Source organism: Carcharodon carcharias, chromosome 16 (assembly GCF_017639515.1).
Source record: "Carcharodon carcharias isolate sCarCar2 chromosome 16, sCarCar2.pri, whole genome shotgun sequence".
Taxonomy (NCBI): Eukaryota; Metazoa; Chordata; class Chondrichthyes; order Lamniformes; family Lamnidae; genus Carcharodon; species Carcharodon carcharias.
Window position 1 is genome coordinate 55,654,960 of NC_054482.1, and position 60,948 is coordinate 55,715,907.

The 60,948-nt window shown below is 41.7% G+C and overlaps 1 protein-coding gene across 1 annotated transcript; it reads left to right on the plus strand.

The window, feature by feature from the left end:
* Window positions 1–2,611: 2,611 nt before the first annotated feature.
* Window positions 2,612–60,351, plus strand: LOC121288945 (leptin receptor-like). Its single transcript, XM_041207812.1, has 7 exons — window positions 2,612–2,705; window positions 12,782–13,084; window positions 47,614–47,737; window positions 49,760–49,941; window positions 53,248–53,393; window positions 58,601–58,742; window positions 60,191–60,351. The coding sequence occupies exons 1-7, from the start codon at window positions 2,612–2,614 to the stop codon at window positions 60,349–60,351; spliced, it is 1,152 nt and encodes a 383-aa protein (XP_041063746.1).
* Window positions 60,352–60,948: the final 597 nt, after the last annotated feature.

Genomic DNA, 60,948 nt, shown 5'->3' on the forward strand with positions numbered 1-60,948 from the left:
GAGTTGGCGGATATAGCGGAGGATGATCCTTTGAATGCGGAGGCTGGTGGGGTGATAAGTGAGGACAAGGGGGACCCTATCACGGTTCTGGGAGGGAGAGGAAGGTGTGAGGGCGGATGCGTGGGCGATGGGTCGGACATGGTTGAGGGCCCTGTCAACCACCATGGGTGAAAAACCTCGGTTAAGGAAGAAGGAGGACATGTCAGAGCAACTGTTTTTTAAAGTGGCATTATCAAGTGACAGACCCCTCAGCCATGTCTGGCCCATCTCCCATGCATCCGCCCTCACACCTTCCTCTCCCTTCCAGAACCGTGATAGGGTCCCCCTTGTCCTCACTGAAAAGAGAATGTACAAGGTTACAGGGATAAGGCAGTTGAGAGGGACTAGGTGGAATGCTCTTTCAGAGAACTAATGTAGACTCGATGGGCTGAATGGCCTGCTTCTGCACTGTAAAGATTCTGTGATACTGTGATAAACTAACAGGGCATCAAGTGTAATATTGAAAATCAAGTAATGGGTTACAAAATTAGGTAAAATACACTTTGAGCTGTTGTCCAAGCATTACTATTTGTAAAAGTCTCTGTGATAAATAAATGTTAGTGAGTATATCTGTAACACCAACTTCAAAGCATTTTAAAAGTATTCATGGAAAATCCCTTCCTTTGTTATTCCCAAGTATGCGATGTAACAGAGATAGTAATGCCATAATTTGTAAACAATATACATATTCTGAAAAGCATTCCTGTTGTGAGAATTTTTCTTCTGTCTGAATGGTTCATTAGTTGAAACTCAGCTGACTAAATCTATCTAGATTTCGATGCACCAACTGGGCTGGTGTAGGCAGACAGTCCCAACTTGCAATCTCTTGATAATGGCTAATTAGTTTGTTTCATTCTGCACTTGCAAAACCTACAAGAAAATCTAAACTATGATTTATGTCAATCTCTCAGAGTTGATCATGGTTAATCAGAAGAAATGATAGTCTTTTAGTTATTTTTGTTGGCAAAGACTGAAGTTACAGTAACACCTCTGGAAGAAACAGGAACAACAGGTGTTCTTATGATATTGGGGCAGATTTTCCTCTTATGGCACCTTGGTACAACATATGGATGAAAGTATGACAGGAAGAATTAAATGCTGGTACTAGATCCCTTGTAACTATCCATCTTTTAAAATCAATGAACAGTAAGTTTCTGGACAATATTTCCAACCTAATTTTCCTCTATATTTTGTGCCAAGGTGATATAATATGCCCAGAGTAATCACAGGGAAAATGCCCCATTGTTGTTTATTTTAAAGTAACTCTAGAAAAGTAAAACTAACAGGTTTTACTATTACCACTGGAGCTGTACAGATTCATTTCAAAGGGCTGGAAGTGTTACAGCTGTCCCATTGATTTCAATGTTCCACATGTCACAATCATAACAAACTCAAACAAAAACTATGAGGATTTTAATATTATATGGATTTATATTTTATATAAGCTTAAATGGAGATTACACAGTAACTGAAAGTGAAAGATAGATCAGTGTTTTGAGTGCATCAATTTAGCCAAAATAACCTATTTTTCTGTTTCAGATGCTGTGACTGCCAATGTTTTACATTTTTAAAATTTCATGTTTCTAGCACTTTCCCTTCTGTTTGTTTATATTTATGACTCTGTTTGTTTATCATGTTCTTTACTTTTGCAGAATATATTATATTTTAAATTTAATTTTATATTAATTGTAATAGGTGAATTCATCCACCTTTTTTTATTTTCAGTTTCCCTCAGCCTCAGAAACGATGATACTGTGGCTAATGACTGCAACCCTGTGTCTGGGTAAGTCCAAGGTTAAATTATGCATCTTGTACTAGTATTTTGAACAGGTGGGCAATCATATATTCTCCAAATAAAACAAACAACTATGGCAATGTGGAACTCAGTTTTGCTGGTGTTGATATCCATGTCAATTTGTTGTTTAAATGGTAGCTAGTACATTTAGAATTGCATCTATTTCTTGGTGATTTCTTACAAATGACTTGTTAAAGCTGCTCAGTTGTTGCATCATTCAAAGAGTAGTTTTGTTTATTTATTTACCCACTACATTTGAGGGTTCTTGAGCCAATGGATGTTTTCCCAGCTGATTGGCCCCCAGGCCTCTGCTCATGATACTCTTGATCCAGTTGCCGTAAGGTTTATGAGTGTGGCCAGAAATGACACTTTTTTCTCTTTTCCACTGGATGGGAAACATCTGTATAGTGGCTCATTCTGATTGGATGGTTGACTTCAGGAGCTCTCTTGAATGGGATTTATGCTCATCACCCTGTACATTAGTGTGGCAAAAGATACAGTAAGTCCTCATCTAAAGTTGTGGTTGCATTCCTGAAAATCATGGCTTTAAGTGAAACATTGGCTCCCACTGACCTCTGAGTTTCTGACTTCCCAGTTGCAGCCTCTCCTCCTCCCCAACCCACCGTCTCACCGAACCTCCCACTCCCTGACTCACCCGCTTGCCGCTTCCCTCTCCTGAAACCTTGCTGTGAGTGAGGCTCGGGAGAAGAGCAGCGAAACAAGAGCATTTAAAAAAAACATGGATTGTAGCAGTTCCAGCTTGGCACTTCTGCGCCAATGGGATTGCACTTCCACAACATGGAACTCTGGCTTTGGGTTGGATCTGGAACTTCAACAGAACGCAGACCTAGGAGTGGGAAGTGGCGAGAGGGTGAGTCAGGGAGTGGGAGGTTTGGCGAGAGGGTGGGTCGGGGAAGGTGGAGGCCATGACTTGGGGAGCTGAGAGAGGCCCCTCCAAATTGGTGCTAGTCAGGCCACACAGGAAAAACGTTAGAACGAACCTCTCAATGTTCAACAAAATTCCAGGCTCCATTAACTTATCAACGTTTAAGCGAAAAAACATTAAACAGGACAATGTTAAACAAGGACTTGCTGTATATGCTGATATAATACTAATACAATTCTAGAAACCATAATCATTTTTCTTCATAGAATAAATTATATTTTAATACAAGATTCCTAGTTTAACAATTAACAGTTCTAGGTCACTTGGGAAGAATTGCATCCGATAATCACAAGTTTAAAGTGCAGTCCATTGGAAATAATTATAAAAGTACTGCTCCTGCAGTAGTTCATGGTTTGGCGCTGAGCCATGTTAGGATGGTTGCAGATTTGATATCAGCCTATGCTCAGTTAGCTGATCTCAGCCTCATGAAGGGTGAAGGATCACTATAATTGGCCTTGGAATAGGGAGTGGAAAATCGGCCAGGTTTTTTGTTTCTGATTACTATCCAATGACTCTTGCTGGTGTGTATATGTCTGTGAACTAGATTATGGCCAGTCAGATAATTTGGCATCAAATGAAGAATGATGATTGGGCTGCCAAGGACTGGAACCCAGTTTGAAGTGCAAGATAGTTATACATCAGGGAGTCTTTACAGCCTATCTTAACTCATCTGTCTGATTTTCATTTTCCATCAAGTTGTTTATCTGACTCTTGAATGAGCTTAGGGCTTTCACCTCCAGTACTTTATCTTGAAGACCATTCCAAGAGCAATCAAGTTTTTCCAGACATCTGTTAAAAACATTTTCAGTATTTGTGTCTTGGCATACCTTGAAGTTGTATGAGCATATCAAATTGACCTGCAGGGAAAGACTAACTGGTCCATCAAGCCACCCCCACTCCTCATTGTGAATGGAGCATTATGATTAAATACTTCCTACCTCCACTGCTGCCATGTAATCTCTTGGGAAAGGAAATTATGTCCGAATTAACCTTATTATCATTTAATACCTCATATAACTCTATAATGTTCCCTTGGTCGCTCTCTTTTGAGGTTAAAAAAAATTTGGTTTATCCAGATTTTTCCTCAGGATTCAATTTGCTGAAACTAATCAATGTACCTATTAAGATTAGTGAGAAAACATGAAGCACAGATTCACTAGGTTTGGGTAAAGTTTTATATATATATTTAATTCTTGAAGTATTCTTCTTTTGGGTAAAGTAGATCATGAATTTTAATATACAAGAAAGAAGGAAGTTATAAGTTAAAAGCCACTATGAAACGTTAGCTTAATATTGCTGTTCTTAATGTTTGCTCAATGTCATTATATGAAACAAACCTAATTTGTTAAAACTATGTATATATTTTATTCTTTCATGGAATATGAGTGTTGTTGGAAAGGCCAGTGTTGTTGCCCATCCCTAATTGCATTTGAGAATGTCATAGGGAGTCAGTATCTTGAATCCCTGCAGTCCATTTGGGTATTTTTCACCCGCAGTGCTATTAGATAAGAAAGTTCCAGGTTTTTGACTCAGTGACATTGTCAGAACTTTGATATAGCTCCATCTCAGGATGGTGTGTGATTTGGAGGGGAAATTCCCGGTGGTGGTGTTCCCATGTGTCTTCTGCATTTGTTCTTCTAGGTGGTAGAGATCATGGGTTTGGAAGGTGCTGTTGAAGGAGGCTTGGCAAGTTGTTGCAGTGTATATTGTGCATGTTGTTGTGTAAAAGGAAATATTCAGATGATTGTGCTTTAACAAGATAATCACAGGAAAGTGCTAGCTTCTGCAGTTTACTGTAATCTCCATTCTCGCAGATCTCTCTCTGTGAGACTCTTGACATGTGGTTTGTCACTTTTGACTTGCGAATTGGCACATTCAGACTTTTGTGTCATAGCAGACCACTAACTTCCATTCGTCCAAACAGGACAAGAAATACATTGTTGACTTTAAAGTACTGTCCTATTACAAAGCCTGGTGTGAAAAGTTATCTTGTCTTATAACTTTAATGCACTGAATATTATTTTCACAGTTCAAAGTTTGAATTCTGCAGTCCTGATCCAGAGTTCCAGAGGTGGTATATTTTATTTCTTATTAAATTTTTTTCTCTCTCTCTCTCAACTTATTTGTGAGCATTGTCCTTGGATTATGGGAACTCTTAAGTATTTTTTTAAATTAACCTGTGTTTTGTATTTTATCATTTTTAATCCACAACAGTTGTCCCCTCTGTTGGGATGACATGACCATTAAAGTATTAGGTGCTTTGGCCAAGCTGTTTGCTTTGTCCTGGCTCATGTTGAGCTTCTTGAGTGTTTTCGGACATGCACTCATCCAGACAAATTGAGAGTATTCTATCCTGACTTGAACCTTGTAGCTGGTGGAAAGGCTAAGAAAGGAGTAAGAAAGTATGTTAGCTACTGCAGAATTTCCAGCTTCTCACCTGTTCTTGTGGCCACAGTATTTCTATGGCTGGTCCAGTTGAGTTTCTTGTCAATGATGCTACCCTAAGATGTTGATGGTGGGAAATTCAGCGATTATAAGCCATTGACTGTCAAGGGGAGGGGCATCTTATTGGACATTGTCATCGCACGTACTTGTATAGCACAAATCTTACTTGCCACTTATCAGCTCAAGCCTGATCATTGTCCACGTCTTGTTATATGTGGGCATGCACTGCTTCGTTATCTGTAGAATCATGAATGGAACTGAACATTGTGCAATCACCAGCGAATATCACATTTCTGACCTTATGATGGAAAGAAGGTCATTGAAGAAGCAGCTGAAGATGGTTGGAATGGGATATTACCTTGAGGAACCCCTGCAGTAATGTCATGGGGCTCAGATGACTGACCTCCAACTAACACAACCATCTTCTAGCATCAACAGTATTTTGCTTTCATCTTCTTTTGTGCTTTGTCTGCCTCCAGCCAATGAAACTCTGGATTATTTATATAAAAATTAGGTCTATTTTCTGAGTAAAATGAAACTTTGGAGCAAATTCAGTTGAATCTTTTAAGATTATTGCAGTGAAATTTGAATTGCTGGTTTATTTTACTAAAGATCATATGAGGTCTTTGATCACAGATCAAAATGTTCTGTTTCCTTGATTTAAATAACAACATGGTTCTTTTGCCTGAAAGAAGCAAGTTTTTCCAATGTGAATATTTCTACACTCGACAACATATGCTTTATATTTCCCACCACTAGCCCTCTCATTGTCTGTCATTTATTTGTGACATTGTTTACTTTGGTTAATTAAGTCCATGCTTTGTGAATGTTCCAGCAGAATAGGCTACAGAAAAAGTAATGCAAACACACAATCATCAGCATTTTCTAAAGTAGCTCTCTCAATTCTGCGGTAGAATTTCCAAGGGTTTTTCATCAATCTCCTGAAATAACTTCAGCAGGTAATCAGTAGAAAGCCTGAGGAAAGAGCATAAATGGCTACTCTTGAATGACTTTGTGATGGGAGACTGCTCAGGAAAGTCCCCATAGAATTGCTACCCATGCCTTTAACCAGTGATGATTGCTACCTGTGACTTCAGATGATTTTGAAGTACTGAGGCTCCTCTCACACATTTAGTGCCAGCTGAAGTTTGGATTGGGATAAATTGAAATTTGCATTTTCCACATGCAACCTCATTCTATGAAGCAAATTAAAGATTACTTCATCCAAAACTCCTGTTGCTTATCCAATCATGTAAGAAATGCATTCTAAAGTATTGATTTTAGTCCTGATATATTTCTATTAAAAACAATTAGAGTCTAAGAGAAGCAGACCATTCAGATCCTTACGCCTGTTCTGCATCCCATTAGATAATTGATTATCTTTCTGGTAACTCTATGATGAGGGCTTATTTTGTGGAAGATAGGTTGAATAGGTTGGGCCTGTACCTGGAGTTTAGAAGAATGAAAGGTGACCTTATTGAAATGTATAAGATCCTGAGGGGACATGATAGGGTGGATACCGAGATGATGTTTCCTCTTGTGGGGGAGACTAGAACTAGGGAACACAGTTTAAAAATAAGAGATCTCCCTTCTAAGGTGGAGATGAGGAGAAATTCTTTTCTCTTCCCCAGAAAGTGGTGGAGGCTGGGTCACTGAATTTATTTAAGTCTGAGCTAGCTAGGTTTTTGATGGACAAGAGAGTCAAGGGTTACGTGGGCAGACAGGAATTTGGAGTTGAGACCACAACTAGATCAGCCATGATCTCATTGAGTATTGGAGCATGCTTGAAGGGCTGAATGGCCTACTCCTGCTCCTATGTCCCTTGTTCCTACCTACCCACCTTGGTTTCATAACCTTAATATTTTGCCTTATAAAAATCTATCAATCTTAGATTTTTTTTTTCCCAATTTTTTTAACTGACCTAGCCTCAAGTTTTTTTGGGACAGGGTTCCAGATTTCCACAACCCTGTGTGTGAAGAAGTGCTTTCTGACATCACCCCTAAATGGCCTAGCTCTAGTTATGCCCCGTTACTCTGGCCTCTCCCACCAGAGGAAATAGGTTTGCCCTTTCTATGCTGTCAACTCCTTTAATCTTTAATCCTTTTAAAACACCTCAATTAGATTATGCCTTCAAGGGTATACAGGCCTAGTGTATGCAACCTGATCTCATAATTTAATTCTTTATCCCCAGGATCATTCTGGTGAACCTGCACTGCACCTTCAGCACTTCGGGCACTTGGAATCTGGAACACTTTCCCCAAAGCAATTGAAATTCTAAAACTGAAATTGATAGATTTTTGTTAGGTAAGAGTATTAAGGTTTTGAAACCGGAGTAGGGGTGGTTGATGGAGTTAAATATGGATCAGCCATTATCTAATCCTGAGCATGGTGCCCACATCTGAATGAATGCTCTACAATGTTGTTTGTTCCTTTAGGGTGTGACTGATAGGGGAGTCACAGGAATACAAACAATATACAACAAATAGGTGGGTTCTTTATTGCAACTGGAACATATATGCACAAGTACAGGAGAAAATATACGTCTTTGTTGGTCTACAGCCAAAACTCTTGGGTCGTTTGAGACATGACATCGCTTCCTTATGATTTTCCACCTTATAATCTCTTAAGGTGATCCCACAGCATTCCCCTTCTTTTCCAAAGATAACAACATATCTCATTAATCAGAAACATTTTTACAATATACAATGATATTGTGATTCAGAATAATTATACAGGAATAAAACAAAACATAGTTTACAAGTGCACAAAACTAAGAATCTCAAAAATATACAGGAGGCCCTGCCCCCTGCTCGCTGACAGCAAAATTCAGCCCCTTGTGATCGTAAATCTCTGCTCAGAGCTGTCATTATCTTCATGGGCTGAATTTTGCCATCGGTAAGCAGGGGGCAGGGCCCATTTAAATTTTCAGGAAGGCGGGGGCACAGCAAAATCAGCTGTGCGTGTGCTGACCTATCAATGGCCAATTGAGGCCATTGACAGGATAATTAAAACAATTAAAGGCCCTGCCCGTCCAACCTTAAGGTTGGTGGGCAGGCCAGGAGCCCCAGCGGGCTTCTGAAAAAACATGAAACCTCATCCACTGGCGGGTTGAGGTTTCATATAGGGTTTAAAAAACTTTAATAAAGTTTTAGTGAAATTTTTTAACTTGTCCCATCTCTTGTGACATTGTCACAAGAGGGGGACATGTTAAGGATTTTTAAAATTTTTATATTTTTAATGTTTGAACAACTTTCAGTAACCTCTCTGAAGCAGCACTTTGCCTCAGGGAGATATGCACTCTTTCATGCACATGAGCGAAAGAGCACACTCTCGCACTTGGGAAATCCCCCCACCCCTGCCGGGCATCACGCTGGGCAGGCCTTAATTGGCACGCCCACGTAAAATGGCGGTGGGGATCAGCTCCCCACCTGCCGGAGATTGAGTCAGGCCTGCCTGCCCGGTAGGCAGAAAATTCTGCCTCATGACTCTACTGATTCATTGACAACTCAGAATTTTTATCAACCTGTTCTTCATCTGAATACGTGGCATCCATGTCCTCACCATTGAACCTTGTCTCTGACCTTGTTCGTGGTGCACCAGGAGCATCAGATGCAGTAACATTGCATAACTCTCTGCCTTGACTTCATTTCTGACTGAGAATTGCACTACCTGTGCTGGTCACACAGCCTAGCAACCTTTGCAGGGTAGCAAATGATTCTCGACAAATGATTGAGAACTCTGACCTTCTGTCCTTTGCACAATCGAGCCAATTCTGGCCCTGCTTGCCTGTTATACACCTTCATCTCTTGTTTGGAAAGACGTACATCTCTTACTGTCAAAAACGTAGAAAAATTATGATTGGTCAGGGTAGTCCTTACTTGCCTTCCAAACATCAACTCTGCAGGTGACGGTACACCCTTGTCTGAAGGAGTAGTTTGGAGGAGTATCATTGCAATTTTAATATCTTGTCTGCATTCACTTTAAAATGAATGATTTGATGGCATGAACCATGCATTCAACCATATCATTAGACTTTAGATAATGTGATGATGCTGTCATGTGATGGACTCCCCAATGGTACAAATGTTTTGAAACAGTTTGGCAACATATTGCAGCCCATTATCAGAGATATTTTTTCTGGCATGCCAACTAAGCTGAAAAGAGCACTGATCATATCTGCAGTCAGACTAATAGCCCTGCTTCGCGTCGAGCTTTGAAGAATACTTAGTGCCAGTGAGCTTAGGGCTAAGCTCCTCGAGGATCGGCATCTTATGGAGACATCACTTGAGAGCTAAGTTCAGCAGCCTTGGGTCTTAGAAAATCCTGAGATTACCCTCTTTTTTTTAGTGATCATCAAGTGATGGAGCTGCACCAATCAGTATACTGGTGCTGATGATTCTGTTCCATCTCATCAAGCTCCACCTGTGCAAAATGTGCACTTCTTTGATGCATCCGTAGTAGGAACTGTACCCTCCCTTATGTGCAACATGGCACACCTCCCCCTTGAAGGCAGCAATTACTTCAAATCTGTCCAGATCTTTAGTCAGTCTTTAATCGACTCAACACACTCCCGGCTATAACTGTCAATACCTCTCAATGCAATATTGTGATGATCCATAAATCTCAGCATACTGGAAGTCCTGCTACAGTGGACCACCTGTATCTACAAAAAAAACATTTGCGGTACCCATTCCGACTTCCCATAGCTGCACTGCAAAACTTATCGTTCCAATGAACTTGATTGGTGAGCTATTATAGGTAGTCAGCCTAGCTATGGTGGGTCATACCATTGATTCCAATTTCTCTAAAGACACAGCCTTCAACAAAAGGAGAGAGAAAATATTGGCACTTGCTCCTGTGTTGATTTCTACCTTAAGTGAATTGCGGCCATACAATCCCAATTGCGGTAAATGCCACAGATTGCATAATAGCATCAACGTGTTGATCCACATTGACAATATGGAATGCTTGTTCAACTGGCATTTGAAAATGGTTCTCATTCAGATCCCCTTCATGTTTTGCTCCCTCATTGCTAACCTGGTGTATCCATTGTGTATTGGCATAACTTTGACTGTGGTTGCCCCTGTGCCTTGCACACTTTTCCTCTGTGTGTGGCTTATCACCATTTTTAGATGCATGTTCTGAGCTTGGCCTCCTGCATTGCCTTGTCCAATGGCCACACACGCCACGCTCTTTGCATAGGTCCTGGTACACTGGACAATTGCGAATTACGTGAGTCGTGCCACATTTACCACAAGGCTTGGCATACTACCGAACCTTGGGGCTACATCTTCTGGTTGGCGAGCAGGGGGCGGGCCCCACTCATCGATGCATAAAATGACGCAGGATGACATCGGGCCTGTGTCCTGACGTCACCCTGCATCATTTAGATTTTCAGTTTGGCTGACGCGCAGCCAACTCAGCTGCGCGCCCACTGAACTGTCAACGGCCACTTAAGGCCTTTAAAAAAGTAATTAAGCTAATTAAAGGACCTGCTTGCCCAACCATAAGGTTGGCAGGCAGGTGAGGAGGCCAGGCAGCCTTTAGAAAAAACATGAAACCTCATCCGCGGGAGGAAGTTTCATGAAGGCTTTAAAATGTTTATGAAATGTTGAAATAAAAGAAATTGACATGTCCCAGCTCATGTGACAGTGTCACAAGAGGGGACATGTCAGAGGAATTTTTTCCCACACTTACACAAAAGGCAACACTACCTCAGGGAGATCTGTGCGCTTTTTCACGCACATATGTAAAAGGGCACACTCCCAGCTCAGGGAATCACCCCCAGCCCACACAGGGAGTGCACAGCGCTTCCGAACGGACGTCACGCTGGGTGGGCCTTAATTGGCCCGCCCACGTATAATGGCGACACGCCCCCAAGCGGGGCCGCCAGTCGGGAATCAGCCTGCCCACGCCCGGTTCCACATATCCACCCCATAGGGGGGAGGATGTTGCCCTTGGTTATCATACCAGTTGGCAAAGCCACCCCCAATGATTGTAACTGTTGGTGCCCACCTGTGGTGGCTTCAAATTTCCTTCCGCCATTAAGTAGTGCATTGATTCTGCACCCTTTCTTCTCCTCTACTAAGCCTTTTTGAAAGGCCTGTATTGGGATAGGTGCAATGATTGGAACTGTATTTCCTTAATCAAGAAGTGAGTGAATCAGAGAAATCAAGGTCACATTGGGCAATAAGGGACTGCACCAGATCAACACATCAGGGTTGATGGCAATAGTTTCAAAATTTGTCCTGACATTTCAATATCTAAAATGTCACATTCCTGGTCTTTGTTTTGGCACTTTGCTACAAACTGGTCAACAGACTCATCTTGTCGTTGCCAGTATGACATCCGCTCTAAACCCGTGGAACCGGGAATTAACCTTTTACTTTGAGCTGACCTTCTAGGGGTGTGCATATCCTGCTGATCCTCAGCCATCAACCCTGATGTGCTGATCTGGTGCAGCCCCTCATTGCCCAATGTGACCTTGATTGTTACAGCCGGTTTCTCTGATTCACTCACTCCTTGATTAAGGAAACAAAATTCCAACCATTGGTGAAATAACTCATACACAGTATCTTCCAATTCATGAATGGGTATTTAAGTGGCATTTTCTCAATGTTCCTGCTTCTTTAAAAATACTAGCTTTATCATAGGTTATCCTTTTACAGGCACAGTATTTCCACAGGCTTGCCTCTTTTTATTATTGTGGAGTCTTTGGCACAGGGTTTTTTTTAAGATTCCTTTCTTTTCCAGAGTGCTGTGGCCACAGCTCTTCCAATATTCATTCCCATGCTTTTGGGTAGATCCACATATTTAGTTTAGTGCAATGGCACAGTTATAATAAATAACGTATTATGATGTTATAATAGATTATATGATTTGCACCAATGCATTAGCAAAATCAGTTGGTTGTTTACGAATAGCTAGAATCACATTGCAACTGACAAGTGAAACTCCTATTGTAATTTTATTCCTCACAATACTAATTTACTTTTTCCTCTTTTCCTGAAGGCAGCAATTCAAGCCCAGTTCTGAGGCCACGCTTGCAGCCTTCACATTAACATAGCTAAGAAGCATTCTTCATGTGTAAATTGACAGGTTGTTTGGCAGTAAACAGCTGAGCCTGATTCTGCCTTCACTGACACATGTACACTTTTAATCGGGAGTTAACTGTAATCAGGTGTAGGAGCCCGAGCTGCCTTCTCCCCTTTCTGACCTGGATTATTGTACTCAAATTTGGCACCCTGACTGTTGCTTTGCCTCAAAAGTTAATTCAGCATAGAGCAAAGCTACAGCAAGATGGTAGGAAGGGGGCTCCAGTGCTTTCTGAAGTACATGTGTATAACATTACAGCTTTCTTTTTATCTCTGTTATTTCTTTGAAGAACTTAGGAGGAATAACTGAAGAATGTACAGAGAAGCAATGACCCTAATAGCATCAATAAAATTGCTAAAGAAGCAATAGAGGTTGTTTTTATATTTTTAACTTGATCATGTATGATGTATAATTAGTAACTAAAACTCCTTTACCCTGACTTTTCTTTTCTTTACTTGCAGGAGTTTCTATTTCAAGTTTTGCATATGACCCAGTAACAACCTTTGAGATTCCTGCTTCGAATTTTACAATGCTGTGCACACTGCACAAGCAAGCAGCTGTCGTAAAAGGCAGAAGCTGGCAGCTACACCCACGTAGGAATTCAAATAGTCGCCACTCTTGGCTTCATGAGCATGTGAGAAATGCAAACACATCGCGTTCAAATAGCACCAGCCCAAAAGGATTGCATAGCCAAGATGGCTTCAGTTGTTGCCTCTGGAAAGAAGCTGATATGCATTGCCCTGCACATTTCATCACAGAACAAAGTAAGAATCTAGCATTCTTGGCATGCACTATCATTAAAATTTTTTTTTTTTTTAATGTCAACTTGCTACTGAAACAACATTGAAAAGTATAGCTTGGGTAAATGATTGCCTTTAATGTTAAATGTACAGATGTCACCAAAGATTCAATCCAACTGCAGTAGAAGTAAATGACAACAGATGTGTGTTGAACATGGATTATAACTATCATTTTCTTGATACTAGATGTTATAAAAGAACTAGCAAGTTCCATTCCAGACCCATTGAAATAGAAATGGGAATCTATTAGATAGCACAATACAAAAATTTACAAAAACATCACACCATGATGGGAAACTGGATGGCATAGTGAGTTAGCACGCATTTTCGTTTCACTTCTTGAATGAGAATCTAGGTCATAGTGATTGAGATGAAATTTTCTGATCTCTACTGGCTGGTAAAGTTCCTATATAAATTAATACTCTCAGGCTAAAACTTGATGGCTATAAGCCCAAAGTTTAAAACTGCCATGAGTAAGCACAGATTGGCATTGAACTGGAAATTTCATTTAGATAGCCAGGCTCTTGGAGACATGACAAGAACTTAAGAAAAGATTAGGGTGATCAGTTTTTATCGGGTGGGGAGGGTAGAGAGTGACGATGATCAGGTGCAGCAGAGGCTATCTGGATGACGTCCATTGGGCACAGTGGGGAACAATGTCATCTGGCAAGGGCAGAAAAATCAGAGACAGGAGGTGTTGGCAATCATGGGGGATCAGTGATGGTTGAGTAGGGGGAAATCGGTGTCTGACAGTGGCCCATGTTCTTTAAGCTGTTGTTAGCCTTATATTCAGGTAGTGCATTTTAAAAACTTACAGGGAAGAATTTTCCCATCGGCAAGCAGCAGCACGTAGCCTCAGGAAGATCAGTGCACTCTTTTATGCGCATGTGCGAAAGAGCACACTCCCGGCTTAAGGGAATCCCACCCCCACCCGCACAAGGAGTGCATAGCACATCCTGGCAGATGTCATGCTGGGCGGCCCTTAATTGGTCCACCCTAGTAAACTGGCGGCGCGGCCCCAATTGCGTGTCCACCCGCGCCCACTCCTGCACTCCCCCCCACAAACGGTGGGGGGTGGTGGGGGGTGGGGGGGGGGGGGTGGCGGGGGGGGTGCGTGGTGTGGTTTCCCCACATTGTTGGTTGGAGCATGCAAGAGTCCCTTTAAGGACATCCTATAAGACCACATGCAGGCTTGGTTTCGCTGAGTGCAGTTGGTGCCTGAGGGCAAACCAATCTTATATTGCGGGCACCAAGCTGCCATTAGGCACACTATTTACATATGCAAAGGAAACAAAACTTGTTTCAGGCATGGGCACTGGACACTGACCTTTTTTGAGCTTTAACAACATGATCAGCTGTGCACTTCTGGCTCGTGATGGGTGTTTGTTTTCTGTCTTCCATAATGGATGCTTAGGAGGCTGCTGTGTACCTGAAAATGTAGCCGTTGTGTGTCTACATTCCCACAAATATTTGAGAGTCTCCTGTTTTGGATCTAAACTTCCTTTACTTCAAAGTTCTTAAGTCTCTCAAATTACAAAAAGAAGTCTGGTTATACTGCACAAAATTTACCCCTTGGAGCATCATAGGACTTGACAAAATCATTCAAGCCCCATCCCCAAAGAAAATCAAAGCAAAATACTGCGGATATGCTGGAAATCTGAAACAGAAACAGAAAATGCTGGAAAAACTCAGCAGGCCTGACAGCATCTATGGAAAGAGAAACAGAGTGGAATTGAAACATCAACTCTGTTTATCTCTCCACAGATGCTGTCAGACCTGCTGAGTTTTTCCAGCATTTTCTGTTTTTGTCCTAAAGAAAATCATCCTGGACCGATTTAGCTCCCAGCAATTCTGTTTGAAAATGTGAACTAGCCAACAAATGTTTTGAATTGCTGAGGACCAACTGCCCTTCCTGTTTCATTCTACAAGCTTGGTGTCACCACTTTATTTACCTCAACTTCTCCTCAACTCCCTTCAGCTTTCATGTACTGCATTGGTACTTAACGTGGATTTCTAAATTTTAAAAAATATTGCATCGTTGCCCTTTTAGCATTAGGTTTGGTGCACATCTGTTTTGTGTGCTGTTTGGAAATTTCTAAAATGTAAAACTGACAGCAAAGTGGTATGTTTGCTCATTTAGTAACTTGTACACCTTGTGCAATGGACATTTTACTGAACAAACATGCATTGTGTATAAAATATTGTGATAAGGCTTGTGTGCACACTGAGGTAGATGTTTAATACTTGCAGCTGTGGCATGTAAATTGAAGACCGTTCATACTAATTTCCTAATCGTTTGGTTATGGAGAAAATCAAAGCTAAAGAAGTTCTGATTTGTATGTTTTATTGTATGCTCATCCAGGATGGAAACTGACTAAGCTTGCAATAACTTCATTGCAGAGGTTTAACTGCCAAAGGAACATATATGGCATTCAGCTCCTCGAGCCTTTTCCATCATTCACTTAGATCAAGGGAGACTGGGGTTCAATTTCCTGACAGGGAGGCAAGTGCTTGCTTCAAACGTCAGTCATAAAGGGAGGGCTTATACTTTAGAGGGGAGGTAGTGGCGTAGTGGTATTGTGACTGAGCTAGTAATCCAGAGACACAGGATAATGCTCTGGGTACCCGGGTTCGAACCCTACAGCAGATGGTGGAATTTGAATTCAATAAATATCTGGAATTAAAAGTCTGATGACCATGAAATCATTGTTGATTGTTGTAAAAAACCTATTTGGTTCATTAACATCCTTTAGGGAAGGAAGTCTGCCATCCTTACCTGGCCTGGCCTACATGTGATTCCAGACCCACTGAACAAGGGTAACTAGGGGTGGGCAATAAATGCTGACATCCATGTCCCATAAATGAATAAAAAAAAGGCTGATCTGCAACTTAAATCCATCTACCTGCATTGATTCCATATCCCTTAATACCCTTACATAACATCAATCTCAATTTTTACATTTTCAATTGACCTAGCAGGGGAGAGAGTTCCAGATTACCACTAACCTATGTGTGAAGAAGTGTTTTCTGAATGGACTAGCTCTAATTAAATCCCCTTGCCCAGGACTCCAACCAGAGGAAATAGTTTTTCTTTATTTACCCTATCAAATCATTCAATCATCTTAGCCACCTCAAATAGGTCACCCCTTAATCTTCTACACTTAAGGGAACAAAAACCTTGTCTGTATGGCCTGTCCTCACAATTTAACCCTTTTAGCCCCAGTATTGTATTGGTGAAAGAAAATATATACTTTTTGAAGTGCCCAGAACTGAATCCTGTACTCCAGATGGTGTCTGACCAAAATTCTCTAAAACTGTAACACACCTTCAGTCCAGCCCTCTTGAGGTACGGGCCAATATCCCATTGGCCTTTTTAATCATCTTTTACCTGTCTACTAGCATTTAGTGAATTTTCCAAAATTAATGCTGAAACACTGAAATAATTATCTCTTTCTGAATGATGGCTCACATTAAAGGGAAGAAGGAAACAAAAATTGATGTTGCACATCAGTTCACTTGAACTATGTTACAGCTTGGCATTAGCATGAAACAAACTGATGCCCTAAGGTCAACTTATTCCTGAGAAGGACCTTGATTGCGAGACCTCTATTCCTTTACTTAGTTGTATAAAAATCTTTTTTAAAATATAAGTAGTTTTGCATGCTGAGGAATGAACAAAAGCAATGGATATCTATACCATGATTACTGAAATTCTAGAAATGCATGTTAATTCAGATGTTGCCATCTTACTTGCCTCCTGTGCATGAAATCAAGGTGGTTAACGCAAAATAACGATGGAGCTAGAAATGAAAGAAGTGTGCTGTACTGTCTGAACAGGTGAAGATACTAGACTGATCAGCAAGATCTTTGGAAAAATAGCTTTGATTACTTGAAAACAGTTGTGCATTGTTTTTAATGCTATCTTTGTCCAAGATCTGTTCCATATGCTGATTGGTGTTACTAGAAGTGAATTAAATTATCTGTAATATTTAAAATCTTCAAAGAACCCCCTGACTAGATGGGTCCTAAAGTGGAGGAAACATTTACATCCAAACTGTCTTCATTTTGTCATTTTCTTATTATAGAAACTACATTTCAGTAACTATATTTTTATCATCAACCGTATTGATTTTGTTTCTCTCATAAATCAAGTGGAATAAGTTTTAGATTGTAAAATGTTCACTGTAGTTACAAAACTGTTAAACGACTTGAGAAAAAAAATCACAAAGATTGCATCTCTACAAAAATTCAATCATTGTTATTAATAACACTTTAAAACAAAATTACTACTAAACTAATAAAAATGTCATGCCGAGAAGGCATGAAGAAAAAAAATCTTAAAATTTGTTTCTCTTCCATATTCTCTTGTTTAAACTCTTTTTAAAAATGGGCAATATTGCTGGACTGATAAAATGGTCGCATGGCCTAATTCATCATCCTCCTGGAATGCGACACCCCTTACATTGTATGAACATTCCATCCAAGCAAACACAAAGAACTAGTGGATGAAATATCTGCACAAGCCAGCTCTGGACAAAGGAAGAGCTGTTGTGACTCCTCATCTCTGACGTTGTACTAACGGTTCCACAGTTATCTGCTAAAAATGCAGTGGGTTTTAACGGGGATCCTTAAAGTCTATCATTAGCTGAATGGCTCGACCTGAAGCCACCCTGTCACATGGTCAAGATTTGAGCTGTTTGAATTGCTTTAACTATACAGCTTGGATTCTGCCTTCAATTGCTGTTTAACCTCAGAAGAGAAAAATCTTCTAGCAGCCTGCCTCTGACCTCCATCTCAGTTTGATTTCCAGAAAGAATCTTGTATTTCACCTACAAAGTGAACTAATTCCCAGAATTCAAGAATACTGTGATGAATCTTCAACTGCCTCAACTGAGCTCTTAGGGAAAAAAAAACGAGGAATTCTACCAGGCAAAGCCAACTGAAAGAACTTTCACTGGATATCGACTTACTGCACTCTACTCATGTAAATTACGCCAATGCTTTTTGATTTTTTAAAAAAATCACTGGCAATTGGTAACTTATTTCCGTTTCTTTCTTGCCTTTCTACCTTGCATGCTCATGAGTGTGAATATGTGCCGTGATTCATTCATCGGTTTTGAATGTGTTATTGAATCCTAGTTTTGTTTCACCTTTAAGAATTTGCTGTGGGGTTACTTTTAACATTGGACCTCATAAACCGGGATTTGGGAAGCATGCAACAGCCTGTTTCAACAAGGGAAAGGTTACTAAGGGAAACAAATTAAATTAGAAATTAAAACTACCGCTTCACGGGCAGAAGAGGGGAACAATTCAATTAACTCTGCCCTAGTGTTTGTAACAGAATTGGGAGCTTGTGTCTGAGATTGATTCATTTATATGAACCAAAATTTGACCATAGTGCACAAAAATTTGGCCAGATTCCAAATTTTAAAACAAGCCAGAATTGGATGCTGAAAGAAAACGATTGAAACAAAGAAACATAGAAACTAGGAGCAGGAGTAGGCCATTCGGCCCTTCGAGCCTGCTCTGCCATTCAGTGTGGTCATGGCTGATCCTCTATTTCAATGCCATATTCCTGCTTTCTCTCCATACCCCTTGATGCCCCTAATATCCAAACAATTATCATTTTCTCTCTTGTATATACTCAGTGACCTAGCCTCCACAGCCTTCTGTGGTAGAAAATTCCATAGTTGACCACCCTCTAAGTGAAGAAATGTTTCCTTATCTCAGTCCTAAATGGCCTGCCCCATATCCTGAGACTGTGGCCCCTGATTCTAGACTCCCCAACTAGGAGAAACATCCTCCTTGCATCTAGTCTGTCTAGCCCTGTTAGAATTTTATACGTTTCAATCAGATCCCCTCACGTTCTTCTAAAATCTAGTGAATACAGGCCCAGTTGAACCAATGTATTCTCATACAACAGTCCTGCCATCCCCAGTATCGGCCCAATTAACTTTCCCTGCACTGCCTCTATGGCAACTATATCCTTTCTTAGATAGAGAGACCAAAATGCACGCAATACTCCAGGTGTGGTTTCACCAAGGCCTTGTATAACTGCAGTAAGACATCCCTACTTCTGAACTCAAATCTTCTTGCAATGAAGGCCAACATATCATTTGCCTTCCTAATTACTTGCTGCACCTGCCTGTTTACGTTCATTGACTGGTGTACAAGGACACTCATATCCCTTTGTACATCCACATTTCTCAATATATCACCATTTAAATAATACTCTGCCTTTCTGTTTTTCACACTGAAGCATATAGCTTCACATTTGTCCACGTTATACTGCATCTGCCATGTGTTTGCTCACACAGCTTATCTAAATCGCCCTGAAGCCTCCTTGCATTCTCCTCACAACCCGACCAGTTTTGTGTCGTCAGCAAACTTGGAAATATTGCATTTGGTTTTCTCATCCAAGTCATTTATATATATATATTGTGAATAGCTGGAGCACAAGCACTGATCCCTGCGGTACACCATTAGTCACTGCTGCAATCTAGAAAAATACCCCATTTATTCTCTCTCCCTGTTTCTTGTCTATCAACCAATTCTCATTCCATGCCAGTATATTACCCCCGATCTCATGTGCTTTAATTTTGCCCACCGGCTTCTTATGTGGGACCTTATCATAAGTCTTCTTGAAATCCAAATACACCACATCCACTCGTTCCTCCTTATCTATTCTACTAGTTACATCCTCAAAAAACTCCAGTAGATTAGTTAAGCATGATTCCCCTTTCATAAACCTATCCTGACTTTTGTCTAACCCCATTAATGTTTTCTAAGTGTTCCAATGCCATGTCTTTTATAATAGACTCCAGCATTTTCCCCACTACTGATGTTAGGCTAACTGGACTGTAATTCTCTGTTTTTTTCTCTCTCTCCTTTTTTAAATAGTGGGGTTAAATTTGCCACCCTCCAATCTGTAGGAACTGCCCCAGAGTCTATAGAATTTGGAAGTTGACCACCAATGCATCAAATATTTCCAGGGCTTTAGTACTTTGGGATGTAGATTATCAGGCCCTGGGGATTTTTCAGCCTTTAACCCCATTAATTTCTCTAGTTCCATTTTTTTTACTAATACTGATTTTCTGCAATTCCTCCCTATCACTGGACCCTTGGTTTCCTAACATTTCTGGAAAATTATTTGTGTCCTCTTTTGTGAAGGCAGAACCAAATATGTGTTCAATTCTTCTGCCATTTCTTTGTTCCCCTTTATAATTTCGCTGACTGTAAGGGACATATGTCTTTGCTAATCTTTTTCTCTTCATGTGTTTATGGAAGCTTTTATAGTCAGTTTTTTTATGTTCCCTGCGAGTTTATTCTCATATTCTATTTTCCCCTTCTTGATTAATCTTTTTGTCCACTTTTGCTGAATTCTAAAATGCTCCCAATCCTCAGGCTTGCTGCTTTTACTGGCAATTTTGTGTGTCTCCTCTTTGGATCTAATACTGTCCTTAATTTCTTTTGTAATCCATGGTTGAGCCACCTTTCCTGTTTTATTTTGTGCCAGACAGGAATGAATAGTTGTTGTAGTTCATGCATACATTCCTTAAATATTAGCCATTGTCTATCCACTGTCAACCCTTTTAGTAAGGTTCCCCAATCCATCACTGCCACCTCATGCCTCATACCCTCGTAGTTCCCTTTATTTAGGTTCAGGATCCTCTTCACTCTTCATCTTAGTGGACAATTCTATCATTTTATGGTCGCTCTTCTCCAACGGGGGGGACAACAAGATTGTTAATTAACCCTTTCTCATTGCACACTACCCAGTCTAGGGTAGCCTACTCTCTAGTTGGTTGCTCAACATTTTGGTCTAAAAAACCATCACGTACACACTTCAGGAAATCCTCCTCCACAGTATAATTGCTACTTTGGTTTGTCCAATCAATGTGTAGATTTAAAGTCACCTATGATTACAGTTGTACTCTTATTGCATGCATCTCTAATTTCCTGTTTAATACATTCCCTTCCATCTCTGTTACTGTTTGGGGGCCTATAGATAACCCCCACCAATATTTTTTGCCCCTTAGTATTTCTTATCTCCACCCAAACAGATTCCACATCATGAATTTCCGAGCCAATATCCTTCCTCACTATTCATTGATTTCCTCCTTTACTATTGGTGCTACCCCACCTCCTTTCCCAATTTGTCTGTCATTACTCAATATTGAATACCCCTGGAAGTTCAGTTCCCATCCTTGGTCACCGTACAGCCATGTCTCCATAATACAAATATATCATAACCATTTATGTCTATTTGTGTTGTTAATTCATCGTATTGCGAATACTCCATGCATTAAGATACAATGCCTTGAATTATCTTTTTAACCTTGTTGGTCATCTTAGCTTTATTTTGCACTATGACCCTATTTGTTTTTCGCCCTTGTTTTTTCTGCCTTCCACTTTTGCTTCTTACTTTACTGTCTTTCATTTCTACCCTTGTTTCCCGCTCCCCTGTCTCCCTGCTCAGGTTCCCACACCCCTGTCATTCTAGTTTAAACCCTCCTTGACAGCACTAGCAAACACCACCCCTTTCCTTCTTGTCCCCCGAGGTCATGTTCCTGCCCAGATGCAACGCATCCTAGTTGTACTGGTCCTACCTTCCCCAGAACCGATCCCAATGTCCCAGGAATTTGAATCCCTCCGCTCTACAGCATTTCTTCAGCCAAGTATTCATCCAATATATCCTATTAGTCCATTCTCGCTACCACATGGCACTGGTAGCAATCCTGAGATTACTAAAGGTCCTACTTTTTAATTTAAATCCTAATTCCCTATATTCAGCTTGTAGGACCTTATCCCTTTTTTTTATCTATGTCGTTGGTACCAATATGTACCACGGCCATTGACAGTTCACCCTCCGCCTTCAGAATGATCTGCAGCCTCTCCAAGACATCTTTGACCCTTTGGCACCAGGAGGCAACATACCATCCTGGAAACTCTTTTGCGGCCGCAGAAATGCCTGTCTGTTCGCCTTATTATTGAATCCCCGATCACTATAGCCCTGCCACTCTTCTTCCACTCCCCTTGTGCAGCAGAGCCACTCATGGTGCCACGGACATGGCTCCTGCTGCTTTCCCCTGAGACATCGTCTCCCCCAACAATCCAAAATGTATCCAAAGCAGTATATCTGTTGGGGGGTGGGGGGGGCGGTGGGATTGGGGTGGAGATGGCCACAGGGGACTCTTGCACTACCTGCCTTCCTCTACTCTGCCTGGTGGTCACACATCCCCTTTCTGCCTGTTCAGTCTTTACCTGCAGTGTGACCATCTCACTGAAAGTGTTGTCCAAGGCAATCTCAGCATTGTGGATGATCCACAGTGAATCCCCCAGTAGCTCCAGCTCCTAAATGCAGCTAGCCAGTAGCTGCAGCTGGACACACTTCCTGCACACATGGTTGCCAGGGACACTGACTTCCCACATAGCGCAGGAGGAGCATATCATGGGTGCGAGCTCTGCTACCATGTCTTCCCTTTAGATTAAGCTTGTCAGTTACTAGCATTAAAGAATACTAACTATCCTAGGGGCCTTATTCCACTCCAAACACTCCCAATATAGTCCAAAGTTCTTACCTTATTTTGTTTAAGTTAATGGACTGCAACAGTTTAATTAGTAGAAAAAGTAGAAGTACTCACCTGACCCTACTTACCAATCAGCTGCCTCCTCTGTGTCGCGTCACTTTTTGAGTCGTGGCGTCACTTCGAACTCCACTGCCTGAAGGTCCTGAGGGTACACCTCTCCTCTCTGGTCTCAGCCTCTGTTTTTATAACGCTCTTGCTGGCCTCTCCTCTCCAATCTAAAACTCACCTTCTTCCAACCCTAACAGCAACTTTTGGTTAATTACTAAATTAAAGAAAAACTAGACTTTAGATAGAATTGAACCCTTAATTTGACCCTAAACTCCCTCAATCACCAAGTTCCAAGTGAAGCTCTCTACTGCAGCCAAACACAGCACTCCTGTAGAGATGATTGTAAGCCAAAGAGGGAAAATTCAGTGGCTGAAATTATCTAAGACAAATACATGTACTGCAGCAAATTCTTTTAATCAGTATGGAAAAGGAAGTAGTAACTAATGAAACCTTTGCCTCCCTAATTCAGGGACAATTGAGATTTGTAGCCTGGAAAACACATTTAAAAGTTCCTCCCTGAGGCCAAAAGGCCTGAGACACTCCAGATACTTTTTGAGAATCTAGAACTTAGTCCCTATCCAGAAAAACTAGAATAAACAGAACCCAAAACTGATTGGTGACTTGTACCTAAGATAATTAGCCTAGCCACAAAATGGCTGTTAGAGCTGGAAAGGAGGAGACTAAAGAGTGTGTTCCAGAAAAGAGAAAGAGAGAAAAAAGAACAAGGGAGAGAATGTGCTCACCAGCAAAAGATGCTAAAGATGAAATTAAAAGCTCAAGAAGAAGAGAGGGAATTCCAAAAGGAGATGGAAGTGAGACAGAGGGAGTTAGTTACATTACAGGGAGATTATTTTGTGAGATCCTAAGCACTGTGTCAGAAGTTCAGAACAGTCCACAAGAGGCTGGGCAAACAAAACAATTTCAGTAAAGCTCTGCAATGTGGCAGAAGGCTGCAAAATGTTCAGGAGCCCTGGGGGGCGGTGGCGGGGGGGCGGGGAGGGACACAGAACCCATCAAGCATAAGGTGACTCAGGGAAATCTACCTGGATTTTAAAAGTGGAGATTAGGCCAGTAAAATTAAATGGGGTCAGGAAAATGGATTTCAAAAGAGAGAAGGGAAGAAGCCAGAGACTGAATTGGCCAACGCCTACATTGCCAAATTAAACAGGGAACAGGGCCATTGCAAGGCAGCAAAACTGATAGTGAGGGAGCTGCTTCACACAGTCAAAGAGCTACATAGCAGACCAGTAGATGCTAGCTGGCCCCATGTGAGCCAGTGTCCCCCAGAGGACATGGGACCGAATAGGGACCGGCCCACTCCTATGGTAACTAAATTGGGGAAGCCATTGCCTGTGAGCATGTACATGCTTGCCACTACCCAAAAGGTAGAGCAAGTGTTGCAGCATCCAAAACAGGTGGGCAGTACTCATTGGAGCAGCTAGGGAGAAGAAAAGAGGCTGGGATGGGAGTAGCAAAGATTGGAGGAGATGCAGCCAAAGAGGGGCTAGCAGAATTCTTCCCCCTCGGAATAAATAGGGACACAGAAACTCCCCAGCCCCAGCCAAATTTAAAAAGAAGTGAACCTGCACCCATGCTGGATGAGCAAGAGGTCTGGCTGTCTGAAACCTTTTCGATTTTTAAAGAGGGATGCCAGGGAAGTTGCCGAATAGATATTCAGTTGGTGAGGAAACTACCTTGCCCAGATTTAAATCAACAGGAGCTGCATCTCTGCTGGGTGAGCAGGAGGTCTGGCTACTGAAACCTGCCTTTCCCAATTTGGAGGTAAACTCAAAAGGTTCCCAAATACCCCCAGAGCTGGTGAGGAAACTGCCTTACCCAGCTGAAGAGTTGCAGGGCACAGGATCTGAAGCAAGCCCAACCCTGTGAGCAAGGATGTCTTGCAAACAAGTCCCAAGCCAGGCAGAACGATTTAAAAAGAAAGAAGCCTTTTCTGTGGGATGAGCAGGAGGTCTGGCGAGCCCATGCCATCTTTCCAACCTCCAAGGGAGAACAGGGAAGGTCCCAAGTAGACATGCAGATGGTAAGAAAGATGCCTCACCTAGTTGATGAGCTGCAGGGCAGTGCAGCAGGAGCTGGACAGCCAACTGAGGGTAGTAGTGCCCCAAACAAAATGGGGACAGGTTAGCAACCAACCCTTCCCCAAGGTAACAGGTCAGGGAAAGACAGTAACCCTGAAACCCCACTGCCCATCGGACTACCACAAGGGGAGTTCAAGTGCAGTTAAAGCCAAATTGAACCCAGAGCCCAGTCAACCAGTGAGTGTCTGCCAGAGAGTGGACACATCTGAGGGTAGCCAGAAGGGGTCAAGTGAGAAGGAGGGACAAGAGGCTTTCCCAGTTGAACATTCAGCTTCCAGGCTGGCAGACCCCAGAATCTCAAATGCCCAATCAGCAACCTTGACCCAAGAGCAGTAGGAGGATGTGGCCACCCTGCTCAGGAAATTTAAAGGAATTCACAGGCATCCATTGGAGGGTATACCACTAGCAGTCCATGATGTGGATGTGGGAGATTTCCCACAATAAATTGGAAGCTCCAACCAGCTAGCCCAGGACAGGCACCTACTGGACACTGATATAGTTGAGCTCCAGAGCAGCTGGAGCTCCCTCAATACCTTGAAGTTGGATCTTTCAGCCTTTTAACTGACAAAAGAAATTTCTCACATTGGCTGACTCCCTGTACTGTGTGTAAACCCTGAGAATGCAGCAGTGAACAGACATTTCCCTCGCTAGTTGTATGTGTTTGCTTTTTTTCGAGTAGTGAATGAGGGAATGAATGTACGCCTCCTTACTGTTTTTTGTCTTCTTCTTGAACATATTTTTTAAAAATTTAAATATAATTCTTGTTTTTCTCCATTTCTGTCAGCCAAGAAAGTCTGTAAAAAACTTAGAAATTTGTTTCCCTTCCATATTCTCTTGTTTAAACTCTGTTTTTAAAAATGGGCAATATTGCTGGACTAATAAAATGGTCGCATGGCCTAACGGACAAAGACTAACTCATCATCCCCCTGGAATGTGACACCCCTTGAACTGTATGAACATTCCAGCCAAGCAAACACAAAAAACTAATAGATGAAATGTCTGCACAAGTCAGTTCTGGACAAAGGAAGAACATTGTGACTCCTCATCTCTCACATTGTGCTAACGGTTCCATGGTTATCTGCTCAAAATATAATGGGTTTTAATGAGGGTCCTTAAAGTCCATCATTAGCTGAATGGCTCGACCTGAAGCCGCCCTGTCATATGACCGAGACTTGAGCTGTTTGAATTGCTTTAACTATACAGCTTTTTGCAATCTGTCTTCAGTTGTTGCTTAACCTCAGAAGAGAAAAAAAGGTCTCCAGGCTAGCAGCCTGCCTCTGACCTCCATCTCAGTCTAATCTCCAGTAAGGATCCTGTATTTCACCTAAAAGTGAACTAATTCCCAGAATATAAGAATACTTTGTTACCTTTTCAATTGCTTCAACCAAGCTCCTAGGAAAAAAATGAGGAATTCCAGCAAAGACAACTGAAAGAACTGTCATTGGATATTGACTTACTGGACTCCACACATGTGAATTATGATTTTTTTGATTTTTTTTTTTAAAAGTAACTTGCAATTTCTTTCCCTTCCTTGCCTTTCTACCTTATATGCTCGTGAGTGTGAATATGCGTCTCGATCCATTCATCGGTTTTGAATGTGTTAATGAATCCTAGTTTGGTTTCACCTTAAAGAATTTGCTGTGGGGTTACATTTGACATTGGACCTCATAAACTGGGGCTTGAGAAACACATGATGGCCCGTTTCAACAAGGGAAAGGTTACTAAGGGAAACAAATTAAATTAGAAAGTAAACTACTGCTGTCACGGGCAGAAGATGGGAACAGTAATAATCATTCAATTCACCTCACCTTTGTGTCGGTAACGAATAATATTTCTCATTTTACAGGCCCTATTTTGACTAAATGTTTTTAAAAATGGGGTGGGAGGTCATGAAAAATGGAAAATGCAGCCAGAAGTAATTATTTTCATTTCTGCAGCTTGTGTTGTTGAGATATGAATTCATGCTACTACCATGTTCAGTTAGAAAAAAATGAACTTGCATTTATATACAGCACCTTTTAATGACTTCAGTACACCCAAAAACCCTTTGTGCAAGCGAATTAAGGAAAAAAAGCATAGAAAGCTTGAGAAATAGGAATGGAAATAACCCATAGAGCCCCTCAAGCCTGGTCCACCATTCAATAAGATCATGGCAGAACTTCTTTTTCAACTTCACTTTCCTGTCCCATTCCCCTGTCCCTTGATTCCCTTAGTGCCCAAACATCTATTAATCTAAGCCTTAAATATATCAAAAACAAAAACAGAATTACCTTAAATATATCAATCGCCTGAGTATCCATCGCCATCTGGGGTAAAGAATTTCAAATATTCACAACCCTTTGAAGGAAGAAATTTCTCATAGTCTCAGTCCGAAATGGCTGACCCTTTATCTTGGTACCTATCTTGTCAAATCCTCTAAGAATTTTGTATGTTTCAAAGTGATTACCTCTCAATGTTCTAATTTCCAGGCTCATTTTACTTAATCTCTCCTCATAGGACAGCCCTCTCATTCCAGGAATCAATCTAGTTAATCTTCGCTGCACCCCTTCAAAGCAAGTATATCCTTCCCGGAGTAAGGAGACTAAACTGTGCATGGTTTTCCAGTTGTGATCTCTCCAAAGCCCTGTATAATTAGAGCAAAACTTCCCTACACTTGCAACCAAGGCTAACATATCATTTGGCTTCCTAATTCCTACTGCACCTATGTGTTAACTTTATATACTGGGAATTAAGGGCAGAATTTTGCAGCCCCGTTTCGGTGGGGACGGGGCCGCAAAATGTGGCGAGACATTCTAAACCTCATTGGCTTTGGCGGGAACGTAAAATCCTGGTGCCGTAAAATTTCACCCTAAGAGTTTGTGCATAAGCACCCCCCCACCACCCCACCCCTGCCAAATTCCTCTGCACATCTCTCGCATTTTAAATTATTTTCTGCTTTTTCTCTCTTCCTACAAGAGTGGAGTGGATAATTTCACACTTATCAATATTATTCTCCATCTGTCACCCTCTTGCCCAATTCCTTAGGGCAGAATTTTCTGCCTATTGGGCGGGCGGGCCCGACCCAGTCTCTGGCGGGCGGGGAGCCGATGCCCGCTGGAGAAGCGGGCCTCGCTGCCATTTTATGTGGGCGGGCTAATTAAGGTCCGCCCAGCGTGATGTCCGGCGGGAAGCGCTATGCGCTTCCTCAGCAGGCAGGGGGATTCCCCAAAAGCGAGAGTGCGCTCTTTCGTGCATGTGCATGAAAGATCATACATCTCCCTAAGGCAAAGAGCTACCTCAGGGAGATCGCTTACACTATTAAAAATATGAAAAAATAGAAAAAAAAATTCCCTAACATGTCCCCCTCATGTGACAATGTCACATGAGATGGGACATGTTCATAATTTACATAATAACTTTATTAAACTTTTTAAAACCCTGCATGAAACCTCATCCCACCTGTGGATGAGGTTACATGTTTTTTCTATTGCCCGCTGGGGCACCTGGCCTGCTTGCCAACCTTAAGGTTGGACGGGCAGGTCCTTTAATTGTTTAATTGGGCCTGTCAATGGCCTGAATTGGCCATTGACAGGTCGGCTGGCGGACAGCTGACCTTGCTGCATCGCCGCCCTCCTGAAAATTTAAATGGGGCGGGATGATGTTGGGGGTTCCGCCCGATGTCATCCTGCGTCATTTTACATGTTGGTGAGTGGGCCCTGCCCCTGCTCGCCAATGGCAAAATTCTGTCCCTTACCTGGTCTATATCCATTCGGAGTATCTCTGTGTCCTCTTTTCAGCTTACTTCTCCATTTAGCTCTGTATCATCAGCAAAATTGGATATATTACACTCAGACTCCACTCCCTTCACCCCCTTCTAAATCATTGAGATAGATTGTAAATAGCTGAGACCTAAGTACTCATCCTTATAGCACTCCACTTGTTACACCCTGCCATCCCGAAAATGACACTTTTATTCTAACTCTGATTTCTCTGTTAATCAATTCTCAATCCTTGTTAATGTACCACCCACAATCCTGTGAGCCCTAATGTTGTGTAATAACCTCTTGTGTGGCACTTCATTGCATGCTGAAAATCCAAATATACTAAATCCACTTGTTTTCTCTTATCTATCCTGATAGTTACATCCACAAAATAGATTTGCCAAACACAAACTTCCTTTCATAAAACCATGTTAATCCTGCCTAATCACATTGTGTCCCAAATTTTGTAGTCAGCGGTGAAGTGGCATTGCTTGGCACTGATAGAACAAAGAACGAAGAAAAGTATAGCACAGGAACAGGCCTTTCGGCCCTCCAAGCCTGCGCTGATCTTAATGCCTGTCAACTAAAACATTTTGCACTTCCAGGGTCCATATCCCTCTATTCCCATCCTATTCATGTATTTGTCAAGCAGCCTCTTAAACAATATCGTACCTGCTTCCACCACCTCCTCTGGTAGCGAATTCCAGACACTCACTACCCCCTGCGTAAAAAACTTGCCCCGCACATCACCTTTATAGTTTTCTCCTCTCACCTTAAATCTAATGTCCCCTAGTAATTGACTTTTCCACCCTGGGAAAAAGCTTCTGACTATCTACTCTATCCATGCCACTCATAACTTTGTAAACTTCTATCAAGTCGCCCCTCGATCTCCGTCGTTCTAGTGAGAACAATCCAAATTTCTCCAACCTCTCCTCATAGCTAATAACCTCCAGACCAGGCAGCTTCCTGGTAAACCTCCTCTGCACCCTCTCCAACGTCTCCATATCCTTCTGGTAATGTGGCGACCAGAATTGAACGCAATATTCCAAGTGTGGCCTAACCAAGGTCCTATACAGCTGCAGCATGACTTCCCAGCTTTTAGACTCAATACCCCTGCCAATGCATTTGTCTGGATTAAAGTCCATCTGCCATTTCTCCGCCCAAGTCTCCAACTGATCTATATCCCGTTGTATCCTTTGACAATCCTCTTCACTTTCTGCAACTCCTCCATCCTTGGTGTCATCTGCAAACTTACTAATTAGCCCAGTTACATTTTCCTCCAAATCAATTATGTATGCCACAAACAGCAAAGGTCCCTGCACTGATCCCTGCGGAACTCCACTAGTCACAGCTCTCCATTCAGAAAAGCACCCTTCCACTGCTACCCTCTGTCTTGTATGACCAAGCCAATTCTGTATCCATCCTGCCAGCTCACCTCTGATCCCGTGCGACTTTACCTTCTGATCTCTGAGAAATCTACCAACAATTGTGTGAATGTTGCAATTCTATGAATATTAACATTTTTGAAATTATATTTTAACCTGAATATTGGATTAGACTCTTAACTATAGATGGCACTGTTGCAACATGATTGTTTGTTTGTTTGATGCTAAAATCAACTCTAAAGAGCACCATTAATGAATTTTAATCTCCAGCTCTATCCAGAGCATGAAGACCAGAATTATCCATTTTGAAATTTGGGATTTTACTTCAATTTGCTTAGCTCCTTGGCTGTTAATTGAAACAAGTATAAGAATTGTAGGAGCTGCATTAAATAAAATCAGTTGTAAAATGTTTCCTTCAACAGAGTTCCGATCAGTTGAATCATTTAGAAAGTTGTTAAATAGGGGGATGTTAAAAGATTTATGATCAAAAAGATCCATTTAAAGATTTAGAACTGTGTAATTTGAAGTGTGGAATTCACCAGCTCAGATTACTTTTTAAACCGTCTATTCTGAGAGAGAGAGAGAGAGAGAGAGAGTAGAAGGGGAGAGGGGGAAGAGGGGAGAGAGAGACACTTAATGGATTTCTATGGCCCAGGATTTTCAATTCTGGGTCAGGAACCTGATTGCTGGTTCAGTTCTGGGACCCGACCCTACACAGTGAGATTCAAATGTGCCCACTGGAATTTTTAAAGGGCCAAGCCAATAATAGCAGGCAGCAGGCTGGGGCTTGGTGGGCAGTGGAAGACCCTCCAGCAATGACATATCAGCATCCCCAATAGCCAAGGTAGGAGCTGCAGATTCATGATGGAAAGAGACAGGGCACATCAACATGGAGCTGCGCTCTGAGGAGGAGATCAGTTTCTTAAAATTGTAACTGGCCATTGCTGCCTTGCCGTGATCATGGAGGGGCAACTCCTCCAGAGGAGAGCAAACAGCCTCAACTGTGGCCCATTAGCCATTATGGGTCAGTGGTTGGGGAAGGAGGGATATCTCTCGTGAGATCCATTACGCTCCTTTGACTATGCGACCTGAGCCCATCATACTGGCTTATACATGATCCAGGCCAGAGTGAGCTATGCTCATTGACAACTGAAAATCTCAGTTGGCACAGGAACAAGCTTTAACAGGTCCCGTAATTGTCAATAATTGTCCAGATTGGCTGCCCGCCGGGAAGTGGCAGGAAGCAGATTGGACCCTGAGCTGCCTGCATTGAAAGTTGCTCAGGATTGGATCGTGGCGGTGAACTGGGACAGTGGCTGATGGCGCAAAATTATGCGACTGTCTACCTCCTATCCATTCCTCGCAATAATTTAAAAAACTGCCTCCATAGCTGTGTTCAAATTCTTCATTTTAAGAAGAGGACTGGCTGATCTTGTACCATAATATTTCCCATGTGAGTCTGGTACTCTAATAATAAAACAGCATTAGTAAGTAGCTCTTGCTGTACTCCGGAAACAAAATGCAATTCATCACTTTCAGGTCCGTAATAACATCAGTAACTATTGATTCTAAAAATCTAATGCTAGAGATAACAATGTAATAATGGATCGTATCCAGTAATTTAAAAAATGCCACAAATTTGGAATTTTTTAAAGTTCAAAAACAAGTAACAAAGAATTTCCATTTTTGCTCTGTTATTTTCAACAACAACTTGCATTCATATAGCACCTTTAATATAGGAAAAACCCCATGCTTCTCAAATGAAATTTGTCATTAAGCTACATAAGAAAATATTAGGGGAGATGAACAAAAGTTTGGTCCACGAGTAAGTTTTTAAGATGCTTCTTACAGGAGGATAGAGAGATAGAGGTGGAGAGCTTTAGGGAGGGATCTCCAGAGCTTATGGCCATGACAGCTGCAGGCACAACCACCGCTGTGGAGCAGTTAAGATTGCGGATTCCACTGGTTTTATACCAACTGAATGCAGCAATGCCACCAGCCTTTTTTTTCTAAATTAATAAACTTTGTAAAGATAAGAAGCAGATGATAGAGATAATTCAGACCACCTGGCTCATCCTTCTGTGGAGACCCCTGGCTGCAGCAGCACAGCACCCATGAATAAATTTTGCCCCCACTACACCACCCATTCTATTCCAGGCTTTAGGGCAGAATATTGCTGTCAGTGTGTGGGGGCAGGGCCCGACATGTTGGAGTGTAAAATGATACGAGTTGACGTCGGGCGTATGTCCCAATGTCATCGTGCATCATTTCGATATTGTGTTCGGCGGGGGTGCGCTGGAGGCAGCTGCGCACCTGCCAAACTGTTGACGGCCTATAAAGGCCATTAAGAAAGCAATTTACCCTATTAACAATGCTGCCAGTCCAACCTTTAGGTTGACGGACAGGTGAAGAGCCCAAGTGGCCTTTGCGTTTTCCAGGAAACCTCATGCATAAGCGGGATGAGGTTTCCAGAAGGTTTTATAAAATTAATAAATAAATTTTGTCAATTTCACAAACATACCCCAGCTCGTGTGACACTGTCATATGAGAGGACATGTTTAAATAATTTCTTCCTCCTTTTATTTTTCAAAAACTTTTATTAATCTCCCTGAGGCACGGAGCTGCCTCAGGGAGATTGCTGCGCTCTTTCCTGCACATGCACCCTTCCTCCTTCCTCTGCCTGCACAGGTAGCACTGAGAGCTACCGGCCACACCTTACGCTGGGCGGGCATTAATTGGCCCGCCCATGTAAGATGGTGGCATGGAGCTGATTGCAGGTGGCGATTGCCTCTGCGCCCGCCCCTGCTCGCTCCCGCCTAGCCTGCCCACCAGAGGTAAGATTCTACCCTTAACCTTTCTGTGAAGAAATTCTTTCTGACATCAGTTATAAATTTCAGTTTTATTAGTTTGTACCTATGTGATTTTATTCTAAATGAATTTGTGACTATAGAACAAGGTTCTGAATTACCTTTTACTATTTCACATAGCATTTTGCAAGGTCCATTTTTATTTGAATTCTTAAGGTTGAAGAACTGAGTTTTTCTTCAGTTGGTAACATTGGCACATACATTGAAATCAATGTATGATTATATAATAATAATGACCGGCACTACACAACAAAAATTGTACATTCTTAATCTGAAGAAAACATTTAACTATGGGTGGAATCATCCCAGATTTGCACTACCAGTGTAGTAGCAGGCAGGAAAAAGGACGTTTTACCCGCCAGCCTCAATGGCGGCTTTTCGCACCTCATCGTCACATTCCACCTCATTAGTAATGCATTCATGGGAAACACCCCGGATCACTGGCAGGCGGGCTTGGATTTGCCCCCAACGCTATGACTTCAGTGCTTCCTATGGATGCCATATTTAAAGCGCACCAGAGCGCAGTCTACTTCATGTCTTCAGACAAGGACTGCTCCAGGCAGCAGATGGCCCTGAAAACAAAGAAGACGGAAGCCCCTAAATTTAGCGACGCCTTTCTGGGGCACCTGCTGAACGCAGTGGAAGGCCACTGCAATGTCCTCTATCCCCCTCTTTGGCTGCAGGAGGTCCACCAGTCTGGCCTGAGAGGTGGTGGCAGTGGCAGTCAGCACCACTGGAGCACAGAGGAGGTCAGCCATCCAGTTGAGGAAGACAATGAATGCTCTTATCCATTCCGCCAGGGTAAGTCAACCACCTCATCACTCACAACACACACACTCACAGACCCATCACAAATCCACAGAGATCTCACACCTCAAGGGAAAACACCACTAACTCTCACACACACCCTCACATCTCCGACAGGCCCATATCTTCTGGAGCTCCCGTCCATGGCTCTGCTCACCATACATACGTTCCATGCAGTGCCATGTGTCCTGATCACACTCTCTCCATCTGTTTTCATGCAGGAGAAGCTGGCTCACAACAGCAGGGAGAGATTCCAGATAGGGAGTGGAGTGGGCCACATTACGCCCCTCACTCACTTTGAGGAGTGTGCCATCGCATTGACTGGTGAGGACGTGCACCATGTCTGCCGCGACAGTGAGGTCAGCCGCGAGCACCCACGTTAGGATCCTGCACCACATCATCCCCCTTTCAACACAACTCTCTCTCCTGCTTTTGACTTTGATGCCATGCACTAATTATTTCTTCTTTGGTTCACAGGGAGCTCACGTTCACATGACCGACGCCTTCAGCCAGCCAATCCCTCAGCTCCATCCAGGCTCTCACCTCCAGCCAAGAGGAGACACCTCCTCCATTGAAGAGCTGGAAATAAGCAGCCTGGAAGACCCGTCACAGCGCTTACCCACACCCTGCACTAGTGCAGAGACACACACCTTGGTGGGACCTAGATCTAGAGCAGGCTCAGGTTCAAAATCTGGTGGTCACCACATGTGTCTGCAGCAGGAGGAGGCAGGTTCAGCCGAGCTCCCTGGCACTTGGACGACTGCTGGGGAAGAGGCATCTGTGAGGTCCGAGTCTGATTACGAGCCTCTGGATCTGGCCTTCCAACTCATCATGGAGAGTTAGCAGAAGGAAGGCGGGGAACATCACGCAGAGCTGTCGGAAGCCCCCAACAGAGTGGCATGCGAGTTGGAGGAGTGCATCCGCCTGCTCTCTGATGGTGATGCCCACATGTGTGCGTATGGAGATCTCCATGGGAAAGATAGTGGATGCCATGGAGACTCTAGTCCAGCAGAACACAGAGATACATGTAGACCTGCAGCCCATCATGGTACCCATGGGTGAGGTCAGTGGCAATGCAAGAGGGAAATGGGGCACCTCGATGTCCCTCCAGTTGCTCCTTACCCTCAGGAAGTCAGACCGAGGCCTCACGGGCACCTGAAGGGAAGGGGAGCAGCAGCTGGACATCCCTGGGTCATCCACATAGGGATCTCAGAGTCTGTCCTCTCCCACTGAGTCCACTTTGTCTGTGACCCCCTCAACCTCGTCCTCTGTCACCACAGAGGGAGCAGCTGGCCCACAGGATGACAGCCAAAGCAAGCTGGGGCCCCCAAGGCCTCGGTTTTCCAGAGGGCCCATGCTGAAGTCAACAAAGATAACAGGGCAAACCATTGGACAGGCTTCTCCACTCCTGCTGTGGATGTCAGGGCAGCACCTAGAAGTGGTAGGCCTAGAAAAGTTAAGAAATTCTGATCACGTGGTTGCATGAGTGAACTCATTTTGTCACTTTATAATCTGAAGATATATTCCATTTCATTGAATAATGTGTTAAGGTTTCTTTTAGCTTCATTTACAGGCTTCGCGAGTCCTCTCCCTACTAGCAGTTTAACTGCATGCAATCGGACCATGTGTGATTCTGGAGGGTGAAACGTGTGTGTGGCAGAGCCTTTCGGAGCCTAGTGCAAGCATTCTCCCACGCACACAGATCCTTCCTGTATCACACTCACCTCAATGTCCTGAGCATTTTCAATGCTGCCTGCTGGGATTCTCTTTCAGTTGTCTATCAGAGCTGACCTGCACCTCCGCCCAGCCACTGATCATACTCCCATGCAGCCTGTCCAACACAAGGCTTGTCTCACTTACGATTGCAAAAACATGGTTCTAGTCAAGGTTCTCCTAAGCTCCCCGAACCTTCCCCTTCCCCCTGTCACCCCTGTCCTTTTCCCCATCACTGTTGACCCCTGGCATCACCTTCCACCTCCCCATGGTCACCTACCAACCAGAATCCTTTTTCCAGGATGCCCAGGTGAATGCACTTTCCCTGCCTTCCCTAGAATCGCACCCCCATCTACATTGACCTCCTCCTTCCCACCCCCAACGTTGGTGTTTGCCTCTGAGTCTCCCAACCACCCTCGCCATCCCTTCTTCTGCTACCGTCGCACATTCACCCTCACACCCTTCTGGTTTACTCTGTCCCCTCTTACACTCATCCTGCCACTCCCACACTCAGTTCACTCCCCAGGAGGCAGTCATTGACTCCTCCCCACATCCAAACTCCTTCCCTTACACCTTGCTCTCCCCTTTACATCTAGCCCCCCACTCTCCGCATTCTCTACTGTTACACCCTCCTCCACGTACTCCCTCCTCCAAACCTGCCCCGACATCTTCGTCCCCCACTTCCAACATCACCTGCCCACCACCCCCCCCGGTACATCTTCCTCTCCCACTCCCACCTAGACCTTCCTCTCTATCTCCCCTCTCCCCCCTCGGTGATCATGTAGCAGCCCATGGGCAAGACCGGGATGTTCCAAAGCAGGCATGCGACATCAGAGAAGACCACTCACCCTCCAAGTGCTGCTTCACAGTGAAGCCATGTCCATGAGAATCCACCCAGCATGCAATGCACGTGTTCCTCCAGGTCCGGTAACTGTAGGTCTCCAGCACCTTCTGTTCCTCGGATGTCCGTGATGAGAGCGAGGCCCTAAAGGTGATTCCCGACTTCTGCAGTCACACTTATCCAGATGTGTTCTGGGCCAGCGTGTTTTCCCACCGGCATCATGAAAATATGGCGTTGGGGGGACAATCCCTGTCGGGCCTTACTTTGCAACCCATCAGCGGGATGCAAAGTGGGTTTCACACCCGCCACCAGTAGGATTGGTGTTCTGCCAAGGCAAACACCATCAGATGATGCTGCTGTGATTTCACATCTGTGTGAAACCAATTTTTGGCTTTCTCGCCATATTGTCTATCCTCTATTCCATGATGCCTAACGCCAATGGGGCTGGAAAATTCTACCTTATGTTAGCACTTTTTTTCTTTAACATTTATCTCAGGCAGAGTATTTAATGTACTAAAAAGTTCTATATACATCCATTTAAATTCAGCATTTTTATTTGAATAACAGTAGATTTCTTCTAGAATGTGCTTCTGGTTCGTTGTGCGCTGGCATAAATAAACACAGCTTGTGTTTATTGCATTACTAAAAAGAAATGCTCCTGGGTTGTCCCTGCCTGGGCCTTTCCCCACTGTACCTCTGTTAAGCTGTTCTTGAAAATTGTAGTTTTTAAAAAATTCGTTGTTGGGTTGTGGCTGTCCCTGGTAGTCTTAGCATTTATTATTAATTGCTAATTACCCTGCCTTGAGCCAATGCAATCCATGTGGATTTGTTTTGAAGTGGGACTGGAGTTACGTATAGGCTACACTGTCTGAGGAGGGGAGATGTCGTTCCTGGCGGTCATCAGCGAACCAGTTGGAAGTATTCACTTGTCTGATCTGCAGTGTTTTCTTTATTTTTTTTTCCAGCTTTCTCAGTTCCCTTTTATTGTTATCGGGCCATTTAGATAGGCGGCTGTTTGCAAGAATATCAAAAAATGATCTCAGAAGCTAACTATGTAAATTTGTTTTACACTGTTCAGTTACAGCAAAATCCTGATGAGTCAAATCCAAGGGGATCTGCCTACAAATTTGTGTTAAGCAGAGTTTCACAATAACCAAGGAGGCCTCATTCCCACATGAATGCATCTCTATATAACCCGATATGCCTATGGGTATGAGTGACCTGCAGTAAATATGTGAAAAAGTCTTTATTCAATTTGTTCACACCATACAATGCCCTGACCTTGTGAAAGGCCAGAGCTTTGCATTAAAAAATGTTGGGAGTTAGATCTGAAAAAATTCTGTAATCTTTTTCTGCTCGGATGAGTGGATGGGCATTCATCAGACTCTCCAGGGTCATCGACCTCCTCAGGCTCCTCTGTTGAAGAATGTACTGCATCCATGATTGAACCATCTGTCAGTTCTGTCGTGCAGCGTACGGCATAATCCACCTCTGTGTAGCTTTCCCTGGTGTCTCTGCTGGAAATTCCATGCTGGCCTCCTGCAGGAAAGCATAAAATGTCTTGCCTCCAGGTTGGTTGGCCTCAGCCTGCACCTCCTCATTCTTGATGTCTTGTGCAGCTGTAACCTGATTGAACCCAATCTCCAATTGACAACACTTTTAACTTTCTCAGAGGTTTAGCCATACTCGTAGCCTTTGCACATCCTTTCACAGGGAAATCTTGATGTCAAATAATGACTTGCTCAGGGTGCCATGGTTTCGCCCTCTTGTGTGGTTGGTCAGCATGTTTGTATAACAAGTTTAGAAAAGTTTGCCTAATCTGGATTTACCAGTGCGCAATTTGGCTTTATCGCAGGAATCGATCGTTCTATGGGATTTGCTGTTCTGCCAGAGGGAATGGTTGATTACTTTGACATAACCAGAATTTTGTGTCATCTGCGTTTGACTCATCATGATTTTACTGTACTTTACACCTAGTAGAAAACTAAAACAGCAAGGCAGTACCTCTCTTTAAGATGATTCCACACTCAACTTGAGTGTGAAGTCATTGTAGTAATACTACAAATGTTTCATCAGTGCAAAGGCAAAACTGATTGATAGATGTGTATTTTAACTGGCCTATATCATAAGCTGAAGATAAAATATAATTTGGTTGGAGCTGGGAAAGTTTTAAAGGCTAGCCTTTCAGGTTGAAAAATACATAGCCTATTTATTTGCTCATAAGGAGTAAGATTAATGGAACAGCTGTAAATGAAATGTAAGGCTGCAGTCAAATAAAACAACTCAGATGATATCATGAGAGAGCTGTTCAGCATTTAAACTGTGAAATGAGTTTACTGCTTGAAATTCACTTACAGTGTTATGATTTATGATATGTACCAGACAAAAAATGGTCTTTTTACAAGAAATTGTTTTTACTGTTCTGACTTTTGGGTTGGAAAATTTTTTGACTTTTTTGATAGCAGTGTCATGTAATGTAATGCGAAGATTATTCACCAGCTTTAAAATGCAGGATCTGAACATGATAACATCACATGACTGGACCTGCGGTTACCTTTTGTGATTTATTTTCCCCTAGTACGTGACTTGTAGTGACAGAAAGTATTTAAAAATAGACCCTACTTGGCTACAGCTCATTATTGGACCATTTAAATAAAGCCCTTTTTGAAACATGGTACTTCTCTTTCATGGAGACTTTCTTTTACACGAATTGAAACTCAAATTAAATGACTGAGATTAATCTGTTTGCCTAGAGCTGACAAAAAACACCGATTTGAATTTTCTGCACTAGTTAGGACATTATGAATTTGAACACAGGTGAAAATGATTATATCTTTATGCAGCAGATAAATTGGACTTTTCTTATTAAATCAACATTATAGACAAACCATGCACTAATCCTTTCACTTTCTCCTTGGGTGGAACAGGAGTTTCAAAGAGGCATGAAAATGGAATAATCAAAATCACTTCCTTCTGGTATATTGGAGTGTTTGAAATTAATTGAAATATAATCTCCCAGATCTTCTGGTCTCCAGTCGCAAAATGCATTTCAGGGCCATGCGGAAGTGCTGATGTGCTGACTCCTTAGGAATTGCCCAGGAAGTTTGAACTTCCAATGGGCAATTCTCCTGCTCCTTGGGACCCTCTGCAAATGTCTCTGACTTTGAATCAGAGTTGGAGACTTCCAACTGTTCTGAATTATTTAATTAGCAAATGTTAGACAGAAAAATCCTGGTCTAACTCCTGGGTAATATACAATTGACCTTCCCAATCACTCACACTGACCTCCCCCACTCACTCCACTGAGCACCCGAATCCCCACAGGACCTGACCCAATCCAACCACCCCACTGAACCTGACCTCACTAGCCCCCGACCTGACAACCCCTCCTGACCCGAACTGACTAACCCCCAACCCATTTACCCACTCACTCACCTCACCTACCTGCCACCCTACCCACCTGCCATCCTACTACCCTACCCATTTGGGAATTCCACCCACTTAGGACCCCTAACTACCTGCTACCCTACCTCCCTACCACTCTACCCACTTACCTCACTCACCTACCCACCGTTCACTAACATTCACCCATTCACTAACATTCACTAACATTCACCCATTCACTAACATTCACCCATTCACTAACATTCACTAATATTCACCCATTTACCCATTCACTAACATTCACCCATTCGCTAACATTCCCCATTCACTAACATTCACCCATTCACTAACATTCATTAATATTCACCCATTTACCCATTCACTAACATTCACCCATTCACTAACATTCACCCATTCACCTATTCACTAACATTCACCCATTCACTAACATTCACCCATTCACTCATTCACTAACATTCACCCATTCACTAACATTCACCCATTCACTAACATTCACCTATTTACTAACATTCACCCATTCGCTAACATTCACCCATTCGCTAACATTCACCCATTCGCTAACATTCACCCATTCACTAACATTCACCCATTCACTAACATTCACCCATTTACCCATTCACTAACATTCACTCATTCACTAACATTCACTCATTCACTAACATTCACCCATTTACCCATTCACTAACATTCACCCATTCACTAACATTCACCCATTCACCCATTCACTAACATTCACCCATTCACTAACATTCACCCATTTACCCTTTCACTAATATTCACCCATTTACCCTTTCACTAACATTCACCCATTTATCCTTTCACTAACATTCATCCATTTACCCTTTCACTAACATTCATACTGGACATTTAAACTTCCCTTACGGCAACTAGTGCCATAAAATGGAGGCGTATCTTCTGCACTGATTCTCTTTGCTGCTGGCTGCTGCATTGGAAGTCGGAACATTTTAAATGTATCCAGGTAAGTGCGCAGTTTTGTGTCTGATTAACATCAAATACAGCAGTTTAGGTGCTGATCAGAAGATTTGGGCCAATATCATTTCTACAATTCACATGCTATTCAGGTTTCAGGTAGAGTAGAGCTGTTAACCTTTCAATTTTCTCCCATTCTAAAAGTAGTGATTCATGCTTGCACATGCTTCAATATGCACCTAGAGACCCAATAGGCACAAAATTTGATGAGGCCTGGAAAAGGGCACAGGGATTGCAATGTGTCGTTAAGTTGATGCAGGAAGCATGCAAAATTTGTGGGGCACACTCATTTACATTGTTGAAGTGTGCAGTCAGTGTTGAGTTTGCTGTTGAGTGTCTGCACACCTGAGCAGGGACACAAGGGTGTGAGAGGTTTGCATGAGTTCAAGCTGCCCTCCGATACTTAAAGCCAGATTCTTGAAGGGGGAATGCATTTGACTGGAGCAGCTGTTGGAAGTGCCTGGGGAAGAGCATCTGACCTGGTAGACAAGTGACTGGCACAAAGGGGTGAAAGCATGTCCCAAGGTTCTCTGACACAGCACTTAGAGGCTTTGGTCCAGGAGGATCAAGGTCCTCAGCCCATAGGGAGGGTCAAATGGCCTCCCATTCGGCCACTGCAAAAGGAGTAGGAGGAGATTACCATCACAGTCAATGCTGGCTATGTAGACTTGTGGATCTAACTGCTGTGCGATAAGAAGTTCAATGATCTCATATGAGTGGCCAAGATCAGTGAACGTATCTTCAAATGTCATATCTCATCAACAGCAAAGTAGACTGAAGCATTGCTCAATATACCACAACCCCATCACTCATCTACCAACAATTTTGTTGCTGAGAACTCATGCCTCATATTCGTAGCTTCAACTCACCCTCACACCAGTAGCATTGCTGCAAGCCTCGTACTTACATCTCATAACTTGCACACATTGGGAGCTATTCAATTAAGACATCCATACCAGCCAAGCATATTGCACTACATTCATTTACACACTTCCCTCTCTCTTGCAGGACAAGGTGGTGCACAACCACAAAGAATAAACTAGCGGCTGCACGTGCCCATTCTAATAAAGGTGGCGGTGCTCACCATCATTGGAGCAGCCATGACTGAGGCCACGGCCAGCAGTGGGGCTGAAACCATCAAAGATAATAGTATGCTTATATCTAATCCCCCTTATATCTTGTAAGGTTTGGAAATAAATATTTCAGGGTTCACAATATTTTGGAAAGATAGACAGAATAACAAAGAGGAGGGGTAGTCAATGTGGTAAAGAATGACATAAGGACATTAGTGAAAATAGATCTGGGCTCTGAAGATCAGGCAGTAGAATCAGTATGAGTGGAGATTAGGAAAAACAGGACCAGGAAAACACTGTTAGGAGTAATTTATGGGCCCCCTAACAGTAATTATACAGTTGGACAGAGCAATAAACAAATAATAATTGGAGCTTGTAACAAAAGCAATGCAATAATCATGGGGGACTTTCATCTTCTTATAGACTGGACCAATCAAATTGGCAAAGGTAGGATGGAAGATGAGTTTATAGAATGCTTTTGTGACAATCTCCTGGAACAATACATTGTAGAATTGATTAGGGATAAAGCTATTTTAGGTCTAGAATTGTGTAACCAGGCAGGGTTAATCTCATAATCTTCATATAGATTGGGACAATCAAATTGGCAAGGGTGGACTAATAAATACATTTGTAGAATGTTTTTGTGACAGTTTCCTGAACCAGTACGTTGTGCAAACAAGTAGGGAAAAAAACTATTTTAGATCTAGTATTGTGTAATGAGGCAGGGTTAGTTAGTAATGTCATAGTAAAAGATCCACTGAGAAATAATGATCATAATACAATTGAATTCCATGTTAGGTTTGCAAGTGACATTAATCTAATCACAAATGAAAATCTTGAATAATGCCAAATACATAGGTAAGAGGGGAGAATTAGCTAAGGTTGATTGGGCAAATATACTAAAAGGTATGGGTAAGTAAACAGTGAGAAACATTTAAAGAAACAATTCAAAATGTTCAACAAAAATATATCCCATTAACAAACAAAAACTCAGCAAGAAAGACCCAATTGTAGCTCATTCAGGAAGTTTAAGGATAGGATTAGATTAAAAGAAGAGGCTTATAATGTTGCAAAGAATAGCATCAAGTCTGAGGATTGGGAATATTTTAGAAACCAACAAAGGGCTGCAAAAAGTTGCTTAAAAAGGGAAAAGTTAGAATATGAGAGTAAACTAACATGGAATATAAAAACAGATCATAAGAGCTTTTATAAATATATAAAAAAGGAAGAGAGCAGGTAAAGTAAATGTTAGTCCCTTAGAAGCAGAGACAGGAGAAATGATCATGGAGAATAAGAAAATGACAGAGCTACTGAATAAATACTTAGTCTGCCTTCACAGTAGAAGACACAGGTTGCATACCATAAAAGAAGGTAACCTAGGGGCAAAAAGAGTAAGGAAATTAAGGTAATTAATATTGGCAGAGAAACAGTATTGAAGAAACTTAAAGAACTAAAATCTGACAAATCCCTGAGACCTGATGGCCCACACCCTGGGGTTCTAAAAGAGATGGCTGCAGAGATAGTGGATGGGTTGGCTATGAATTTCCAAAATTCCTTAGCTTTGGGAATGCTCCCATTAGGTTGGAGGTTGGCAAATGTAAGAGCTTTTTAATAAAGGAGGGGGAGAGAAAAAGATAACTATAGGCCAGTTAGCCTGACATCAATCATTGGGAAAATGCTGGAATCTATTACTAAGAAAGCCTTAACAATGCACATGTTCTAACCATACAATAGTTTTCTAAATCAACATGGTTTTATGAAAGTAAACCACGTTTGACAAATTTATCAGATTTTTTGAGGATGTCGCTAAAAGGGTAGATAAAGGGGAACCAGTAGCTATAGTATACCTGGATTTCCAAAAACATTTGATAGGATGCCACATAAAAGATTATTAGGCAACATAAGAGCTCATGGAGTTGGGGGTAATATATTATCATGGATAGAGGATTGGTTAATGGACAGGAAACAAAGAGGAGGCATAAATGGGCATTTTCAAGTTGGCACACTGTGACTAGTGGAGTCCCACAAAGATTAATGCTGAGGCTTCAAATATTTAGAATCTATATTAATGATTTAGATGAAGAGACAGAGATTAATGTATCCAAGTTTGCTAACAATATAAATCTAGGTGGAAATGTAAGCTGTGAGCAGGACACAAAAAACTGGGCAACAAGATGGGAGATGAAGTATAATGTAGGCAAGTGTGAGGTTATTTACTTTGGTCATAAGAATAGAACAGCAGAATACTTTGAAAGGTCTGAAACCTGCAAATGTTGATGTTCAGAGAGACTTGGATGTGCTTGAGGAATGCACAAAGTTAGCATGCAAGTATAGCAAGCAATTAAGAAGGCAAGAGCATGTTAGCCTTTATTGCTAGGAGAATGAAGTGCAGGAATAAAGTAGTCTTGCCTCAGTTGTACAGAGCTTTGGTGAGAACACACCTGGAATACTGTGCAGTTTTGTTCTCTGTATTTAAGGTAGGATATCTTGCATTGATGGTGGTACAGCAACAGTTCAATAAATTGGTCCCTGGGATGAGAGAGTTGTCCTACGATGAGAGGCCAAGTACATTAGGCCTATACTCTGTGGTCTAGAAGAATGAGAGGTGATCTCATTGAAACATACAAGATTCTGAAGGGGCTTGATAGGATAGACACTGAGAGCTTGCCTCCGCTGATCGGAGAATCAATAACACGGGAGCACAGTCTCAGGATAAGGGATCGATTATTTAGGACTGAGATGAGGAGAAATTACTTCAATCAAAGGGTTATGAACTTTTTGAGTTCTCTGCCTCAGATGCTTGCAGCTGCTTCATTGTTAAATCCATTTAAGGCTGGGATAGGCAGATATTTGGCTTCTCAATGAATCAAGAGATATGGTGAGCTGACAGGAAAGTGGAGTTGAAACCTGAGATTATCCATGATCATATTGAATGGTTGAGCAGGGCTGACATGTTGCATGGTCAACTCCTGCTTCGATTTCTCGTGTTCTTATATTCCACTTCTCCTCATCCCACAATCTTTTGTGATCCACAAGTTGTAGATGTTCTAAGTACATACCTTTTAGTTTCCTCACCTCCCCTCAATGCAAATCTACCCTTGTGCCATTCTCCTATCAGATGTCCAAGAACTGTCACCTAACCAGGCAGTGGTAGAAGAGGTGGAAGAGCAAGAAGGCAGTTTTACTTTCTTCCTCTCTCACTTGCAGCCAGCAGCTCAGATAGTAACACTGTGCATATTTTAAAGATTAGCTTAGAGATGGGGTGTGCACATTTTGAGACCTTGGGTATGAGTGATCTGCATCCAGGGTAGGGAAAATGGTAGCCCATGTGCCAGCTCACCAGATGGTGAGGTTGCACATGAGATTTGCTGCAGAGTGTTTTAATCCAGAAAGCCAGTTGCCAAGCTTTATGCATTTTTTTGTATTTATGTGTAGAGTTACACATTACAAGCACATAACTCCTAACCCCAACACCCACAGTTTTAGTCAGTGTCTTTTTATGGAGGGCAAGTGAATTCCCATTTAAAGCCCACCATCTGCACACAATTAAACACAGTTAATCTATAATTAACAATCATATAAAATTAGATTCTATATGTATGACCAAAATTTCAAAACAAATCATATTCTATAGAGACACATTGCGAGACAGTTATCAGCAAGAACCCCTAACAATTTCTGCGTACATGCATTTCATTCTAGAGTTGATGACTTGCCATTTAATTTTTAAAATTTCCTCTCTCTCCACATTTGTTTCAAGCCAGCAAAGTCGATCTGAAACAATTGGTCATTTACATTTTTGTAGAATATACATTATCCCATCATGAACAATTATCTATATAACATCCAATGGGTTTATTATCGTTGATATGTCCAATGTACAGAATTTAACTTAAAAGTATTTGACAAATATTATTCCTTATTCACTGCCTTCACAAGAAGCAGTGTTTCTACAACCTTTTTATTTCTTTTGCTCCCCAAGCTAAAGAACCTCATTTCCCATTTTCACCCACATGGAAATATTATGAAACCAGCTGAACTTAGATAATCATCAGGAAGATTCGCACATGAAGTATTACTAAAAATGACTAGTCTTTAGGTCACTTAAAGATGGGAACTTAAGCACATAGCTCTCCAGATATAATTTTTTAAACTGTTTTATTTGCTCTTAAAACATACTCTAGTTTTTGGCTTCCATCATGGTACTTAACAAATAAATTAAAACTAGCATCTGCTCTAGTCTGTGTGTCCAATCAGTTCAACTGACCAACCAAGCTTTGCAATTGCTCTGTCTCTTTAGTCAGAACATCATCTTTCTGTGATGATCTAGCCCAATTAGCTGGGGCGGGAGTAACATTTTCTAAATAGGATAGTTGATTTGAAGTTGTTCCAGACCTACATTGCTTAATATCTAGACCAATTTAAAAGTCTCACAAGACTGACTCCCAATTTTAAATTCTACCCTAATCCTATTAATATCACATTTCTGAAATCCCATAGTAACACCTCATAAGAAATTATCAGCATATATCATGAAGATTCCTGAAGGTTTTCCTTTATGACACCAATAAAACATTGTGGGATCTGCTTTTAGTTGAAAACAGCCTATTTTCAGTAAAGCAGATCTCACCAGAAATTACCATACACTGGAAGCATCATTCATGCCATGGAAGCACTTGTTTATTTTCTATTGTTTTCCTTTTCCATCTTCAGTCTCTTTGGGCTGCTTCTAAACACTCCTTTTAGATAAGTATCACTTTGCATAAATGAAGCTTTTATGTCAATCGATCTACCTCCCTGTGAATATGTGCCAAAAGAGCAAAAAGGATTTTAAGATTACTTTCCCAGCTATGGGAGAGCCCATTCTAACAACTGTATCATCTATTTAATCTTCAAAACCACTAGCAACTAGCCTCACCTTAGCCTTTTTAGTCCCATTTGCAAATACTTTTTCAGTTCAAATCCATGCATGCGACAAGGCTGGCTGCCTCTTACCAGATGCCTCAGAATAAACTCCAAAAATTGGTTTGTGCAGAACCCTTAAAGTGAGAAATAAGACTTTCACTGCATGCAAAGCCACTCCCCTTAAACTTCACCAACTTTACATAGAAGTACAAACCTCCAAACACTTCTATTAACACTGGAACAGCCAGTAGAAATCAATCAACAACTAACCTGACAGTGGTTGATGAGGTCATTAAACTGCATTGGGGAGCTTCCTGCTGTTGAATGCATGTTCAGATGTGTAAGATTAAGAAAAGATGTAGCTGGAACTTTTAGGTCAAAAATGGTACCACTGAAATCAAATCAAGTCACAATCTATTTACATACACCTGGCAAGTATTCTTAGCACCTGTGTTAAGGACCTCATCAAAATACCAACCAGTGTGGCCAGCAATCAATGTTTGACTGTAGGACAGATGCCATTTTTGGACCCCTAATGACATCTTTAGTGCCATTAATGCAGATACTACCCAACCAAATTTTGGGCCCTAGTAACTTTTCAAGTGGTCATTCTTTGTGTGTGAATTTATAGGTTGGGTGTTTGATCTGCTTGATCATGGATGATAGAGAGTCCAACTTGATCCAGTCTCCATTGAACTTGCATATATGCTTTTTTTTCAGCATGTATGTCTGGTGTCACAATGAGGAGCAGGAATCTGGCTGTTATCCTTTTCTTCACCTTCCCCTTTAGTTTAGGGGCACCAATGCCAATTGGAACATCCTATTGCCATCCAAGCCGAGCAGACCAATAATGAAATATAGGATGTTTCTGTTTTATATGTTGCAGTTTCCCATTGTTTGGTACATTATTCCACTGAACCCTTGGAGAAACCATTAAATCAACTTATAAAGAGTACAAAATTACATTTTCTTGACTATCATTAGTCTCAGCTTTCACAGGATTTTGTTTTAATCAATTTACTCTTCTCAGGTATCAGAATGAACATCAAATGTTGGACAGCTGGAGACTTTACACAGTTGGTTTGTGACATGAAACCAAGCGACTGGAAGATCAAGAAGTTAGTAAACTGCAGGATGTACCATTTGAATGCACTGTGAGTAAATAGAAGCTTGGTAAGCTAATTTGTTAACATAGCCTAGCTGACCAAGAGTCTCTGAAGACAGGGAAGAAGCTGAAGATTGTGTTAACAGCAGTGCTATCCACTAATCTTTTATTATGAGATTGCTTGAGGGCTATTCCCAAAACTGCTTCAATATTTTGCACAGACTGGGCGATATGATGTGGATCTGTGCCTGAAATTCCTCACATGGTGACTTTAATTTTAGTTGTGTTAAAACAGGAGCTATAATATTTTAGTAGCGTCCTTTTCCATTACTGGAATTCAAGAGAGAAGGAATAACATTGATTGCTATCAGCAGCATTGCATAATTAAGCAGGCTGTGAATAGATATTGAGTGGAGCAAGTCTACCAAGAATCTGTGATGGGGAGATGGCTAGCAGATAACCATTGTTTATATTATAAGTGCTGCTTGTAAGGATCATACAAACTTATTTTAGCAACCTGAGCCTATTAACTCTTAAATATACTTTGGTAGTGTAAGAGGAATATGGGCGGTATAAAGCAATGTCAACAACGATCATGGCAGTTTGCATGTTAAGGCCAGATTGAGTGTTTTTTTTTATTCATTCATGCGATTTGGGTGTCACTGGCTGGGGCAGCATTTATTGCCCATCCCTAATTGCCCTTGAGAAGGTGGTGGTGAGCCGCTTTCTTGAACCGCTCCAGTCCACATGGTGTAGGAACACCCACAGTGCTGTTAGGGAGGGAGTCCCAGAGACAGTGAAGGAATGGCGATATATTTCCAAGTCAGGATGATGAGTGACATAATGGGGAACTTCCAAGTGATGGTGTTCCCATGTGTTTGCTGCCTTTGTCTTTCTAGATGGTAGTGGTCATGGGCCTTGGAGGCTGCTGTCTATGGAGGCTTGGTGCATTCCTGCAGTGCATCTTGTAGATGGTACACACTGCTGCTACTGTGTGTCGGTGGTGGAGGGAGTGAATGTTTGTGGAAGGGTGCCAATCAAGCCGACTGCTTTGCCTTGGATGGTGCCAAGCTACTTAAGTGTTGTTGGAGCTGCAGTTATCCAGGCAAATGGAGAGTATTTCATCACTCTCCTGACTTGTGCCTTGTAGATGATGGACATGCTTGGGGGAGTCAGGGTTTGAGTTACTCGCCACAGGATTCCTAGCCGCTGATCTGCTCTTGTAGCCACAGTATTTATATGGCTAGCTCAGTTCAGTTTCAGGTCAATGGTAACCACCAGGATGTTGATAGTGGGGATTTCAGTGATGCTAATGCCATTGAATGTCAAGGGGCAATGGTTACATTCTCTCTTGTTGGAGATGGTCATTGCCTGGCACATGTGTGGTGCGACTCTTACTTGCCACTTGGCAGCCCAAGCCTGGATATTGTCCAGGTCTTGCTGCATTTGGACAAGGACTGCTTCAGTATGTGAGGAAATGGTGCTGAACATTGTGCAATCGTCAGCGAATATTCCCACTTCTGACCTTATGATGGAAGGAAGGTCATTGATGAAGCAACTGAAGTTGGTAGAGCCTAGGACACTAACCTGAGGAACTCAGGGAATTGCGAGTGTCAACTTGGGTCTCTGCATCTAAAAGAAAAAGTCCTGTGAAGTTTAAATGACAGCTCTTTTGAAAATATGATTAATTCTTGCAAGCGAAGAAATGTATTGAGTTTTTTTGGATAATGTTCCCTTCAAGCTCAATTTAATGACCATAGAGGAATACTGGAATCTTACTTGTTGGACTTTTTGTGCTGGTTTTCACTGTTTCATAAATACTGACAGCCCTCTTGCACACCATCCAAGTGATTACTTCTTGTGTATGAACGTGGATATCAGAATCATCTGAGCAGAATACCTGAAATGCCAACTTCTCCCCATAGATATTATTACCTGCTGAGTGTTTCCAACATTTTCTGTTTTGTTTAAGATCTTCTGGTTTGCTATCTTGAAGAATCAAGGTCATCCTTGATTCCTCCATTCCACGAAGGATTAATACCTAAGCTGCCTTTGCTTCTGTCATTTGCAGATCATTTGACCAGAAGGAAGGCAACTTGTCAATGTTTGTTAGTAACTGCTATCAGCAGCACACAATTAAGTGCATTATATCTTCCATTGACCTAAATCGCAAGTATTTCATGTGGATAGAATTGATCACCAATTCTGAAACCTTCCAGTCTTCTTTGATGTTTGTCACACCTATTAATGTAGGTAAGTCTGGAGAGATCTCAAAGTGTTATGTTCTTGCTATGCCACATCTTGCAAGGTTGAAATGCATAGTAGAGAAAGTAAGGAAACTCAAGAAATAGTGATTGGATTGCTAGATTGAGCTTCTACAGCCTATCCATTGTGGGAAGAAGGGGTTAGTAAATGTCATAAAGGGAGATATCTGGACACTTATTTCTTGCACATCTCTGTTACTCCGTTTATACTTTACAGGAATATCTCCCTAATTGTTAATTATATATTAATTGTATGCAGGTAGTGGGCATTAACTAGGGTTTCACTTAAGTACATATACAGAGATACTTATTGAACTGGGGTGCGGTTATGTTAGGAGGTGTATGCTTGTTATGTTTAACTCTGTAAATAAGTATAGGACTGAATAAAGATTGGCTCCAATACTCTCTTTCACTAACTGACTGTCCAGAGATGAACACCAACTACACTAATATAATTTTTCTGTTTTGCAGGCATTTTCAGGGACCATCTGAGTGCGAGACAAATTATTAGTACTTTTTGTGAAGTATTCTTGTTTATTAAGGACTGGACTAAAACTGCCCCTAGTCTAATTGAGAACAGTTGTACATAATAAATGGAATCAGCTGGTTTCAGCCTTGAGGAAAACCCTAAGTTTAAAGAAAATTACAAGAATTACTTGGAATGTGCTACCAATATCATGCCATGTGAGCCATAACCATATTAATTAGATAAACCAGAGCCAATGGATCACAAATGATCAGTAGTTATGACCAAAACTAGTAATATACATATGCACTAGAAAACTGGGCAATGCAGTAAATTATATTTATTTGTTTATTTCTTGAAGGCAAACTTTATTTTCCTTCATATGTCATTTGCCAAGTGCAGCCAAGACATTTGGGTATATTTTTCTGAGCACTCCATCAAGTTGCAGTTCAGATCACACTCTTTTTTTGCAAAAATATACCTCATTCATAAAATAGCTGAAAGAATATCACAAAACATTTCAAAATGGCCATCACAAAAAGTGCAATCATATTCAAGTTTTTCACATAGAGCATGTCGCACCCTGGGGGGCTTCAATACAATCACTGAACATTACAGACATTTAAAAATGGTCATTACAGGCAGTCAGTCAGTGCAATGATATTCAAGTTATCGACATAGATCATGTTGCACTCTGAGGTGCTTCAATACATGTAGTATTCACTGCATACATTCAATGTGAGTCATACAGCCTGAGGGGCCTATACAATTCCCAGCCCCTCAGTGCACTATGGCTGAAAGGTCTTAGACAGCGACCTTTCTGCTGAGAGGCTTAAAAACTATGCTTAAAACTTGACAACCTCACTGAATTTCCTTCTTTCTCTAGCTTCTGCTGGCAACCCTTTATGGTGGCATAGTTGATACTGGGAATTCAGTGGTATTTGGAATTGAATCCATATTCCACGCATTATTAAATACTCTTTCTAATAATATGTGAAGCTCTATTATTTTTGTGGTCAAATTGATTTTAAAAGAATATCATTTTTTAAATGAATGCAAAAGTTTTCTATTAAGGACCTAATGGCCACTTACGTGACCTATATTATTTTAAAAATGCGTTTTCAGTTAAGTGGTAACATTGGCTGGGATTTTCTGGTCCAACCAGCGGCAGGCACCTTCATGAGTAGGGCTGGAAAACCTTGCCCTTATTGAGAAGTCTTTAACCAATAAACCTTGATAGTGCTATGTTATAAATAGGTCACAGTGTAGCATCACCTCCTATAATTTATGCAAAGTTGTCATTGTGTTGATTAATGCTCTGCTGCACACCTCTCTGATACTGTTTTTGTCTTTTCTGTTTATCGTCAGGCTGGTCACTCCACAATTTGATTAGGTTTAGTTTATAATGTATTCTTAGTCAAAAAATAGAAAATGCTACATCAACTTATTCTCATCATTAACTAAAAGGATTCTCGCTGGTTTAAAAAGAAATAGGAGTCTTAGGTTTGAATGGAAAATCATAGTAATAGAATACCATAGCACAGAAACTACAGAACATCAAAGGGTGAGAGGGAGATATATTTAGTAATTCATGTATGGCACATTACTCATTCTCTAGTCAGTTTTGCCTCTGATCTGAACATTATTGAGTAACCAATTTTGAGATGTTCAGTTTTCCTAACAACAATGAGATCTATGTTGAATGGCTTGATTTCAAATGACAGGAGTGATACATGTCAATTCAGTGTCAAGTGCAAAATCTATTACTATGTTGTAGCACCACAAGTTGTTCAGCCATGTTTAAAACAAATGTTATTTATTGTAAAGGTAAAGGCTTTAAGTGTGACTACCAAAAATGAGATGACTTCAGTAAAAAACAGAAGCAGATGAGAAAGGGAGATCAAAAGAAGCAACTTGGTAGAGACAAAGAAAAGATATAAAGCATTGAAAAATACAGCAATTACTTTAAATTATAGAGGAACTGGTCATATATCCTTCCTTGCAAAGACCATCTTCATATATTCAAGATTGGAAATTTTAAAATGCTTTTTTCCTATTTCTTGGGACCATCCTGGTACATTATTCCCTGGTACAGCATCTTCAGGAGACCTGCCAAGGTCGTTCTGATGGCCAGAAGGGAGACACTCAGCTCAGATCAATGGTGGACTTGGCAGCAGGTAGCTCCACTGTGATAGCTTGGATCTGCATTTCACCTTAGCCCTTTAAAACTAGTCCAGATGTGTCAGCGATTTGAAAAGATATTGATGTGAGAGCTCTCCTGGCTGACCCAATTGGTGACAGCATTGCACATTATTTGGAGCTGAGCTGGAAGAAAGTCTTGTTTGCAATGGTAGTGTACCTACTTCTGGGCCAGAAGTTCTGGGTTCAAGTCCCACACTAGGTCTTGTTCATGTTGCAGTTCAATGAGTTAATGATCAGACCCAGAATCCTTCCACCACCTGCCTGCTATTCCCCAAAGGGAAACAAAATGTGTATGAAAATATGCTAAAAAAATACAGGTGGAATGTTTAAGTTTAGTATTCTACCTGGTTAGCAGTAAGACTTACAATTGCCCTGTGGGCTAGTGTTGAGAGGTCCAGCAGTGATATACTTGGCATTATCCAATAGGACTGAAAAGATAAAAGGATGCTGGAAATCTGAGATAATATCTGAAGGTGCTGGAAGTATACAGCAAGCTATATGACATCTGGAAGATGTTTAGATTGAGGCCTTTATTGAAAATAAGATGATGGTTTTGAAGTTTGCTCCATATGTGTTGGCTGTCATAGTAAGGTTAATTTCATTGTAACAATACTTTGTATGTTGCAGTTAAGACAAATCCTCCATTAAATCTTCAAACTGAAATGACATCTGAAGGATTTTTCAAACTAAGTTGGACAGGTCCAAATCCTGAACCATATCTGGTCCAGTTTGAAGTAAAATACTCTACAGGCACCCCAGAAAGAGTCTGGAAGGTACTTTTGTTTTTTTTAAATTATTTCTTTGTTGTCTTTCTCTCCTCAGTGCTGCACACCATTCTTAAGTGGAGAGGTAAGCAACCTATTCCTAAGCCCTGTGCACCCAGCCTTGGATTGATTTTCTTTATACCTTTGTGAAATACTTTTGGATATTTTTCTCCATCAATAGTGCTGTGTAACTACAAATTCCTGCTGCTGATTGCAAAGTGCATGAGTGTGAGTCAGGTTGGCTTGCCTTTTATTTTTCCCTACTTTCTACAAGAAATATGCCTATAAATCTGCTTTACTTGTGATACTATGCATTCTATTACTCTGTAACATAGCAAATTGGTACACCAATGCATTCAAACACTTGAGAAATGATAGAAGAAGAGAAGGCTACTGAGATCATCATGCTCATCCTTCCATAGACCATACAGAATCACAGGGCTGGATTTTCACCCTGATAAGGTTATGGAAACTGAGGCAGATGGGCAGATAATTGCAGCTTTTCATCACCATTCTTCTCTGAGCCATTTTTGAGAAGGCAGGGCTGGGGCGGAATGGCTACATGTCTACAAGTGAAAGATGAATTAAGGCCATTATTCAGAGGTAGATTGGAATTTTGTTGCTGGACTTCTGATTTGTAGCTCAGAGCAATAATGAATACAAGAAATGCAAAGGATCCAGAAGAATAAGATAGGTTGTAAAAAAGATATTTTAGAGTTTTGCTAATTGACCTTTAGAGACCAGAAACAAAAACTGCAGAACTTTTCCTCAGAAGATGAATTGTTAGGGAAGTCTATGGGTATGATTTTCCATTCTGGATAGGGCCCTGAAGTCAAATGCACTATGTCAGGACCGCTCACCCGATATTGATTTTGCCTTGATTGGCCAATTAATGGCCAGACACTGCACTGACCATGCAATTACAGAGGATGGGTAGGTTCTTGAAATGGATGGGCCAATAGGAGACGCTCCAGCATGGGAGTTGTTGCAACCTGGTAAGGGAGGGAGAAGTCATCCTTATCTTGAGGAACCCTTTCAGTACTTCTAAAAGATTTGAACTAAAATATGGCCTCAGCTGTTGGACAATCATTGTGGAGGGGAAGCCTCTTTGTGTTCTAAAATATGTTAATTACCAATCTTATCTCTATTTTGCTCCCCAACCTTCCAGAAAAATATCTGTAACCTATTGTGTTTAGGACTTAAAAACAAGCGAACAAGAATGCAGCAAAACAATTCTTAAGATGATCCAACATATTGCCAAAGAATTCACTGCATATAGGCACATAAAAAGCTGAATCATTGACAAACCATACTGAGGCTGCAAATCTCTTTTATAGACTATTGTTCGTAGGCAGAAATCAACGCATTGCATGGTTTACCATTCTGGCCCTTCACACTGCTATGGTTCTCCCAACATTGTGGACACATTCCTGTCAGATCCCAGTAGCTCAAAATCTTTCATGTACCACACAGAATTTTACATCACTGCAGGAGTTCCTCAGGGTAGTGTCCTCAGCCCAATCATCCTCAGCTGCTTCATCAATGACCTTCCTTTCATCGTAAGGTCAGAAGTGGGATGTTCACTGATGATTGCACAACGTTCAGCACCATTTGTGACTCCTCAGGTATTGAAGCAGTCTATGTCCAAATGCAGCAAGATCTGGACAATATCCAGGCTTGTGATGACGAGTGGCAAGTAACAATCATACCACACATGTGCCAGGCAATGACCATATCCAATAAGAGAGAATCTAACCATCACCCTTGACATTCAATGGCATTACCATTACTTAATCCCCCCCCAACAACATCCTGGGGGATACTATTTACCAAAAACTGAACTGGACTACCCATATAAATACTGTGGCTGCAAGAGAAGGTCAGAGACGAGGAATCATGCAGTGAGTAACTCACCTCCTGACTCCCCAAAGCCTGTCCACCATCTACAAGGCACAAGTCTGGGATGTGATGGAATGTGCTCCAGTTGCCTGGATGAGTGCAGCTCCAACAACACTCAAGAAGCTGGACACCATCCAGGACAAAGCAGCCAGCTTGATTGACACCCCTTCCACAAATATTCTCTCCTTCCACCACCGAATAACATTGGCAGCAGTGTGTACCATCTACAAGACACACTGCCGAAACTCACCAAGGCTCCTTAGGCAGCGCCATCCAAACCCACGACCACTACCGTGTAGAAGGACAAGAGCAGCAGCTATATGGAAACACCATCACCTGGAAGTTCCCCTCCAAACCACTCACCCTCCTGACTTGGAAATATATCAAAGTTCCTTCACTGTCACTGGGTCAAAATCCTGGAACTCCCTCCCTAACAACACTGTGGGTGTATCTACACCACATGGACTACAGTGGTTCAAAAAGGCAGCTCACCGCCACTTCACAAGGGCAACTAGGGATAAGCAATAAATGCTGGCCTAGCCAGCGGCACCCACACTCTGTAAATTAACTTAAAAAGAACATTCAAGTCTATTGCTTTCTAACAAGATACTCATTCAATTTTATTTTAAAGGTGTCAATTAAGACGGTCTAGCTGCTTTTTTCTACAGGCTGTTCCACATATCAATGACTCTATGGCAAAAACAAAATCTTCTAATTATGTATTATTTCATTAGTGTCCTCTCTCACATATATCTCACACTAGTACAAGTACTACATCATATGATGTGGATGGAATATTCAAGCATACTTTTGAGTTCAGTATTAAATTTAAGCTTACTTCAAGAATAAGATGGAAAAGTGTTTGCACTTATATTTCACACCCACAAAACATGCCAAATTTTTCCATAACTAATGAAGTACTTTTGAAGTGTAGTCACTGTCGCAAACATAACAGAATTTTTTTTTAAAGACTCAATTATAAACTATTGAGCGATAGGCAGTGGGCTGAGCAAAGGCTCACACTATGTACATAGATAGGTAAATCTGCTTTGCAGCCCCTGCTCTCATCCATACAAGTTGCAAGAAGTTGGACAATTGCAAAGGCTGAGGCCCCTCCACTTCTACCTTCTCAATCCTCATTACTATCTCATTTGCAGTCACACCCTTCTGCCCCTGATCATGGACCAAATCAGAAGACCCTAGCCTAAGAGATGAGACTGCCTCCTGGAACAAATGGCCCAGGTAACATTCCCCTCCCTGATGCATCGCGGTGTCTGAAGCTCAGACTTCAGCTCATTAATTCTGAGTTGAAGTTCCTCGAGTTTAAGACACTTATTGCCGATATGTTTCCCTTGGATCACACTGGTGTCCATGAGCTTCCACATACTGCAGCCACAACACATCACCTGCCCTGCCAATTAATTTACTAACTAAATTTTAAGTAATTCCTCTAGTCCAGCCTGTGCTTATATTATTATTTCAATGAATGTTCAACCCGCCCCAATTGAAATACCCCAGGTTAGGTCAGAGAAAAAGAGCAAATACTCACAAGCCAATCACCTACCTGCTTTCCTGTGATGTCACACCTTGATTTTTGTTTCCGAATGTGTGCTCCAAATCTACAAATCTGCTCTGGGTTGGCCCATCTTTAAATGGACTCAAGATCTTGTTCCTTAAACCAACTCGAGGTCTCACTCTTTAAACCGACTCGAGGTCTCGCTTTTTAAACCGACTCGAAGTCTCGCTCTTTAAACCGACTCGAGGTCTCGTTTTTTAAATCGACCCGAGGTCTCACTCTTCAAACCGACTCGAGGTCTCGCTTTTTAAACCGACTCGAAGTCTCGCTCTTTAAACCGACTCAAGGTCTCGCTCTTTAAACCAACTCGAGGTCTCACTCTTTAAACCGACTCGAGGTCTCGTTTTTTAAATCGACCCGAGGTCTCACTCTTCAAACCGACTCGAGGTCCCGCTCTTTAAACCGACTCGAGGTCTCGTTCTTTAAACCGACTCGAGGTCTCGTTCTTTAAATCGACTCGAGGTCTCGCTCTTTAAACCGACTCGAGGTCTCGCTCTTTAAATCGACTCGAGATCTCGCTCTTCAAACCGACTCGAGGTCTCGCTCTTCAAACCGACTCGAGGTCTCGCTCTTTAAACCGACTCGAGGTCTCGCACTTTAAACCGACTCGAGGTCTCGTTCTTCAACTCGACTCGAGGTCTTGTTCTTTAAACCAACTCGAGATCTCGCTATTTAAACCGACTCGAGGTCTCGTTCTTCAACTCGACTCGAGGTCTCTCACTTTAAACCGACTCGAGGTCTTGTTCTTCAAACCGACTCGAGGTCTCGCACTTTAAACCAACTCGAGGTCTCGTTCTTCAAAACAACTCGAGGTCTCGCTCTTCAAACCGACTCGAGGTCTCGTTCTTCAAGCCGACTCGATGTCTCGCTTTTTAAACCAACTCGAGGTCTCGTTCTTCAAACCGACTCGATGTCTCGCTCTTTAAACCGACTCGAGGTCTCGTTCTTTAAACCGACTCAAGGTCTCGTTTTTTAAACCGACTCGAGGTCTCGTTCTTTAAACCGACTCGAGGTCTCGCTCTTCAAACCGACTCGATGTCTCGCTCTTTAAACCGACTCGAGGTCTCGTTCTTTAAACCGACTCGAGGTCTCGTTCTTTAAACCGACTCGAGGTCTTGCTCTTCAAACTGACTCGATGTCTCGCTCTTTAAACCGACTCCAGGTCTCGCTCTTCAAACCAACTCGAGGTTTCGCTCTTTAAACCGACTCGATGTCTCGTTCTTTAAACCGACTCGAGGTCTCGCGCTTCAAACCGACTCGAGGTCTCGTTCTTTAAACCGACTCGAGGTTTCATTCTTTAAACCGACTCAAGGTCTCGTTCTTTAAACCAACTCGAGGTCTCGCTCTTTAAACCAACTCGAGGTCTCGCTCTTCAAACCGACTCGAGGTCTCGAGCTTCAAACCGACTTGAGATCTCGCTCTTTTAAACTGCCTCGAGTCTCGTTTTTTTAAAACTGCCTCAAGGTCTCACTCTTTTTACTGACCCAAAGTTGTTTTATTGTTTGGAGAATCCTGTTGCAGCACAATGTATTGTCTTGTGACTTTTTCACTAATTCCATCGTTTTGCATTATATTGCCTAAATTTGGGTTCAGTTCATGGTAAGGCACTCAATTACATCATTGTATGTTGTAAAACATATACATGTAAATTATCACACCGTTTCTAAAATACTCTTTATACAAATACAATGTAATTTAATAGCATTTAAGATTTTAACATATTGTTTATCCTATGTGATAGGTTAAGGATGTCTGGGAAAACTCTTTGATCCTACGTGATTTGCAGAGTGACCTTTCTTACCTAGTTGTTGTTCGCTGTAAGTGCCGCAGTGGGCCAGGGTTTTGGAGTGATTGGAGCAATCCTATTCAGCTGGATGTACAGGGTAAGAACTGAATAGCTGCAGAAAATAAGCAGGAGGTGCCGCAAACTAAACAGCAGACATAATTTCTTCCTTTTTAATTTTGTATTTCTTGTAAACCTATAGGAAGTTGAATCAGGATTAACAAGAAGTCTTTGATGTCTAGATTTTCCTTACTGTAGAAAGATAATCATCCTTCATTAATATTTCACATACATTTTTGCTAATGATGATTCTCCCTCTGAGGAAAATGTTAAGTTCCATTCCTAGTTTGTGCTGTGATAGTAACATTATAAACAGATATATGAAAAAGATTGATAATTTTACTAGAAACACTGACTAGAAGGAAATCTATCTAGTGTTTGCCTTGTTTTAAAAAACAGTTACTCAGGCTTACGGTTTGTTTTGTGCTGAAAATTACAAAAGAACAAATTGATAATCACTCAAAAAGTTGTTATACTTAATAGGCTATGGTTTACTTGTACCCACAATTACAGATTTAAAACGGGTACGGATTTTAAATGATTACAGATTTAACAGGTTGAGAAAGGAAAGAAATTTGCTTCCTTATTGTATGCCAAACAAATAAATGCTTTAACAATATCTGGCATGAGAATGCTCAAATATGTTTCCTGTAAGTTTAGCCATATAATCACCTTGTTTTGGCACAGTCGATGGTAAATGCTGAGCTGCTCAAATCCCAAAGGGAAACTTGAAACAACTGCCACAGCTTGTTTTGCAATTTGTATAAATTTCGAGATGCATGCCTTGAATTCGGTAATAATTAGACCACTGACCACTACACTTTGTAGGTTTCTTACAAAACTAAATTAAACCATTATTAAAGAGGGAAAAAGAATATTTAAGCATGCACATAGATTTACCAATTACTACTATAATAACTTCTAGCTCTCCTGATTAATCTAACTCCCAGTTACACCTCTGTTAAGGGAACAGTAAAATACATAGAGCAGAATTTTGCCCTTGGCGGCAGTGCTTGGTGCCGGGGGTGGTCGGGAAATCGACCGCCGCTCGTGATTGGCACCGCACCGCGATTTCACGCTGGCATGCCAGTTAAGCCCTGTCCAGCATGAAACACGAATGGCAGTGCTATGCGCTGCCTGTGCAGGTGGGGCGAGGAGGGCAAGTGGGCCGAGCGTGAACTTCACACTTGCGCGCGAGCAAGCGCTGAGGCACAGAGCTGGCTCAGGGAGATGAAGAGAGATGAAAATTTTTTTTTTAAATGTAATGAAACATGTCCCCTCACGTGACTCTATCACAAGAGCAGGGACATGTTATTAATTAAATTTTAAAACTTTTATTACCATTTGCTTTTGGAAACCTCATCCTGCTAATGGATGAGGTTTCCAAAAAATTGAAAAGGCCACTTGGCCTTTTTGTGTGCCTGCCAACTGGTAGGTTGGATGAGGAGTGAATAATTAATTTAATTGATTATTCAATGGTCTTAACAGGCCTTTTCATTTTCGGTGAGTGTGCTGCCGACTCTGGCGTGTGCCTGCCGACCGAACTATCGAGCAACTGTGCGTTGACATCCTCATACTCGGCCGATATCAACGCGTGTCATTTGACACTCGGTCAAGTCGGGCATGCACGCGTCCCACCAGCCGAGTGAAAAATTTTACCCATAGATTTTAAAAGACCCAAGCAAAGTAACATGATACCCTGAACAGTCGAATTCAAAGTGAGCTTCCTTAGCTTCTGTTCTTGCAGACAGCAGTTTGAGGCTTAGAGGCTAGAGGCTTTTCATACTTACTAAATCTTAGAATGCCTTCCCTTATACACAGCCTTCTCTCCTTTATAAATATTTTCCCCTTTGAATGCAAATTCCCATTGTTTCACTATGTCTTTGGACTTTACCTCTCGAATAATAAAATCTATCATAGTACCAATGTTCCCAGTAATCTTTGGGAAAAATAAACACACTGTTTATTGATTTCTCCTGGCTAGGTGAAACATTCCACTCCCTCTTTTGAATTCAAGATAGTCTAGTTTATTTAAAAATGCAAATGTTCCCATTACACCTCACATTCTAAAATTTCACCCATGTTTACCTACTTACTTAACATTTCAGACTTAGCTTACCTTCTGGTATATCAAAGCCTTCACACCAGCTGCCTTTAATTTATTGAAGACCACCCCCCACAAACACACACACACAGACACATGACTCCAATACTCTATTTTACATAACCTCCAATAATATTATGAA

Excerpts from the sequence above, each read along its gene's own strand:
- LOC121288945 (XM_041207812.1), top strand. The coding sequence starts at position 2,612 with ATGGGATTGCACTTCCACAACATGGAACTCTGGCTTTGGGTTGGATCT. Across the intron at positions 53,394-58,600 it reads CCCCAGAAAGAGTCTGGAAG|GTTAAGGATGTCTGGGAAAA; the intron begins GTACTTTTGTTT and ends CCTATGTGATAG. Across the intron at positions 58,743-60,190 it reads TATTCAGCTGGATGTACAGG|GCCTTTTCATTTTCGGTGAG; the intron begins GTAAGAACTGAA and ends TGGTCTTAACAG.